Here is a 70,067-nt window from a genome sequence, read left to right on the forward strand (position 1 = left end):
GGAGTGAGGGAGGAAGGGGGAAGATGAACGGAGGGATGGAAAGATGGAGGGAGTGGCTGTGGCTGCCCCAGCCCCAGGTTAGATGGGGCTTGGAGCAGCCTGGGATAGTGGGAGGTGAGAGGATGTAACGAGATGATCTTTAGGGTCCCTTCTAACACAATCCAGTCTGGAACTGGAATTCTAGCAACAAACCACCCACCTTTTTTTTTTTTTTTTTTTTTTTTTTTTTGAGGACAACAGCTCTGAGGTCTGTTCACAGCACAGACATGTGGGTGCATGACAGCACAAAAAATGTGTTTCAGGATAACTGTCCTCACTCAGCAGCCCGGCCACAGCCCCCCCAGCCCGCTGGGCTCGTTTACTGGAAGGATTCAGCTCTGTGCAGACAAACAGCCCCTGCAGCAGCAGCAGCAGAGGGGCTGCAGCACTGGGAGCTGTGGGGGGATCCCCAGAGCTCTGCCTGCCTCACCCCTGCGCCTCCCAAGGCAAGCCTGAGCAGCTCCCAGGGCAGCAAATCCCCCACAACGGGGCAGGGGGAGGAAAGGGACTGCCTGCTTGGAAGGAGAGGTGCCAGGCTGTCCAGCAAAGCCTGGGATCCATCCAAGTTAGGGCTGCCTCTTCAGCCCCAGAAGTCACAGAATCCTGGAATATCCTGGGCTGGAAGGGACCCCCCAAGGATCATCCAGTCCAACCCCTGGCCGTGCCCAGACACCCCAAAATCCCACCCTGGGCATCCCTGGCAGTGCTGTCCAAACCCTCCTGGAGCTCTGGCAGCCTCGGGGCTGGGACCATTCCCAGGCAGCCTGGGCAGTGACCAAGCCTCCTCCCTGACTTCTCCTGAATTCCCCAGACCCAAGTTATACAGCAGAGTGTAATCAGACCAGGCTCCTCTTCCTGGAAAATGTCTCATTCAGCATCACCATCTCATTCTCTGGGTCAACACATCAAACCACCAGCAACGACAACAAACAAATCTTTTTTTTCAGTTTTATTTTTTTTCCCTGTGAAAATGCAGGTCAAAACCATTAACTTCAAGAAATCACAGTTTTATAAAGTGTCATTCATTCCATACAAGCTCCTCGTTCCAGCACCTTCCCCCACTGCCCAACGAGCTCCTCAGCTCCACCAGCAGGGATTTTTCCAGACTTCCGGAAGGAGCTGCACCACAAGAGCCATCTGTGTTTATCCCTCCTACTTGTCCTCCCCACCCTGAGCTGGGGTTCTGTCCTAAACACTCGTTATGAAACCTGACAGTTCCAGCCAAATTTGAACGAGGATAATGCAAATCTTCCCCGACTTTCTGCTGTCAGTGTTGCCTTCATCTGGAAGCCGGGTTGTTTGTGCCTGTCACAGCAAAGTGACAAGCCAAGGGAAGAGGAAAGTGTCCTGGCAGCAGGAGAGAGCCAGGGAGAGCTCAGGCTGGCTGGCAGCACAGCCTGGAGATCGTCCCAGAGGAGAACCCCAGCTCAGGGACTGGGAAGGCACCGTGGTTTGTGGGGCTGCTGAGGTGTCTGTCCCCAGACAGGGACTGTGACACCACAGCCCACCCTGAGAGCAGTGACACGGCCAAGCTGCCTGGGCTGGGAACCTGCAGCCTCACGTGGGCACTTGTGGTGGCAGCAAAACAGGACTGAAGGCTTTGGACAAAACAAAGAGGGTGAATCCTGGCTAATGCTGCTATGAGGGTACTGGGAACACAGACACCTCCATGGGCCTGGGAACACAGACACCTCCGTGGGCCAGGGAACACAGACACCTCCGTGGGCCTGGGAACACAGACACCTCCATGGGCCAGGGAACACAGATAGCTCATGGGCCCTGCAAGGACACCCCAGGCCCAGGAGGGTTCCCTGCCCCGGTGCAGGTGGCCTGAGTTCAGGTTAATGCTGCAGCTGCAGAGCCCAGGAGTGCTGCAGACAGTCCTGCTGCTCCCCCCCTGCTGCTCCAGGGCTCAATCCCAGTGCCTAGGCATGGAACTAGATACCAGCACATGGGAGCATCCCCCAGGTGACAGAGGCACAAGGTGCAGCCTTTGGGATGGAACCCACGATGCTTTGGGACTGACACATCATCACACACTCACAAAAACAACCAAGTTTTCCTCCTGTCCCCTTGAAGGAAGATCAGGAAAGGAGCCAGAGAAGCACTGAAGCTGTGCTTGGCAGCTCATGGGAGCCCTGGAAGAGGCACTTTGATCCCTCCTGCTCCAGAGCTTAAACTCTTAGTAGTTTATGGCATCTGAAAAAATAAATCGAGCCAAGCTCCCCCTTTCCCCACTCCCTCCTGGAAGACGTGCATAATGTGTTAATTATTTACTAAAAAGACTCTGAATGTGGCATAGTAGATATAATTAGGTGCCTATTTTGGACAATGTATTAAGTGCTTTAGAACAAAAAGTGCTATAAAAAATATACCCAAAGTGGTGACAGGTTTCATTTTTCTTCATGAGTTCACTTTCCTATTACATAATTCTTATTACAAACTTGAGTTTTCTCAAGATCAGGGATGTCACTGTCTGGTGGAGCAAAACCAGCCCATGTTCTGGGAGACTAAAGGGAAAGGGCATCCATTGTTTAAGGACTGCTGCTCCTCAAAAAGGGAGGCTCAGAGTTCAGCTTTTCCCAGCTATTTCCTAAGTGAACTTCCCTTGGGAAGACTGCCAGCACTGCTGCCCCATTGTGTCCCAGACCAGCACGGGGCTGGCAGAGCCCACCTTGGCTTTTGGGAGCCTGCTCTGCCCAGGCTGATGCAGAGCCCCTGCTCAGCTGCAGCCTCAGAGCTCTGGAGAGCCACAGCCAAGGGAGGGACTGTGACTGCCAGGTGTGGCAGGCCTGGAGCAGCCCTGAGCAGGCTGGGAGCTCACACCTCCCTCGGGATCTGCTCTGGGATGGAGAGGGGAGAACACACCTGCCCACCTGAACTTGACCTGTGAGGTTTCAGTATGTTCCAAACATTCACAAATCAGTAAAAAAAAAACCAACAGTTTAAAGCTTAAGGCATTCCAGGCCTAGCTGCTCATCCCACTCAGTGAACCCAGCCTGAAGTGAGGGGAGGAGTGGGAAGCCTTGTGAGGCCAGGCTGAGCTCACAGAACTGGGGCACTGGGTTGGACTGGGAGCTGGGAGATTTTTATAAACTCTGCAATTAAATTCAGCCCTGTCACAGCTGACACAGCTGATGTCCCTTATTCCTCCAAGGATGGGACAGCACACCTGAAGTTCCACATCAGAGGTGGGAACAGGATGGAGGATCAACCCTTCCACCCTCCCACCATGGAATTCTGTACCCTTCTCCTGCCCTGCCTGCCAGGGACACCAGACAGAGCACCAGCTCCTCTGGGACCTGCAGGTGGGAGCTGCAAGCAAAGCTCTTTCTGGGAACAAATTCTTTTCTCATTCAAGAATGAAGCAACTGTGGGGAAGGGTGGGAGGTGAAACCAAGAGCCAGCCAGTGACTGCTGTGGATTCTCCCCATGCAAAAGGCTTGAGGTGGAGATGATGCTCCCCAGAGCCTACAGAAATGTTTTTTCCTCCAGCTGGAAAGAAGTCAGCCAGCTCCTCTTGGCACAACCAACCCCAGCTACACTGAGGGCACCCAACCTCCTCCTCTGGGCAAGCCCAGCAACCACCGACCTCACCTTGGAGCAAGAGCAAGAGTTCTCACCCCATGGCCCTGCTCTCCTGAAAAGCACGACCTCCTTCCTCTGAAAAACGAGGAATTTCCACCTACCATTCTCAAGCTCTAACACACCCAAAACAAGCAGTTCCCACTGTCCTGGGGAATGTCTAAGCTCAGGACATGTCTTGGAAGTGGATCAGAGCAGCCGACAGAAGCGAGGCCCGAGGGCAGTGAGCTGTGATCCTGCTGCAGCACAAACCCCAGCCACTGCACTTGGTGCTCCACGGCAGGGGAGCTCAGAAGCTTTTGCAATTCCTCCTTTCACAAGGTGCAAACCTCCGAAGCAGGCAGGGCTCAGGGCCTGTTCTCCAGCTGGCCGTGCTTGACGCGCCAGGCCCAGCTGACGCTGCAGTCGGGGGCCAGGGTGCACTGCAGCTCGATGCCAGAGTCAGGCACCTCCATGTTGTAGTGCACAGGCTGCCCCTCCTTGGTCACCAGGCTGAAGGCAGGCACGGGGATCTGGGGGGCAGAACACACACAGAGCTCAGTGGCACTTCCAGAACATCACACCCGGCTTCCCAAGGCAAGAACAGCTCCCAGGAGGGGCTCGTGCTTGGCAGGAACATCCTGAACTCCTCTCATAAGGAAATGCCTCAGAACTGGGCTGGGCAGTGCCCACCCTGCTGCCAAAGTGCCTCCCGAGCTCTGGGCCATGGTTAGGGGGTCCTGAGCTGCCCATGTTTGGGCACCTGAGCTCCTCTCCAGGTATTTTGCTTTGTGATGGCCACAAGAACAGAGTCTGGAGAGAATCAGCACCACTGGAACATTTTTTGGACTGGTGCAACATCTTTTAGAGAGAATCCCATTTTACACTGAGATCTTTTAGATCCCGTTTTACACTGAGATGAGTCACAGTCCCACAGACACTGCAGAGTTTTTTTCAGGAACAGCCAAAGCAGCCTGCTGTGAGGTTCACAAGAGTGCTTCAACATCTCCAACAGAACAAGCTGAAAGCACCCCAGCCAAACACAGCTCCTTTCCCTGAGCTGATGCTACTCCTCATGATGATTCTTCAGAGAGAGGGAAAAGAGTTTATAATTGAGGAGAAGGATTTTTTTAAGCTGCAGCACAGAATATCTATATTCTATGATATAGATCCTTGTGCTCACTCTGAAAATTGGCACTGGATTACAATTCAGCTTTGGTACTAGGTTTAGGCTGGATATTAGGGAAAATTTCTTCACTGCAAGAATGGATAAGCATTGAAATAGGCTGCCCAGGGCAGTGGTGGAATCACCATCCCTGAAAAGGTTCAAAAATGAGTAGATGTGGCACTTGGAAATATGGTTTAGTGGGCCTGGTGGGATTTGGTCAAAGGTTGGACTTGAACGTCTTCTTCAACTTAAATTTTTCTGTGAATGATCCAGAAAACATCCTCTGGTACCACACTCACAACAGCAGCACTGAGGTTCTGCTTCTAAAGGTGTCCTAAGGATCCCTGAACCACTCCTGGGTCTCTCTGGCATTCAGGGATTATGAGGGTGCAGAAGGGAAGAAATCATTCCTCAAATGATGCACTGAACTCCAGTCTGTGTCTCACCTGGCTGCTTATCCCCGTGGCAATGTCTCCCACCTTTGTCCTGTGGAAATCCCTGATGTGCAAATTTTCTCCACTTAGCAACTGGATCTGGATTTTCACTCCTAGAATGCACAAGAGGTTCTTAAATTTCTGCTGAGCCACAAGGACCTCACAGCCCACAGCAAAACTGACTGACAAGGCACACACATGGGGAAAAGCTCATTTTTGTCATTAAGGATATAATTTATGTAGGTCTTTTGCTGAGCATGGAGCTTGCTGCAGACAGCAATGACTCACAGAGCAGAGCTGCATTTAGAAGAAAGCAGCTGAAGGGATGCATTAATTTGCACAATATGCCCTCAAAATTCTGGGTAGATGTTTGTGGTTATAAAACATTCCTTGCACATGGAAGCTGCATGAAGCAGGACACACAGGCTCTGTGTGTTCAGAACTTCCCTGGATTTTACTGTACAGACCCATCTGTGACTGGGGCAGACTGGGCCTCCTCATCACCCATCTTTAGGGGTGTCTGTGCTGGCACAGCAACTGAAGGACAAAAGGAGTTCAGAAACTCCACATCCAGCTTGTCTAGATGGTGAGGAAGTGACTGCTGGCCATTTCTGCCAGCTGGGGGGTGCAGACCCACCGTTGAAGCAGCTGGGGGTGTCCGTGGGCCGGCTGCGGCTCAGCAGGTTGTTCCAGCTGCAGCTCTGCCCCTCTGCCTGGCTGTTCCACGAATGGATCCCAGAGCTCATGGTGTCCCTCAAGCTGTGAGAAGCCTTCATGGAGTTCTGCAGGAATAAGCACAAGTTTGTCTAAGGTTCTGAAAGAAAATGAGCTGGCAGGAGACGAGCATTAAAATAAGGTCAGGAGGAAAAAGGTGGAAATCCACAGGGATTTAAGGCTGGGTGCTAGTAACATTTATGTGCCATCTGGGAAAGGGAATGGATAGCAGTGCAACAGTGTGCAGACATGATCAGATATCCTCAATAGTTAAATCAATAATGAGCTGAAAAGCTGGGTGAGAAAAGAGGGGTTGTACTGACTGGTAGGAGAATTAAGCATCAGTTCAAATATTTGTCACTTACTGACATTAGAAACACCCAGGAAAAGCAATTAACTGTACAAAACCAACCATAGACCCTATGCTGCTGCACTGTTGGAAGGGCCTGTATTGCCCCAGTCAATCTGACACCAGCAGATGTCTGAACCAGTCAAAACCAAGTTAAAGGTATGGCGTAGGTGTTAGTGGGAAAAACCAAGCAGAGTCAGATCCCACACTGCTCTGTGTGTGTCAACAGCTGAGCTGTGCAGAACTCCCTCAGTCCTCCTCAAAAAGCACTGGAAGACTCAGAAGAGAGACAGAAATAGGACACAAAGCTGCTCCCAATCAGAACTGACTCCTGCAGATGCCAGGATGCACAAATTGGGGACTCAGTGTCTTTGAAAACTGTGATTGAAGGGCTTTTGTCCTTCCCTGGTCCAACAAGGCTTATTCAGTGTTCCTCACTGGTATTCCCTACCTGAGGAACACCAGAGAGCAAAGCAATCTAACTGAAATTGGTAAATGACTAAGACTATGTATTCAGTACTGTCAATGGGTTAAAATAAGTTCATGGAGAATAGATCCATAGGCTGGGAATGAATATCCAAGATTTGGGTCTCTTTTCCTGTCCTATTCTCCTGGTCTTTCCCTAACCTCTCACTGGTGGCCATGGCCAGGAAGAAGACCCTGCACAGCTGCTTGGTACAGCTCCTACTTCCATCACTGCTTCCCCAGCTCCCTTCTCCTGCACAGACAGGCTTGAGGCTGCTGAGATTCTCTGTATCCACACACTTAAAGCTTCTGGTGAGGATGCAGCACAGGAGAGCCTCTGGAGGAAAGGATCCATGCTGGACAGGGAACCAAAGCAGAGCTACAACCCTCAACACCCCACTGGGGACGAGCAAAGCTTTCTTCCCAAGGTGCTCCCCAGCAAATTGGGTGTCAGAAAGAAGCAGCAAAGGTGAGAAATTCCAGATTTTTGTTGGTCACAGCTTCCAGTTTTCCCGAGGGGACCAGCCAGCCACCCCCATCCATCCCCACTCACCTTCTCACTGGCATCTGACACAAAGGGGCTGTCGATGCTGAGGCATGAAAGCATTTGCTCTTGCTCTTCCAGAGAGTAAGGCTGGGAAAGGCTGTTCAGAAACAGTTCTGCAGCAGAAGGAAGAGAAGGGAGACATTTCCAGTGTTTCCCTCCATGCCTCCCTGCTCAAATCACAGCTCTGCAATTAATACCCAAAGCTTCTTCAGCAATATTTAATGAACATTCATACTGGTGCCAGCAGAGCCTAACACAAACTTTGCCATGCAGAGGCCATAGGGCACTGTGACACAGGGAAACTGAGCCAAGAGGGGATGGATTGTGCAACAACATGCAAAATAGCACCCCAAATTTACCAGTTCTTGCCCATTATGTCACCTGTGAGATTCATCCACATTAGATTCCACTTTAGATTCATCCACATTATCAGGGAAAGGTCAAACTCATGTACTCAGCTCTCATAAGTATCTGGAGGTTTGTACTCCCTTATCTGGACACAAGTACTTACAAATACTGCAAATATTCCTGATAATATCCAGACATCCCATACATAACCAGCTCTTACAATGCTGCTGAGACCCAAAGCCATTAGAGAAAGAAGCTGCCCATCAGCAACCCCTAAAATTCCTCAGTTTTCTGACACAGTTACAATTCAAACCATTCTCTTCCTAATTTCTTTCAATTCAATCAAAAAGACTAGAAAATATGGGAGAAAAAAAAAGTGAAATGTGGAGTTATACTGGGGCAGTGGAACTGGACAAATCACTGATTTCCACACTGAATTTACTGCTGGCTTTCAAACTCTGAATTGCTGTTGCAACCAAATTCTTTGGCTGATGGCTGTAGGTCTTCCAATGCCCAGAACTAAACAGTTGCAGGCTGATTTTAACTGCACTGCTTTGCTTGACATCTGCCATTCCTTTATTTTTATCCTGGCTTACCTCAATTTAAAAAAAAAAATGTTTGAACCTAGAATTGCAGATGAAGTTGGAATTCTGACACTGTTTACACAGTGCAAACAAGCACTGCAAGAGGCTGCTTTCCAAGAGGTTCCTGCACCTCTCTCAGAAGGTTCCCCCCTGTTCAGGAGGAAGGAAATTCTGTTCATCCCTTTGTGGCACATTTAATTGGTTAAGAACTATTAGTTTTGGTAGTTTGAAGGAAGTTTGAGCAATTTGTGTAACGAGAAAGGAACTATGAGCAAAATGACATCCAAGCTGAAAACCCAAAAATGACTGTCAACAAGCCAAGAGAAAGCAGCTGTATTTTTGTCCTGCTCTCAAGCAAAAAGAGCTGAATTCCTCCCCAGCCCAGTGCTCACCAATTTCCAGCTGCTGAAGTTCTTGCTCTGAAATGGTTGTGGCTCTTTCCACGTGGCTGCAGCTCTTCAGGGGCAGAGGAGTTGAGGAGAGGGGTGGGGGATCACAGGTCTCAGGTAACTCCTTGCCCTCATTCCAGTGGGGTCCCTCAACCTCCTCTGTTTGCTCCAGAGATGGAGGTGGTAGGACTGGGCTGCCACAGGAAACTTTGACTGACAGTTTTGGGCCAGAACCAATCTCAGAAACTGGGCTCACTGTGGGGGACAGGGATGTCTGGGCACTGTTTTCTTTGTTCAAAGACAAATGTCTGGGCTCTCTGTATTCACCTTTCCAGGGGCTTCTCACACCTCCCACTACAAAAAAAAAAGGATACAAACATTATCAAATAAAGCAATAAAAGAGGTAAAAGTTTTCCTTTACTGTAAGAATTTTTGAAGCACATTTGCTGTAAATGTGCTTCAGTTTCTTCAAAAGATAAAACCAGATCACCTCCAGAAATTGTTGCTGTATTACAGAACCACTCAGCAGGATTAAGTTGAAATAAATTAGTGATGTGTCAGGGGCAAGACTGAACCACAAGTATGAGTTACAGCTAAGGATGCAACAAACCCCTGCTTGCAGTTGTGCTGCACACCAGGCTCTCCAGATGCAGCTGATGCTTCAGCTGACAGGAGCCCTGGCACATTTAATCCCTGGCACAGCACCTGAACAAACCCACAGAGAGCTCACCTCCTTCAGCAGAGAAGGAAGAAGAGCATGTGACATCACACAGGAAATTATCTTTTATTTGGGTGACAAACACTCGGCTGCAGGCAGAAGCCATCAACCCAAAATAGGCATCAATGCTGTGAAAATGATATACTGGACAATAAAACAGACTGGCCCTTCCAAAAGGAACAGCACCAGCAGCTCTGCCAGTGGGAATATGAAGGTTCAGCTGCATCAGTTATATCAGGACATTTCTACCTTCCTCGAGTGCCACGCTGGTCTTAGTTTTGAGCTCTGATGCAGATGCCCTCTGCAGAGGCTCCTTCTCCAGCCCCAGCTTAATAATCTCAGCAGTGAGAGGGTTGCAGGAAGGTGGAATTTCCCTCACAGGAGGCGGCTCTTTAGCGATCTGTGTAACAAACAGGAAGTGAAAGAGGTTAGATCAGAGAGGCTTAATTTGATTTCAGGAAGGTTCATCCCACCCCAACAGCGTTTCCAACTGAAATGAAAGCATTAAGTGAGACCTGAACAGTAATTTTATTACAGCTGAATAGCCCAAAAATCACACCCAAGTCATGAGCAGGGCATGGAAGAACAGCCCAAGCAGAGCAAGCCCAGGGAAGGCTCAGCTCCTGTCAGAGGCCCAGCTGGCTCCCAGCCACCCACCCCGAGGTGAGGGCTCCCTGGCCAGCAGTGACAAGCTCTGGCAGCTCAGCTGCAGAGAGGCTGGGTCACTCACCTTCAGGCACAGAGGGTGGTTGTAGTACTGGGTCCAGGGGTGGCAGCCATTGAGCATGTGCAGCATCATGCAGCAGCTGCTCCACACGTCCACCTTGGAGTCACAGCGCTTCCCCATCACCACCTCCGGGGCCATGTGGGTCTCTGTGCCAGGCACGTAGTTCCCTGAAACCATCCAGGAGAAAAGTCACTGCATGCAGGCAAGGGAACTGCTCCAGTGCCACTGCTAGGAGGCCCAAGGCAGAATCCCTCTCTTTTCAGCCAAATTGAGACATGTCAGCTTGGTAGGATGGAGTGGTTTGGGTGGGAAGGGACCTCAAAGTTCATTCAGTGCCACCTCTTGCCATGGGCAGGGACACCTCCCACTGTCCCAGGCTGCTCCCAGCCCCAATGTCCAGCCTGGCCTTGGGCACTGCCAGGGATCCAGGGGCAGCCACAGCTGCTCTGGGCACCCTGTGCCAGGGCCTGCCCACCCTCCCAGGGAAGAACTTCTTCCCAGTATCCCCATCTGACTCTGCCTTCTGGCAGTGGGAAGGCATTCCTCTTGCCCTGTCCTTCCAGGGCATTGTCCTAAGTCCCTCTCCAGCTCTCCTGGAACCCCTTTAGGCATTGGAAGGGGCTCTGAGGACTCCTCTGAGCCTTCTCTTCTCCAGGCTGAAGAATCTGAGCTCTCCCAGCTTTTCTCCATAGTGGAAGGGCTCCACCTTAACCCAAAAACAGTATTGTGTGCTCTCAGAAGCTGTTCCCTCTCAGTCCCATCCCCTATAAGGATAAAACTTCTCTTTCAAGCAAATCTGGGAGGCAAAACATGAGCTTGACTTTGGAAAACCTGCCCTTCTCTTTCCACATCTGCATGAAGAAGCATGGTTAAGTTTAATTGTCAAAAAAAAAAAGGAATTTTGCTTTAGTGGAAATCAGGACTCTTTCCTGCTATTTAGTGAAGTTACACAACAAGTCTGAGTAGGATTTTAAAGTTACAGTGTGGTTTCCTGCAGGGACAAAGCACTGAATGCAGCATGCTGACATAACTTTACAAAAACCCTTCTAGCCTGGGAGATCAGGACCATCACCTCCCAAATTTCAGGTCATTTTGGCTGTCAGTGGGATGCCTCACAGCAATACCAATAAATGAGACACCCCCAGCAGTTGCTTGCAAATCAGCCACATGTAAATGTTCATGGGAGAGAATGAGTCAGAAGGGCAATTCCTCAGAAGAGCAGCAGCAAAGCCTCACCTGTGACCAAGCACTTTCCCAGCCCATCTGGGTGCAGGTGAGCAGAGTGGCCAAAGTCACACAGGAGGGCCCTGCTCCCATCAGCCGACAGCAGCACGTTCTCAGCTGCCAACAAGAAGGGTTCATTAGTCTCCTCTGCATCAGGAGATGGGAAAAACACTCAAAAGCACCCACAGCTACAGTTGTCTAAGCCCAAAGGATTTATTTCTCCTGTCACTGGCTTAAGCAAGTACAGAGCTGTAATTATCTCTTATAAACTACCAATTACCTGCCCTGGAGATTCTTGTAGCCCAGTGGTGGGCCAGCCTGGGCAAGCAGCTTGGCAGACCCATGGGGTGACAAGAAGAGGTGACAAATATGATATTCCCAGCAGTCTAGAACCAAGGGAAACTCTAATTTCAAACATAGATCTGAAAATCTAGTAAGTAGATCCCATAACTTAAGTAATCCCATAATTTAATCTCCAAGCAGTTTGCCTCTTCTAAGAAAAGGGAAGAACAAGGTACTTCAAACACTTTCCTACCTTTGACATCTCCATGGAGAATGTTTTGAGCATGAAGATACTCCAGACCCTCTAACACCTGGCCCAGGTAGCTGAGGGCTCTGTCCTCTGGCAGGCAGCCACTCTGTTTAATGAGCTGCCCTAATGAGCCACCTAGAAGGAATCCAGGGAGTTCATGTTATCTTATCTCTAAATTTTCCCCAGCATCATTAGCATTCCTGGTTGTTTCCATTGAAAAAATGAGATTTTCCAGGTCTGACAGCACTTGTCTTCCACACATGGCTCTGTTCCTTTTGTTTATTGAGTTTTGCTGCCCACAAAAACAGGCCTTGTTCATATGGTTTTTTGCTTAGTGTCAGTTTGACAGTGCTGCTTTGGAGCAAAAGCAAGTGCTCTGTGATCAGAACAGGCAATTCTAGGTGTTACTGACCACCACTCATTCTTCACAGCCTGTTTTCCATGGTTCTGGCCAGAAAAAGAGGACCAGGCAATGGAATCATTGAGGTTTGCTTAGACAGCCAGGGCAGTGAGCCCCACCAGGAAGCACAAAGCAGCCCCAGCTGTGTTTTACTGTGAAAAAGACACACCTTGAACTGGAATAAGGCAGGGCTGGGAATCATTCCCCCCACAGCAAGGGATTACACACACCCACCCCAACCCACTCAGGAATTCACACCAGGAACATCCTGGATGCATTGAGGAACTAAAAGATTCTGGGGGAGGAGGAAAAGGAGGTCAATGTGCACTGGACAGTGCCAGTGGTGCTTCCCTGCTCACCCTCCATCAGCTTCATGAAGATGGTGACCCAGGGACCCTCCTTGACAGCACCATAGAGGGGCACCACGCTGGGGCTGGTCACGGCCGCGCACGTCGTCAGCTCCTCGGCACGGAAGTGTTCCAGCTGCACCTACGGGAACAGGGAGAGCTGAGCCACTGCTGGCAGGGATCCTCACACAACCCCCCTCCCTGGGGGCTGTGAGACAGCAGAGATGGGTTACTTGGGCTTGATGGTCTTGGAGGTCTCCTCCAAAGTTAATTCTGTGACCATCCCAAATAGAACTCGGGGGGTGCAGCCAGAAGGGGGAACGCTCGGGGTAACAAACCCTCACTATCTAAGGGAAGTGAAAATCCATCACAAGAGATGCCAGCTTGCAGTAACTCCAGATTACAGCTGAGGACAAGTACCCCTTAAGAGGAAGGTAATTTCTGTCTCAGTAAAAAGATAATTTTGACAACTGAACATACTGCTTTTACGAAAGAGGGGGGGGAAAAACCCTGGGGATGGTGCAAAACTTGGCAAAAGTTCAACTCCCCCAAAACAGGAGGGAGTACAAAATATGTCCACAAGCAGTGATCTGCATGATCACCTTGTTAGGTGGTGCTCATCCTGCAAATGGTTAAAGAAAAACTTTATTTGCTAAGTTCAGCCAAACTAAATAAAACAAGAATTTGCTGAAGTCCAGAAGGAAAACATGAGTCATGAAGATTCTGGTGGGAAAAGATGCATCATGTTTCTTCTCTGTCAGCAATCCAGCTATAGCTGGTTTTCTTTCATCTCAGGAATTTGGAGAGCAGGTGCTTCCAGCACCAAGTCTGGTGAGAGAAGGTGAGGTAGTGGCCTCCTGTCACAGGGAGGCAGCAGGAACTGGAGACAGCTACTCATGGAAAATTAAATAGAGCATAGAAAAGTGTCCAATCTGCATATTAGAACTCTCTGCTTTCAGAGTGTGATCTAAGAAGATGCATTCCTGATATAAAGAAGCATCATTTATCCTTCAGTAATTAGGGGGGGAAATGACATTTTGAAAGACTTCAGCTTCTCCTACTTTCATGTTTCCCTTTTCAGCACAACCATCTTCCTTCCTGAAAATACACCCCACAAGGAACAGCTATTTCTCCCAAAGCTGTGGATTTGTCAAATGGATAATAGATTTAAATAGCTACACAGTGACAGGAAACAAGCTGGTTGTGTCACCACAAGATTTCACATCTGAACTGAGAGGATGCAGAACAGGAATTAATTTTCTACATGCTTCAGAGATGCTTGTTTCTATAGCTGACAACTGAATGGTTCTGAAATGGTTAAATAAATACACACACTGGCTTGTCTTGACTCTTATATCTTTCCTCAGGGAGCACAGCAAGCTGGGCCCAGTGTGAATGGGGGGAAAATGAACATTTTAAACTGGAAAATGAAAGTTACAGTTCTTTTTGCACATAATATTTTTGTACTCAAGACAAACACTTCCCACACAAAGTTTTCTAGTGAAGCAATGTGAGAAACATCAGTTCACAGAGGTGATGAAAGTATTCAAGTGTAAGTTCAAATAAAATAGTTTACATTTTCCTCATCTCCTTGCATTATCCCTGTCTGCATCCCTAAGGCCCCCACAGCAGCCCACAAATCAATGCCCTGATCCAAGTTACATTCCACACACTTGCTACATCATGTGGCAATGGCATAGCCTGGAGTACAATAGATTATAGTGCCAGCTTCTGGAAAAACACATCCCTTGCTGCATCTGGAACAGCATCACCTCAGAACAATGTGCCAGCATTGCAGCTGACACTGAGGAGATGAAAGCTCTGTTTTCAGATCCTACTGACTGCCTTGGGTTTTTCCTACTTTATTCCTTTTTCAACAAGGAAATAAATACCTGCCATGTAACCACTTAGAGCAGACATGGTTTCAGATAAGAACAGTCAGATAAGAGACAACCCACGCAGCTGTTGCTGCCCTGCAGTCACTCACAATCATTCAGAGAGCTCTACTCTTGCCTCAGCACCCAGGATCCCTTTCAGCACACTTTAAAGCCAAATGAGCTTTCTTCTGGCTGCTGAAGCTTGGTCCCTGTGCACATACAGCTCCTCCAGCTGCTTCTCTGTCTGCCACCCCCGAGTTTTTCTTCGGACACAACAGCAGCAATTCACTGTCACTGCACAAGGTCCTAAAGAGGGAAGACATTTCTCTCCATGTGCTGTCTTGTGTCCTTCTCTCACACAGAATTACCTTCTTGGCAGCACACTGAAATCCTGTCTGCTTGTCCTCTATTTTGTACACCTCCCCAAAAGAGCCAATGCCCAAGGAACCATGGCACTTGGTCCAGTGAACCTCTTCTCGGTACTCGTAATCCACCGCCTTCAGCTTCTGCAAGTCCAAGCAGAAAACAAAATGAAGCAAGGAAAGAGACACTTAAATGTTGAGCTGCACAGACAGAGATCAACACTCTCAGAAGCAGCACGAGGACAGATACACAGCACCTCCCCAGAAATCTCAGTACAAGATTTCTTCTGTCACAGGCTTGGGGTGAAACCATATAGGATCAACCTACTTGATTTCTGTGGGCTCTGTTGGATATAATTGAGTGCATCCCACTGCTGAAAAGACAGAAAGGCCACCAGGATTTGCATGGCTTTGGAGCCCTGTGTTCCTCCCTTCTCATGCAGGACATAACTACAAAGCTGAATCCTACAACTAACCCAGATTCCTGTGACTAAATGCAGACACTGTGTGAAAGCTTTTCTGCAGTCAGTAGATGGAGACTGCCTCAGGTGTCAGTGTGAACACATTCAGGCAGGTAAGGGACACCTTGAACTCCACAGACCATACTGACAGGGTCACACTGACCCCAGGGAAGTCCTCCAGGAGGACTTTAAGGTGCTGAGAGAGAACTGAATTCAGAAGAAGTGAATCATGTCCCTAGGATTCAAATGCATTTCTGTGCCCAGGCCCTGTGGGATGCTGCAGGAGCTGCTGGTCCCAGCAGAGGCACAGACTGGCCTCCTGCACCTCCCCTTCTGCCCAGCCCTGGTTTCTGTCACACTCCAGAGCCAATAAATATTGCAGCCTGGCTGAACAGATTAGGCTCTTCCCCAGCAAGCAAAGGACATGGTTGAAGACTGACTAAGCACAGAACCACTGCTCAGAGACAGGCCTGCATGTCTGGTGACTGAGCATAGCATGGAGCCAGCAGTCTGAGACAGGCAGGGCTTTAATTCCTGCAGAAAACAACTCTGCATCGTTATCTGGCAGCTTAAACCAGATCCAGAACCATTCAGAAATTACACTTTTAGAAGCAAGCACATGGATGCAGATTATCCCTCTCCCAAAGCCCAGGAGAAACTCTGCCTCCCACACTCCAGAGTGGCTCAGATCACCTCATTCAGCAGCACGCCTTCATTTTCACTTGCTTCATGGAATTGTTCCTTCAGCTCCAGCCCACCTCCTCTCCATGTCTTGGCCAGGCTGGCTAAATTCTGTGGTTCACCAAAACTCACGCTCCCCTTCAAGGCATCTACCAAATATTCTTCCACAGAAAGCTTGTCTGAACTGGTTTGCACGGACTGGTTGATGCATTTGGTGAAATTATATTCTAAGTTTAGGCCAGATAAGTGACTGTCTTGATAGTTGAGGTCACCATGGAAGTATGTGTCCAGAGCATTCTGCTTCATGGCATGGAGAGGAGTGTCCTCACGTGGGAAATGGGGGGGAAGGATGTTGTAGGGAAAAGGATGGAGAGTCTCAGGCTGGGGAACAGTGTCCCTCTGTTTCCAAACATGATTAAGGCACTGAATAGGACTGATCAGCTTGTGCAGTTCAGTTTTGTACTGGCTCCTTGGGGAATGGAGTTTGCCCATGGACAAAGGGGCATGAGCAGGCTTCTCAAAAGACAGTGGATCATAGCCCAAGTCCTTGCTAAATTCAGGAACCCAAAAACTGTTTCTGTAAAGATTACTTTGGTGGGATTCATCCTCCTAGAAAACAAAACCAAACAGCTGAGCAGGAACCTCAGTACAGATGCCAAAATTCACCCAAGAGCAGTTAGGAGTTTGCAGGGACAGTACAAAAGGAAGGTTGAAGATTCTCACCTGGACAGGAATTGGGGTGCAGCTCTCCTGTTCTGGAGTTCTTGGACTTCTCCTGCCAGCAGCCACAGGCTGTCCTTTCAGCTTGGATCTTTTCTTGTGCCGTTTCTTCCTGGCCCTGCCCCGGTGCCTCCCTCTCCAGGTGGGTGCCATCCTTCAAACAGCTGAGCAGGAACCTCAGTACAAACACAAAATTCACCCAAGAGCTGTTAGGAGTTTTCAGGGACAGTACAAAAGGAAGATTCTCACCTGGACAGGAATTGGGGTGCAGCTCTCCTGTTCTGGAGTTCTTGGACTTCTCCTGCCAGCAGCCACAGGCTGTCCTTTCAGCTTGGATCTTTTCTTGTGCCGTTTCTTCCTGGCCCTGCCCCGGTGCCTCCCTCTCCAGGTGGGTGCCATCCTGCCCTCCGTGGCATGGGCCACATTGTTGGGGATGTGATCGAGGCTGTCCGAGCGGCTGCTGGGAGGCAGAACAAGCAGGGCTCTCAGATGGGGCAGTGCAGGCACAGCTCACATGGCACCTCCAGCCCTCAGAAGGAAAATTAGCAACTGTGCTAACTCAACAGAGAACTAAAGCACAACTTCTTGCCTTCCAACGGGGGTAAGTTCAAGGTCCAGGCCCAGCAGCACCTCTGGCATTGTATAAAAGAAATGTCAGGGTGTGGGGGAAGCAAAACATTGAAGTGTCCCAGGATTTACAAATTCTGGAAGAACAAGACTGGAATGGAGAGTCACAGAATGGTTTGGGTTGGAAAGGAGTTTTAAGCCCACCCAGTGCCACCCCTGCCATGGCAGGGACACCTCCCACTGCCCCAGGCTGCTCCAGCCCCAGTGTCCAGCCTGGCCTTGGGCACTGCCAGGGATCCAGGGGCAGCCCCAGCTGCTCTGGGCACCCTGTGCCAGGGCCTGCCCACCCTCACAGGGAACAATTCCTAATTCCCAGTATCCCACCTAACCCTGTTCTCTGGCAGGGGAAGCCATTCCTCTTGTCCTGTCCCTTTGTCCAAGTCCCTCTCCAGCTTTCTTTTATGTCTCTCTTTTGAACATAGCAAAGTAGAGGGGAAAGCACTGCATGTCTCTAGGCTGCTCTGAGACAGTTTGTGGTTGACTTCTAGTGAACACAGAGACGATGGATAAATGCAGTCTATTTTAAAAAATATTCAAATTAATAAATGTTTTCATAATATCAATGCCTGCTCTAATTTGAAGGAAAAGAGCTTTGCACAGAGAAGAGGGATGACTAAGAGCACTCAAATAAAACAGCTTCAAAAAGCCAAAATGTGCTGGCTTGTAAAGCCCAATACTACAACATGATTTCTAAGAATGAATACAGACATACACAATACTCCAGCTAGGACAGAGAGATGAGCTCTCAGGAGGGATATGTGCCTGCAGTTACTCAGGCTCAGAAAGAAATAGTCCCTAAGACTCTTTTCAACTCAAACCATTCTGTGAGTCTATGATTCAATACCAATCATAGGAGTTAGATTTTTTAAAAATTAAGCTCCAAGAGAAAACAATTTGATCTTCAAATGAAGCAACTGTTCCACTGACTTGGAACTGTTCTGATACATTTCTCTGCCTTTCCTGATCAGCGATGCAGGGCACATCCACTCTCTCCATCTTTTCCTGATGTCTTAGTGCTAAAAGATGCCATAAGTAGAGTTCTTGCTGATGACATCAGCACAGTGCCTTGAGTCTGAACACACAGCTGGTGTGCATCCCAGAAAACCCCAGATCCCACATAAAATCCCTCAGAAATGGGTCACTTTGCACTTCTTCAGATGGTTCATGGAATCACATCATAAAGCCACTGGGCAGTGTCAAACCACACACCCCACAAGGGGTCTGAAGCCACCAGAAAACAGGCAGCACTGAATTCTGTACCCAGTCACCCATTTCAGGGTGCTGGGGCTGCCTGACAGGGCTCCAGTGCATAAGAAAGCTCCAGGATGAGCCCCAACAGAAGATATTCTTCATGAAGAACAACCAGCTCATTCCCAGCTGACTCCAGAAAAGCAATTCCCAGGCCTCCACTTGTCCACTACAAGTGTCACTGTCCCTTTTACCATTTCCAGCTTCTCTGTGTTCACAATTTCTGTTGTTGATGCTGTCATTAAGCAAAGATTCTCTCATCCCCTTTTATCCTTCCAAGAAATTAAGCTGTTCCCTTTTCTGAGGACTCCTTCTAGCAGCAGCCCAGGTTTCACACAGCTTTTCAGCAGATGGTGTAACAGTTCCAAAAGCATCAACACAGTTCAGTTAAAAAAGATAGAAAATTTCTCCTTGGATCCTTCTACGTCAAGCCTATGAACCTTAAAAAAACCCCAGTCATTTCAAAACAAATTTGACCATCCAGAAACAGCCAGAAGGCTACAAGGGCAGTAAATCTGCAGGCATTGCCAATAAGACACAGCAAGGTGCTTCAAGTGCTTTGTGCCTAAACTTGTATTTTTTCCTGATAGGAAGATGTTTTGGGAAAGACACATTCTTACCAGGCCTCAGACTGAAGAGCTAATTCCAACAGGAGTGCTATTGGAAAAATATTTTAAGTGCAGAGAGCCAGGGTGATTTTGAACAAGGACCAGTCAGAAAACAGCAGTGAAGAGGGGTGTTTGCATTAAGAGGTCTCTCACCTGTAACGTTTACTGTGGGCAATGAAGGATCTCTCTGACAAAGTGGGGCTGAACTCCTGACTGTTTTCACCTGTGGGAAAAAAACCCCAGGATCATCACTTGTCTTAAACCAGGCAAAGTCTCTCCTGGTAACAACTGGACTCCAACAGCTCTACCACTGTGCTAAATGAGTGATCCAGACAATCACTGCACAGTCATGTCACACCACCCACACTGCATTCTTCCTCCCCCACAATTAGGAGGCTTCCCAGCTATCTCCTGATCCCCCAGCTCTTTCCCAGATGACAGCTTTACTTTGGTTTCCTCCTCTTTATCCCCTCTTTTAAACCCCTTTCAGAAGACAGCTAAGAACAGGTGGCCCACAGGACACAGATCTGGTTGGAGGTGCACAGGCCTCATGCTGGTCTGTTATTTATGCTTTATTCAGTGGATCCTGCCACATTATTAGGAGATTTCATGAGCTTCCTAAATAGAGTCTGGGATGTGTCATCAGCTCCACCCCACAGGGGATTACAAATAGATGTGGCCTCAGCTCTCCAGGAGCGCCGAGGGAGTGAAATCTCATCCCTCTGTACACATTCCTTTTTCTCAATGAAGCGCAGCCCGCCCTGCTACTCACATTCTGCTTGGGCAATAATAGAAATTGATGCACAGCCTCCTTCTGTTTCTTCTTTTGCTGTTCCTCTGGTGATTACATCATTCAGGATTTTCCACTGACTGTGAAAGATGACCTTCTTTGAATCTTCTACTTTGCAAACACTGCTCTGCTTTTCACTCACTGTCTCCTTCAGCCCCTCAGCAGCCGTGAGCTCCTTTTTGTGCTTGATGGCTGGATCAGGAGCTCCTTGGCATGCAATTCCCATCACGGCCATTTCCCAGCTTCAGGGAGACACTGAGCAAGACAGGAAAACAAAATACTTGTCAAAATCCTTCACAGACAGAAGCAGCTTCAAGTTCATGAGAAACAGGAGGCTCCTGAAGGCATCATAATTAAGAAATAATTCAAATCAAGGTCCTGCCCATGTTCTGAGCTGGATAAGAACCCTGGAGTTCCAGTCTTCTATTTCTGACTTGGACCACTGAAGATGTGAATATTCAACATTGTCATGACTGAAAGTATGCAACCACACAGGTTGCAGAGAAATTTAATTCTTGGTATATTCCCTTAAATATAAACAGTGAAACAAAGGAGAAGAAGGAACTCCCATATCACTAAATAGGAAGAATATTCATCTCCAGAAAAAGGGAAGACATGAAAGTTCTCCTAGAGTGCACCTGGGGGGAATGACACTGTGCTCTCACACCACATGAATGGCCATAAACCCAGCTAATTCCTTTTTACCCTGTGCTCAGTCATCCTCAAAGCCATTCCTCACCCTCCCTCAATGAAGCCAGGCTTGACTTCAGGCAGCCAACCTGCCCACCCAGAGACCCTCCCTCACTCCCCTCCTTCCTCTACATCACCAACAACTTCTGCAATCCTTGCTCAAGCCCGTCAGAAGAGGAGCTCTTGCAGAGTCAGGATCCATGGAAGTTGGTGTGGGATAGAGCACAGTGATGGTGCTGGACAGACCCCTCTGCCTGAGAGCTGGGGAGGGGATCAGCACAAACCAGGAACACAAATGGAGCTCCAAACAAGTCCCAGCACAGGCCAAACCTTGGCCAATTGGCAGCACAGGGGGAGGTGGAAGAGAGCTGGGGATGGAAAGGGAAAGGCATAAAGCAGCATGGAAGCAAAGCACCGAGGGGCAGGATGGGGATACTCAGGGGTGAAAATCAGCAATGTGGAGAGTGAGGAGTTCCCCACAGCACGAGCCCCTGGGGAGTACAGCCTTGGTGTAGCCCCTCACCTTGGATTCTGGAGAAGTTAAACCAGTTGTTTGCTTACAAACCACAATGTGCTCTGTTGCCCCTTAGGTGCAGAAACCCCTTCCTTGTGCCAGTGTAAAACCTTGAAATGAACATTTCCACCCTTCAACAACCCATGGAAGTTCAGAAACCTTGGGCAATGTACATGGGAGTTAAGCACCACAAACCCAGGATAGGACAAGGAGGGACATTTTAACAGAGGCCAGGAAAACAGATATCAGCAGCACTACAGGAGCACACCTTGGGGCTCATCAGCTTCAATCTGCACAAATATTTCTTCTTTTTTTTTTTTTCCCTTTCCCTTTCCTTTTCGCTTTCCTTTTCCCCCCACCTTGAGCAGCTGCCTGGGGCAACAGGACATTTACTCCAACAGGCTCCTGGCAACAGAGATGAATCAGGAAAATGACAAAACGAGTGGGTGCTCCATGCCTGAAGGACCACCAAGGAAAAGGGGAGGCATTTGGGAGCCAAGTGCATGAACCTTGGTGCTGTGAGTCACCTAACAACCTGGCAGGTATACAAGGAAAGTCAACAATGACCACATTCAGCGGCCAAACAGAGAACAGCTGCTGTGCAAAAGAAGTGCTGATGACAGTATCCCACTCATTAGGGCCGCCCCGCTCCCTCTCCTCTACAGAAATTATGTCAATTCTCAGTGCTGTAAAATAATCCCTTGGAGCAGCAGGAGCAGAGCCTGCCAGATGACTAACCCAGCCACCAGTGACCAAACTGACAAGTTCAGGGTTATTTTTATCCTCACTCTCTCCTGACTTGCATTAACTCTGTCTCTCCTTGCCCTCCCCTCACCTTCAAGGTCCTTCAGGGCAAACCAAATAATACATAATTCTACAAGTCCCTCCTTGGCTGAGTCAAAGGAGAACAGAGACAGGGGAGAAACAAAACTGCAAGTCCTTGTTGCCCTCTAAAATGGCAAAGAATAACAAGGAAACATAACTGAGATTAAAGTCAACAAAGCTCTGCCTCACTTGCAGACTCAAAGAGACCGAGGCAGCAATCGTGAGCAACGGCCTCGACCCGGGCACAGCTCAGGCAGTTTAATGTGTGACTCAGGTCTGTGGGGCTCTGCAGGACCAGAACCTGCATGCCCAGCCTGGTTTAACTGTTGCTGCACAATTTTCAGTCCTTGGAAAAGTCAAATGCCAACTATTTTTATGGTGTGTACAGCAAAGCATGGTGGGCAGAAGCTGTGATTAAAAATAAGCAATCAGAACTTTTAAATAGTTTTTGAAGTGTAGCTTCTGCCTGGAGAAAAGGCTCAGGGGAGACTTTTATGGCCTTCTACAGCTCCCTGACATAAGGCTGAAGCCAACTGAAGGTTGGGCTCTGCTCCCAGAAAACAAGAGACAGGACATGAGGAAATGGCCTCAAGCTGTGTCAGGGGAGGTTCAAGTTGGATATTGGGAATATTTCCTCACTAAAAGGCTGGTCAGGTACTGGAAGGGGCTGCCAAGGCATTGGTGGAGTCCTCATCCCTGGAGGTGTTAAAAAAAACAAGCAGACATGGCACTTCATGACATGGCTTAGTGGGCACGGTGGGATTTGGTTGAAGGCTGGACTGAATGACCTTGGAGGTCTTTTCCAAGCTCAGTGATTCTGTGACTCAGAACTGAACAGGCCTGACTCATCTCTGTGCATGTGGAAGGGGGCTAAGAGAGGTGCAAAGAGCTCCTGAGTCCCATGAATTCAGACGCAGGCACTCGGTCTCTGCCCAGACCCACCCCACAGCCCTTCTCCAGATAAAAGGGAGCCTGGGCAGCAGCAAGTGGGTACCACAGGATCCACAGGAAGCCCACTAAGAGCAGGATTTACCCACGTGAGACACTCTGGAGCTGTGGTTCCCCTGCCTGTTTAGAGCTCCAGGATGAGCACAGCTTCCTGTACAGAGCCAGGGACAGACAAACAGCATGAGGAGCTCCATGGTCCTGAGCTGGGGGGTGCCTGGGTCCCACCCAGAACTGCTCCTCCTCTCCCTCAGCCAGCTCGCTTAGATACAGCTGTAACTCTTGATTTCCATATCCTGGACTTTCTTCCTTCTGTGGACATGTGATGGGCTCGTTATTTTCAAGGCAGAAAGGGGAAGTCAGGTAATGATGCAGGAGATAAGAGTGGATACTGCACTCCTAACCCACAATGGGCTTTTGATACCAGCTTGAAGCCTGTTTGCTCCTTATCTTCACTAAGGGTTTACTCACCTTGGGTTAGCTAATGTTAGTTCCCACTGCTGTAAAACAGAAAGTGTGTTTTTACAGAATGAAAGCCAAACAGTCTCAGTTGTGCTGTGAAGGCACCGCTCTGTGGCAGCTCCTCCCTCAGCTAAGTGTGGGAGAAACTAAAATACCGGATAAGGTCACCTGAGACTTGAAGGGAGTCAGAACTAATGAGATCCTAAACATTATTAATGTAAGAGACAACCACGTGCCTTCTGCTCCTTTAAAACCTCCTCCTTCCTTCTCTAAACAAGTCCCTCTTCAGCTCTTCCATCTCAGCTGGAAGATGTTTGGAGCAGGGACTTTAAAAAAGCATTTCTGTGTGTCATGAAGTCATTGTGAGACAAACTCGGAGCTGGACAGGAGCTGTGCAAACACCTTTCCAGCACTGCACCACAGCACACCACAACATGGGATCCTGCTTGGTGTGCCTGGCTCCACTCCCCATGGACAAGGGCTTTTGGGAGAACTTCACTTAATGCTTTGTGGATCAGCCCATACATTTGGTCAAGAAAGACTTGGGAAAGAACTTTAAAACACATGTAAGATTTCCTAAGTCAGCTTCACAGAATGGAGATTTCTTCTCATCTGAGTGTACTCATTCAGCAGCAGTTTCACACTGACATTCAGTTTGAAGGCAAAGAAGAAGATTAAAAATCATGTTGTCTCAGTGAGGTTTCCCACTTCCTTATGGAGAGGAGTTCTGTGCACAGAGCACTAACTCAGGTTGCCCTTGCAGCTGCTGCTGGTTTGATCAAACACAAGGAGCATTTTTAGCCATGTTGCTTTGCTGACCACCACAACAAAGCAACAGCTGGGAAGAGCCAGGAATTTCTGCATCATTAGAGCAGGGAATGTCAACTGAGAAGAACACCACACACCTTTTGGGGACCTTCCAGTCTTAACAGCTGTCAGTGAGCATGGCAGAAAGTGCCAAGTCTGGAGCCAAAAGAACCTACACAGGGTATTAGGTGCAAAATCCTTGTGCAAAGCCACCAAACCTTGTCAAGGAGGAGGCTCTTCCAAAGGAAAAAAAATAGATTATACTTGTTATACTTGTTACATGGATGGATCACATGAAAAATTTGGTTTGGGGCCAAAGGCATGTATGTATACATATATACTTTATATATATACTTTAGATAGATATATAGATGGAAGGATTCAAGGCCAGGTTGGACAGGGCTTGGAGCAACCTGAGGCAGTGGAATGTGTCCCTGTCCATGGCAGGGGGTGAAACTGGATGAACTCTCAGGTCCCTTCCAACCCAAACGATTCCATAATTATTTGTACAAGCCCTTCAGACCCTGGGCACCACTGCCCTCCATCCCTGCCTCAAGGATGCCCCCATGGGCTCCCTGCCTGCACACGTTTCAGATGGAACTGAAATTCAGACAGTTCCGGTTTTGGCCCAGGCCGTTTAAGGCCTGTTACTGTAGCCCAGGCCTGGGTGGAGATTTAAACTGCTCTGAGCTGTCAGCAGGACAAGTTTCAGTTTGTGTCAGAAGGGACTTAAAAAAATCAGTTGTAGCACTCAACAGCCCCCCGACCTCAAAACACACTTAATGCTGCTTTAAGTGCATGTCTAAGGGGGATAAAAAAATATACTTCCCTTGTGTATCTAAGAGCTCCAAAGTGAAAATAAATAGAATGCCTGACTGATTAAAATCCTGGTGAGTCAGAGCAGCAGTTGCTATTCCAGGGAGCTCTCAGCCTTCACCCCCCTGCGATAAGCACTGTGACCCATCCAGCCATCCCAGGGGCTCCTGCACAATCCCCTCTGGTCCCTCTCTGGGCACCCACAGATCCACCTGAGCAGCACCAGGGAAAGCTGAGAACCTTCTCCCCACAGCAGCACGAGCTCCCTGTTTGAAGCACTGCACTATCAGCCCTGTGTAGGAGCACGTCACATCACAAACGATAGGCAGTGTGTAAACATGTTCTTTAAAGTGGTTTGATAGTAAATAGTCCCAAATCCTCTTTCAGCCACTGGTGTTGCTTACTGTAAACACCACGATAATGAGCCTCAGTTGGTTTTTTTTTAGTTGCCAGACACTAAGATATTGCAATAGTTTGGTTACCAAATCTGCAGGGAAATATTTGACTGGGTTTAATCATCAGCAGATTTCTAAAAGCACCCAAACACACCTTTATCCTCATTTCCTCGAGGACAGCCCCAGCACAGCTCACCCCTGAACAATTCTTTTCATGTTGCTGAACACAGATATGAGCACCACCACTTGCCCAGAGTTTTCAAACACTGCCACAAGCCCATTCACTCAGAGAATGGCTACTTTTTCTCAACCCCTTTGTAAACAAGGAGAACAGAAATAATCAGAACAAACTTCAGCCTGATAAGGGTTTGCTTCCCAGCTGCTCTCACAGAGCTCTCAGGCCACTTAACAACACCATGCCTTTGACAACCCACTCATGAAGTTATTTCCTAAACTACAACAAAATTATACAATAAAGCACCAAAGGGACAACTTTTGACACACCTGAGAATCAATTCTGCCCAAGCAGGTGGAGCCAGGCTGTCACCAGTTGTTACTTTACACTGCTTTGCAGCTTTACATTTCAATCACATTTATAAAATCCATGTAAATCCATGGGGAAGCAGTAAGGCTGGGATGCCTTACTGGCAAAACCAACCCAAAAGTTTAGTTAAATGTAGTATGGATAGAAGCAGTTCTACATTATCTTTATTTATGATTGGTCCTGCCAATTCAGTTGTGACTATAAAATCAAAATATGAACTGATTGGGATGATTTCTAACTGTCCAGCCTGAGCAGACTCTCATGAGACAAACTCCCACACAAACTGTGGAACAGAACTGCCTTTAGGCAAGACAAGATCCATTTTCTTCAGGGCCCTGATGCCACTAAACCCTGATCAGCAGAGCCCACTCTCCTGCAGATGCAATTCCCACATAATGGGAATTGTCTGTCCCTCCATGCATGCTCATCTCCCTCCCCCAGCATCTCCAGGCCCCTTCCTGGCTCAGGGCTCTTTTACTCCAGCCAGCTACTCATCTCAGAACCTGGAAATCTTTCTGTCCTCCTGGCTTCGATCCCTCTGTCTCCACCAACACATCTGACACTTGCCAGCAAAGTTCAAAAGTCACAGAAGGAAAGCTGATTCATGGTCACTTTGCCTCCATCCTCTTGGCAATTATAACAATAATTCAGCACCTCATCACTGCTACAACAGCTCTGCTTTACCCTTTCCCATTTAACACGGAAAGAAGACTCAGGACAGACTCATTAACTTCAAGTTCATTAACTCTAGTGGTGTTGGATCAGAGCCCACAAACCCTTTAGGTTTTCAGTTATGTTTGTTTGTTATGCTCCTTCACAGCTCTCTACAAGATTCAGCCTCTTAATACAGTTAAAATTTAATAGTTAATAGCAAATGACTCATTCCCAAGGAATCCGGTGGCCATGCCAACAGATTTCAACTGAGGTAAAATGCAATAAAGCAGCTCACTACAGACACACTCAATTCAACTATTCTTATCACTAATGTCACAGCACAGAAGCGCGAATTATTACTCATAAAAGCCTTTAGAAAGCCAGTTGAAAAAGAAATTCAGACTTTGTTTATAGGCGCTGGTTTCAGACTGCTGTGTCCTACATGTGCGGAGCACTCAACACATGTTTCTAATGTAACCAGTTAAAGCTGACAGGAAGCATCTGAGATCAACCACAGCAGCAACTTATTAATCAGCAAAGAAACATATTAACCTTTTGCCAGAAAAAAAAAAAAAGAAAAGAAAAAAAAAGGGAAAAAAAAAAAGAGTTGGGCATTTAGCTGTGTCAAAGAGACGCTGGGAGTGAAAAGCACCGGCTGGGTCAGGTGAATTAAGGTCCGGCTCGGTTGTGTTGTGATGAGCCCTGCTCATCCTGCCTCCTTCTCCCCTCTCCAGGGCCAGGGATCAGCCAAGTCCCTGCACCGGGAACGCGGGGAACCGGGAGCTCAGGGGCCTGAGGGGCACCGGCAGCTCAGAGAGCCGGCCTGCCCGGGGCACGGAGAGCTCAGAGAGCCGGCCTGCCCGGGGCAGCGGGAGCCGCAGGCTCGGGAAGGTGCCGGGCAGCAGTGACATCCACGCTGCGAACACCCACACACAGCGCTGCCAAGGGAGCGGCTGCGGCGGGGCCCGCAGAGCCCATCTCCCGCCCGGAGCCGCCGCCCGGGCCGGGGCTCCTCACACGCTGCTCCCGCCGGCAGCCGCGGAAGCTCCGCCAGGCCCCAGCGGGCAGATGCACCCCGCGGCTCCCAGACCGAAGGCCGCACCCCGGACCCGCATCCCGTCTCCGCGGCGGGGGCCGGGCCCGCACCTACCGCTCCGGCTCGGCTCGGCTCGGCCCGCACAGCCCGGCGCGATCCTGCCCCGCCCGCCCGGCACAGCCCGGCGCGGCCCCTCAGGCCTCTTCGGCAGCTCCCGCTCACTGACAGGCGGCACCCAGCCGCGGCCCCGCCCCTGTCTCCGCACAGCCAATCACCGCCCCGTCTCGCCGCACGACCCCACCCCTTCTCCCACCACGCCCAATCACCGCGCGGTCCTTGCCCCGGCTCCGCCCCCCCCGGCGCGGTCCCGGCCGGCTGGGTTTCCCAGAAGTGGGCGGGGCTTTCTGCCAAGCAGGCCCCGCCCCGCGGTCCTCGGGGCGCCGTCGCGCTGCGCATGCGCGTTCCGCCGAGGGGGCGGGGCCGGGAGCGGCCGCCGGTCCCCTCACGGTGCTCCGCCATGTTGGCCGTGCCTCCCGCCGGTGCCGGGCCCCGCCGTGCCCCTCGGTTCCTTCGGGCGGAGGGTGACAGGCGTGCTGAGGCCACCTCGGAGCTCCCTCGGAGGTACCTCGGTGCCGCAGTAGCGCGTTTTGCCTGTCAGCAGCCGCTCCAGAGAGTGGCCCATTACGTTGCTCTTGCCTCCGGAAGCTGAGACATTCTACTGATTTTTTTCCCTTGTCTAAGGCTCCGTCGCCCTTTCCTGGTGAAGTGACAAGGGCAGGGCCGCAGGAGTGTGTCCCCCCGGCCGTGGGCAGTGGGAGGTGGCAGCCCTGCTGTGGGGAGATTTTCCAGTGCTAGAAGTTTATGATAACTTAACTCTGATCTCCCCAGTTAACGACACTTTATTATTGGCTTCTACTTTGCCCAAGTACGGTTGTGTTTTGCTTTGACACTAAAGGAAGGGGTGGGCGTGGGTGACTTGGTCCTTGACTCAGTGAGGTGGGCCATGGGAAATAGAGCATTGCAGAGGTAGTTTCAGAGCTTTCAAGAAAGGATTCTGATGAACTTAGAGAGCCGTAGAAACGTGGATTGGATTTGATTGGAAGGGACCCTAAAGCTGTCATGGGCAGGGACACCTCCCACTGTCCCAGGCTGCTCCAAGCCTCATCCAACCTGGCCTTGGGCACTGCCAGGGATCCAGGGGCAGCCCCAGCTGCTCTGGGCACCCTGTGCCAGGGCCTCACCCCCCACACAGGCAGGAATTGAATCCAGTGCTTATTCCTTCTGGATTTGGACTCCTCGTGTGACAGGAGCAGGGAATGATTCACGGCTCTGGCAGAGTCTGTGTGTGAGAGCCACAGGGATGCTGCTTGGAGCAGCCTTGGCATGGGCAGGAGCAAGATCCCACATCCCTCACCTTCAGCAAACACTGGCTCTGCACAGGGGCTTATTGCTCAAACTCCTTGCACAGTTTGGATAGAAATTGTAACTTCCAACAGCTCTTTCATAGGAGGATTCTGCTGTGTCAGTTGGTGATTGAGCTGTTGCACTCAGCGATCTTAGAGGTTGTTTCCCACCTGAATGATTGTATGTTCTGTGCTGCAGAACAGTCCCCTGTTGCCCATTTAACTCAGGGTATGAGCCCTGAATTAAACGAACACGTTGCAGTAGGTCACTGTCACATTTCATGTGTTGTAGTTGACAGGATTTTCTGCAGGTTACGCCAGAACCTGTGGAATTGGTTAAAGTGTGCATGGAAAATACGGGGAGTGGGGTTGCTCTCAGCAGTTCAGCCCTCCAAGGAGAGAGCTGGTAGATGAAGGTGGTTTTCAGTCCTCCCTGGAGCAGCTCTGGGTTGGGGGTATGGAGAGAACTGAGCTTTGGTGTTTGGGCAGAATGGATTAGAGTCACAGAGCCTGGATCCACAGAACCTCCAACACCCCGAGTAAAGAATCATCCTTACAGAGTCACAGGCTGGTTTGGGTATGAGAGGACCTGAAAGTTCTTCTGCCATGCACAGGCACCCCTTCCACTGTCCCAGGTGGCTGCAAGCCTTGTCCAACCTGGCCTTGGACACTGCCAGGGATCCAGGGGCAGCCACAGCTGCTCTGGGCACCCTGTGCCAGGCCTCACCTCCCTCCAAGGGGAGCATTTCTTCCTAATTCAAGCTGAAAGAAACCTTGAAGTGAGGCAGGAATTGTGATAATAGCTGGTCACAGCATTTGACATAATTTGCTTTTAAAAGTCTGAAGTTATTTTTACCAGAGTAGTTGAGGTGATTGTGGTGTTGCATTTAGGGGTATTTATGACCTTGATTTTTTTATCATGATGGAAAGAAGAGCAAACAAAGCTTTTGACAAAATATAAAAGACCTTAATACCCATGTTGTGGGTTTGAACAAGCCACACTTTCCATTGGAATCATGTTCTGTAGTTGTTGGGGATGAGGGAGGAAAGGAGGGGGACAGGACTGAGAAAAGCACATGTGGAGTTTGTCACAAGCACAGGTTCAACAGTGAAATCCAGAACACTGCTTTTCTCTCGTGGTTAAATTGTGCGAAATGAATCAGTGGTGTCGGTGTTACCGGCAGAGAGGTTTGTCACTCTTGGAGCTGTAAAGGATGTCTGGAAGGCACGAATGAAGTTTGATTGCTGTGGCAGTGACGCTGCAGTCAGCGAGCCACGGTCGCGGCACAGGTACAGCTCAGAGATGGGGAGAGCCCTTCAGGAGCACGTCCTGATCACCCCGAGCTCCCCACAGCCCTGCAGCCCCGGCAGTGCTCGGAGCAGGGCGAGAGCACCGCCCGGCCCACGCACCGGAGCTGGAGCGGCGCTGGGCCGGCCCTGCTCTGCCCTCCCGGCTCTGCTCTGCCCCTCCGGGCTCTGCCCTGCCGGCTCTGCTCTGCCCTGCCGGCTCTGCTCTGCCCTCCGGGCCCTGCTCTGCCCTCCCGGCTCTGCTCTGCCCTGCCGGCTCTGCTCTGCCCTCCCGGCTCTGCTCTGCCCTCCCGGCTCTGCCCTCCGGGCTCTGCTCTGCCCCCCCGGCTCTGCTCTGCCCTCCCGGCTCTGCCCTCCGGGCTCTGCTCTGCCCTCCCGGCTCTGCTCTGCCCCTCCTGGCCCTGCTCTGCCCTCCCGGCTCTGCTCTGCCCTCCGGGCTCTGCTCTGCCCTCCCGGCTCTGCTCTGCCCTCCCGGCTCTGCTCTGCCCTCCCGGCTCTGCCCTGCCCCTCCGTCCTGGTTCAGGGGCTCCTATGGCCGGCTCGGGTTGCTGTTGCGGCAATCAAACCCACAAGTAGTTCTGAGCACCAGCACACAGGGAGAGAATGCAAATACAGCTGTGCTCCTGTTTATGGAAATAGCACAGGGCGTATCTGTACTTGGTTTGAAGAGTTAGCACAAATAGCTGCATTAATAATTGCTGCAAAATATGCAGTGTCCTCCTTTCGGGTGCCCCAGTAGTGTCAAGACCTACTTCTGTGATTACAGTTACAGTTCAGAGAGCACCCATGGCCTCACAGAAACCTTTTGTTCCTGCCTGGATTGGTTATGGTGATCCACTTTGGGACCACTGGTCGGGAAGAGCTCTTAGCTGGGAGCTGCTGGTCTGTTACTCCACGTTTGGTGCTCACTATGTGTGTGAGCCAAGAGCAGCAAGTTACAATACAAGGACTCGAGCTAGGCAGGGCTTTGGCAGCTTCAGTCTGGATCCAGACATGGAGACAGCTCATTCCACCTTGGCTCATCTCCAGCATCATCCCACCAATCCCAGTGACATGTCACCGTTTTAACAAAGGACAATTCTGATCACTTTGCCCCGCTGCCACTGCAGCCCATGTTGTCTTGTCCCAGTCCCTGTCCTGGAAGCTGAGGTCCAGCCCTCACGGGTGCTGTTGAGCTGGGGGCACAGGAGGGGCGGGGGCCACCGTGCTTTACGTGCTGGCATTCCTAGAGTCTGTTCTTGGGTCGAGGCCTCCCCTCCTTTGGGTTGTGTTGGAGTTTGGTGTCTGGCCATGGCAGCTACACTGGAGAACCTGTGTGGAGGGTGACCCTCCCAGGGGACATTGGGCACCTTATCCATGAGAAGAGCTCCTCCAGCAGGTACCACGGGGATGATGGCAGAGCAGTGCTCTGTCCTCCACTGGGGACGTGGGCTTGATGTGCCAGCTGCACAAACCCCCCCGTGAGTGAGCACTGGAGCTCTCAGAGCCGAGGTGCTCCCGCTCAGACCCCGCTGCTCTCACTGTGATTTTTGGAGCCACCTTGAGCCAGAGTGACAAATGGGCTCTCTCATTTCTGTTCTGTTCTTCAGAAATTCTTCCTGAAGCAACTGCTTGAAAACTTCACCATTCAAAAGTTTCACTTCCCAAATAGTGCTGTGCTATAAATACCCTGTGCAGTGGGATATGACATTTACTCCCACACAAGACACAGCAGGCTTTGTAACTTGCAAACTCCTTAACCCTTGAGTGAACACAAGGTAAGGAGCTTGTGGGACAGACTCGTGTTGCAGCCTGTGAGCTGCTGTGGGCTGCTGGAAAGGAAACAGGAGGGGAATTGCACACAGAGTTACTGCAGTTAGACTGGAAAAACTCACTTCTCCCAGCTGTTTGAGCACCACAGAGTGAAGATGTTGCTTTAGAAATATTAGTGCTTTATTCCACTCTTATCAACTGATCTCGGAGCACTTTCCTGTCCAAACCAAAGAAGTACTTAAGTTAGTTTGCTTTAATTTCCGATTCTGCAATTGATTTATGATCCTTGACAAATTTCTTAGTTCCTTGGATTCATTTCCGTATAAAACAAATGGTAACTGCTTTTCTTTTGTTATTTACGGGCTGTGTATATATATCACAGAGTCATGGAATGGTCTGGGATGGAAACCCAAAATGAGATGGAAAGCCCATCCAGTGCCACCCCCTGCCTTGAGCAGTGACAACTTCCACTGTCCCAGGGTGCTCCAGGTCCTGTCCAGCCAGGGATCCAGGGGCAGCCACAGCTGCTCTGGGCACCCTGTGCCAGGGCCTGCCCACAGGGAACAATTTCTTCCCTGTCATAGAATCAGAGAATGGTTTGGCTTCGGAGGGACCTTAAAGGTCATATATATATGAGATCATGGATAGATAGATAGATAGATAGATAGATAGATAGATAGATAGAATGCTAGAAATTCAGCCATTAGGCTCTGTATCTGTTGGGTGCACTGACTGAAGTGCTGGGGTGCTGATGTTTCATAAATATGCTATAGAAATATATAAATATCTTCTCTCTGTATATATGTGTCTCAATGGGCGTAGGTTTGTAATATTTGTATCTTTCCTATTGAGAAAGAGCTGAAGTCACCTAGATGGGTAGATTTAAAAATGAGTGGGTCATCTTATCTCATCCCCTTGCATAACCTCACCTCAAGCAAGGTGTGTGTCAGGGCACGTCAAGAGCACGATTGTCAGAGCAGCCCAGTGCTGCTGCTGCTCCTCTGTGGGTGATACAGCCCAGGGTTTTAAAAATGTGTGATGTTGGCATGTAAGTGTTTTTCTGCTGCTTAAAAGACTTTGCAGAGGGGGTTAATGAAGCTGTGTCCAGGAGGTTTAGCTTGCAGATCAGGAGAAACCTCTTCCCCCCAGAGGGTGCTGGCACTGCCCAGGCTCCCCAGGGAATGGTCCCAGCCCCGAGGCTGCCAGAGCTCCAGGAGTGTTTGGACAGCACTCTCGGGGATGCACAGGGTGGAATTGCTGGAGTGTCTGTGCAGGGCCAGGAGCTGGACTGGATGATCCTTGGGAGTCCCTTCCAGCTTGGGATATTCCATGATTCTGCGAGAGAATGTCTTGGGATATTCATGGCTCTATAAGAGAAACAAATCCTAGCATTGGAAATGGGCTGGTTTCATCTCCCTGGGGTGGGGCATATGAAAACAAACAAAATCAGGCCTTTGTAGAAGGGCTTTGATTCCGATTCTAATCTCAGTTCCATGACATAGATGTGATCCCTCCCAAGTGCGTGTGCCAGTGAAAATGCCTCAATGGCTTCCCAAAGTTTTTCATCAGCTCTTCTGAATGCCAAGCAGCTCCAATTAATCAGAGACTGGCCCTGCAGGGAATACGCTGCTGCACAGCTTCCTCTTGGCTTTGCCAAACCACGATGCAGCCGCTCGTGTTCCCGAGCAAGGTCTGCTTTGGGCCCTGGCTCGGGGCTATCGCCGGGACACACGCGGCAGGCAGGGCTCTCCTGTGGGGAGCAGCAGCGAGCACGGGCAGCGGGGCCGCAGCTCCTCGGGGCTGCTCTTTTATGGGCACGACGATCAAGTAAACATCGATTTTCCCTCTGCTGCGAGCTCAGCTGGGGATTTCAGTGCTCCTCTGACCGACTTACGTAGAGCTGAGTGTTGATCAGATTCTGCTGCAGAGGCAGTGGCACTACCTTATCAAAGAGAAAATGAGCACTGGGAAGACAAAACTGAGATTATTAAAAGTAGCCTCTGATCTTGGGTCATGGGTGCTCCGTTTAAGAAAATTTGAGCGTTCTTTTTCTTGTAGATGACAGGATTTCTCTGGCTATGATGATTCCTTAACAGCTTTCCAAACTCAGCTCCCTAAAAATCACTTTTCTGGAAGCCACAGGTTCACCAGAAACAGACGTCACTCACCTCAGATACTTAGGAGTGTATTAGAGAATAAGCCCCAAATCTTTGTCAGAATATTACAATAGGCATGTGGCGGTTTTCTTTTTAAGCTCTAGTTCTGATAATTAAGCAGTAAACGAAAACTTCTAATGCTGCTTTTTGAAAAGGAATTGTTATTATAGTTTGTAGAGATTAGGCTCATGAATTGTGAGAAGTTGAGAAGTTGGTATTTCTATTTGATTGAATACTCTTTTTTTAAACTGATGACTCTTAATCCAAAATGAGCAATACTTTCCTCCCAGGGAGCTGGTTCTAATTCAACGCTTTGTACCCCTTTGTCAAAAAAATGTCCCAAGTACAACTTTACTCATTAGCACTTTGACCTATATATCTGTCCTTTTGGGAGGGAAAAGTGTGCTGGATTCTGTGATCAGCATCTCAAGGGACTTCGTCTTTGCTGAAGTGTAGAAGTGAAAGATGGGAAGTCGATGGAGATGCCTGTGCACAGTATGTATGGAGTTTTCATCCTCCATGGAGTATTTCAGCAGCAGGAGGTGCCAGTGCTGACATTCCCTGCATGTTTTGCTCTGTGCACAAAGAGGACTTTGTCCCTAGATAGCTGCTCTGGTCACATCCCACTGTGGTTTCACTATGAGTAGATAAAAAGTTTGCTGTTAATGCCACACGCAGCTGAGCTCAGGAGTGTCAGGCAGGGTCCAAAAGCCACCCTGGCTTGTTGGGACTCCAAGCTGAGGTGTGCAGGTCATTCCAAAACAACCCACAGCTTGTTGCAAGACACCTGGAAAAAGGAATTTGGCTTTATGTTTCAGCTGAGCAAACTGGTGGCTGAACTTCCACTGCAGGGTTATGGCAGCACTTCACAAAATCACAGAAAAGACCTTTAGGATCATCAAGTCCAACCATCAAGCCCACACCACTACTGTGGCCACCACTAAAACATGGCATGAAGTGCCACAGCCACACACTTTTCAAGCACTCCAGGAATGGTGGCTCCACCACTGTCCTGGGCAGGCTGTGCCAAGGCCAGACAACCCTTTGGGATCAGCTTTTCCCTAATATCCAACCTAAACCTCCCTGGCACAACCTGAGCCATTCTTCCTGTCCCATCCCTCGTTAGCTGGGAGAAGAGGCTGATCCTTACCTGGCTGCAGCCTCCCAGCTTTGCAGGGCTCTGGTGTTGGGCACCACTGGGGCCATTCCCTACATCTGGTTTGTTCCTCCCACAGCAGAGCACAGCACTCACTGGGCAGGCTGGCTACAGGCAGCTTTGATTGCAAGAATTAATCCAGTTAGCAATTTTTAAAGGCCACAGGATGAGGACACAAACTGAGTGGCTTACTTGGGTTTCAATGTCTCCTCTTCCCCAAATTGCAGTAGTCTGTAAATCATAGAACCATGGAATGGTTTGTGTTGGAAGGGACCTTAAAAACCATCTCATTCCACCCCTCTGCCATGGGCAGAGACACCTCCCACTATCCCAGGTTGCTCCAAGCCCTATCCAACCTTCCAGACAACTATAATATATGAATAAATGGTCATTTATATGAATAATATGACCATATATGTGTCCAAATATGACCATTTATATAAATACATATGACCAATAATGACACAATATATTAATAAATGACCATTTTCATGTCACTTTCTCTCTTTCCTCAGTCCAGAGGGAGAGCAGGAAAGTGAACAACATCACATCTGGGCTCCTGCATCTTAGACAAGACTTTATCATGATACTGGGACTGATTATTGCTGGACAATGAAGCCCAGGGCTGGAACACCTCTCCTGTGAGGACAGGCTGAGAGAGCTGTGGTTCAGCGTGAAGAGGAGAAGGCTCAGAAGAGACCTCAGAGCCCCTTCCAGTGCCTAAAGGGGCTCCAGGAGAGCTGGAGAGGGACTGGGGACAAGGATGGAGGGACAGGACACAGGAAATGGCTCCCACTGCCAGAGGGCAGGGATGGATGGGAGATTGGGAATGAGGAATTGTTCCCTGGCAGGGTGGGCAGGCCCTGGCACAGGGTGCCCAGAGCAGCTGGGGCTGCCCCTGGATCCCTGGCAGTGCCCAAGGCCAGGCTGGACACTGGGGCTGGAGCAGCCTGGGACAGTGGGAGGTGTCCCTGCCATGGCAGGGTGGCACTGGGTGGTGTTTTAGGTCCCTTCCCACCCAAACCATTGTGGGATTCTGTGGCTTACAGGATCACAGGGATAGGTGTGCAGGGCTGGTGTTACCTGGAGCAAAGCCCCAGCACAGGGGCCGAGGGAGGCAGCTTTGGGGTGAGCTGGGTGTCAGACCCAGCTGTGTCTGCAGGGGCTGCCCTGGGCTGGGGCTTCAGGCACCGTGACCAGAGCCCACCGCCCCTCTCAGTGCTGGTCCCTCCTGCTCGGGCTGAGCCCAGCCTCATCCCCTGCTCGCACTGTGCTGAAGCAGCAGGGCTGGCTCCAGGACAAGGCGCTGGGAACCCCTCTGCTCCCAGCACTGCAGATGTGGGCTTTGGAACAAATCTCAGACGGACAAACAGCGTGGGACGGAGCCCACACAGCTCCAGGCATTTCAGCTCTGCGGTGGCTGTGGAGTGCCAGAATGTGGGGTCTTGTTGCGAAACATCCCGAGTTCCGTGTCTGCCAGGTGTGCGGGATCCCCTGCCTGTGCACACCCTCTCACCGTGTCGGGAATACCTGTCCGGGTTCCTGGAATCCCTGCTCAGCCTCCTGCGAGGCTGGGATGCTCCGGGCGCTCCCCCAGGGCGGGCGGCAGGACCCAGCCGGGCACGGACCCAGCAGAGTGCGAGAAGAGCAGAGGAAATCCCTGCGGGCTCAGCTGTCGGCGGCTCTTGTGCAGTTTTCCCTTCTGGAATGTCTCCTTTCATCCCAGCCTCTGGCCTCCACCTGAGCCGTCCGAAACCCCGAGCAGCTCTTTGCTCTTACAGGCATTGAGGTGGTCTCACCTGGAGCCCAGCAGCTGCTGCCCGTGCGAGGCGCTTCCCCGCCGGTTCTGCCCGGTGCTCACCCCCTGCCTTGCCCGGAGGTGAGCACAGCTCCAGGTCCCCGTGTCCCCACCTCCTCCTCCCGCTCCCGGAGCTGCAGAAGGGACGTGGAACTGCCGTGCTCGTGTCCTCCGAGCAGATTTCTTTACCTGGCTCCCAGGTTCCTGCCCCACTCCAGGCTGTCACCCTGCCTCAACACCTCTGCCACCACCTGGGACCTCACTAGCACTGTTTACAGTGCTAATGCCAGTCGCTAATTTTCTCTGATTGGAAATATGGGATAGTGTTGGAAATACTCAGAAATTTTCTCCTGTTTCTCATCTGTGGTGGGAAGGGCTAATGAGAAACAGAAAAACAGAAAAGCAAAGGCTTTTCCTCCCAACTACAGTCCTGCTGGAGACAGTCCAGCTCCAGAGATTTACTGTGTTGACTCTGGATATCCCATCCCTCTCCTGATGTCCCCAGCCATCCACACAGCTCCTTAGTCCAGTGACACCTCCCTTGGTGCTCTCTCCCATAACTCTGTTGATCTCCTGCTGTTAAAGTTGTATGTCCATCCATCCATCCATCCATCCATCCATCCATCCATCTATCCATCCATCCATCCACCTGTCCCTCCCTCCCTTTATTTCCCAGTGACCCCCTTACCCATAGACAGAAATTGCTCACAAACCTCAGAGCTTTAATTCCCTCCTTGTGATTCATTTTTAACTTCCCAGGAGAAGGATGATCTTGGTGGAGGAGCCCAGCTTGGTGTGGTTCTCATTCCTGCTGTCGTGTGAAGCAAGATGGAGAGAATTACATCCAGAGGCCCAGAGCTGGGCATGGAACATGGGCAGCATGTCCAAGGTAATCCCCTCTGCAGGAGCTTCCAAGAAGCCATTCCTTCTCCTGGAGCCTAAAAAGAACTATTTCCTTCACCAGGTTTGACAGCAAGATGTGGGGTCACTGGGGAGATATCAACAGACAGAGCCATCAGGGCTGATGGCAGGAGAACTACCATTAATATTAGGTTGCAAAACACAGCACCTGGAATATCTTTGCTTTCTAACACCAAAAATGTCCCTTTACTGAACAGCCTGGGAGCTCACAGGCAGTGTTATCTGAGTGAGAAATGCAGGGCCTGTGAGGCACCTTCAGCTGCTGTGACAGTAAATCCTGGTAAGAACAATTCAGTAGAAGCCTGGTCAGCCAGAGCCCAGGATGGAGCAGGGGCATGGCACAAAGTCAGTTTTACACAGACCCCTAAACAGCAGTTCTCCAGCAATAGCAGCTGGCTCAGCCTTGGCTTTGGAAGTTTATTAAGATAAATCAGAGACTGGAATTTTTAATGAAATTAAACTAGACTGTAAAACATGTGTAAAAATGGAAATGGGCTAAAAATTCTATCAGACATTTGGTATTAATCCAACAAAAGATGTGTGTGATGCTTTAAAGGGAATTATGTAATAATCAGGTCAAAATAACAAAGCCTTTAAAGCATCCTGTGGGATGGGGATTCCACCTGGAGGTGGGATCCATAGGGAGATAAAGAGGAAATTCAGCTAAATGGCAAAGACAACATGGAACCACCTCCCTGTGATTGCTTCTTTGGGACTGGCTGCCTACACTGGGCCCCCACAGCTCCAATGCTGGCCTCCTGCAGCACTGGCACAGGTTGCCCAGGGAAGCTGTGTCTTGATTTGAAAAGCCAGGTGTCTGCTAAGGAAGGCAGGAGCCTCCCTTGAAATGGAAAATATAAACCCCTTCCTTCTGAACTATTATAATTTTGAAATTAAGGGGCTCTCAGGCAAAGCATTCCAGCCCACAGTTCCAGTCCAGCGCAGCTGAGCTTTACCCAGAGTACAGTTGTTTTCCCTCAGCACACTCAGGTGAATTTGTACCTTTCCCTCCGTTCCCAGCTTCGCAAGCTGAGGTGTTTGTGCTCACAGGCTGTGCTGCTCACCCGAGGAACCCAGTAGCAAGAGCAACAAGACAGTAATGGGCTGGAAAAACACAGCAAGGACCCCCGTGGTAAATCTGCTGGGTCTCCAGACAAGCAAATTCACACTCTGCAGAGGACACAGCATTGGCTCCAGGGCTAAACCAGCCCATTCCCACAGGGCTTGTGCTGTCCTAGAGCCATGTCCTTCTGGTTAGACACTCCTCCCTTCCCTGGGAGCTCTGGGTCAGAAAACTATTTCCATCTGTCATTGGGAGATTGCCTGAATTGTTGGTAACTTAATAAATGCAGGAAAGAGTCAGCTCAGACTGTTACAAATCTGAAGTCTTCAGGTGTGGAGCCAGGCTGGCAGAGCTGGGGGTGTTCAGCCTGGAGATGAGGAGGCTCCAGGGAGATCTTAGAGCCCTTTCCAGTGCTTGAAGACCCTCCAGGAGGGCTGGAGAGGGACTTTGGACAAGGGTCTGGATTGACAGGACCAGGGAGAATGGCTTCCCACTGCCAGGGTTGTTGGGATATTGGGATGAAATGAGGAGGCCCTGGCACAGGGTGCCCAGAGCAGCTGTGGCTGCCCCAGGATCCCTGGCAGTGCCCAAGGCAGGAGTGGAAGCTGTCACTGCCCATGGTGGGGAGTGGGAACAAGGTGATCTTTAAGGTCCCTTCCAGCCAAACCATCCTATGGTTCTAGACTGAGCATAACTAAGAAAATGTTAAGCAGTGACTCGATCATGTTCTCCAGTGGAGATTCTGATGTTAGAGGACATTTATTTTAACAACAGAAACACCAGTGCCAACAGCCAGGAGGGAGAAGGAGGCAAATCCAGGCTGGCACAAAAGCAGGAGAGGCTCATTGAATCCACTTTAACTCCATCAGTGAACCAAAATTAAGTGTCTCAGCTTGACCATCTTCCACAGTAATTTCTGCATTAAAATAAATGGCCCCTGCCACAACAGGGAATTGCAGCACAGGATAAGCTCAGGGCTGTGTCCCCTCCCTGCCCGTGTCGTGTTACACTGTCACTGGCTTGACTGAGAGACGAACTCTCCGCTTTGGCTCATGTAACACCAGACACAAAATAGCTCATTCATCAACAGGATCCCAAGATGCTCTTGCAACATCACGGGGAAAAGCTGCTGCTTTGTCAAGTTTAGACGGGGACCTGATTCTCTTCTCTGTGCACCAGGCTCAGACATGTCTTAGCAGATCAAAGGATTGTCACAGATAGGAGCAGACACTCTCGTACTAGATAGAAGCAGCTCCTACCCCGGTGAGGTTAAGGAAAAGTTCTTCTTTTTTAATGTAAATGCACACTTTAAAAAAATCACTTCTAAAAAAAAGAAATTAATGTCTTTCTTAAGAAAAACAGGTCTGAGGAGAATCTTGCATCCCCTTCTGCTCACAGGACACCCATTCTCCCCTCCCTTTCCAAGACATTCAAAGACAGCTGGGTAAGGAGCCTGGATAGGGCTGTGTCACCTGGAGCCACATGCATTGTCCCATGTTCCTTCAGCAGAATGCAGAATTTCACTGCCTGTCTCACCAAAGCTGCACAGGGGATTTTCAAGAATTCAAAGATCACTTTTGCTAGTGATACCATTTTAGGACTATGCCCTCAGCTCCTGGGCACTGGGACAGCACCTCTGTTACCAGCTCTGTATTTGTCCAGATATGAGTGAAGGGTCCAGCAAACAGCTGCAAACAGCTGCAGCCATTGGGATGGATCCCCTTGCCACCCTCCTGCAGCATCACCCACCGGGAGGTGTTTGATTCATGAGCTGCTCTGGGAGCCCAGCCCTCGAACCACCTGTGCTGTGACCTTTCCAACCTGCACATGGCACAAGGGATACCTGGAGCTTTCCTCAAAGACTGTAGAGGGTTCACCTTCCACAGAAAGCATTCCAGAGAAAGGAATGGAGCAGGGAAGGGGCTGGAGCACCAGGAGCCGCTGAAGGAGCAGAGGGGGCTCAGCCTGGAGAAAAGGAGGCTCAGGGGGGCCCTTCTGGCTCTGCACAGCTCCTGACAGCAGGGGCAGCCAGGAGGGTGTCGGGCTCTGCTCCAGGGAAAAAGGGACAGGACAAAAGGAAACAGCCTCTAGTTGTGCCAGGGGAGAGTTAGGTTGGATGTTGGGGAAAATTTAATAATGGAAAAGGTGTCCAGCCCTGGGACAGCCTGCCCAGGGCAGGGGCAGGGTCACCATGCCTGGAGTGACTTAAAAGGTGTGTGAATGTGGCATATGGGGGCATGGGTTGGTGGTGGGCTTGGCAGTACTGGGGGAACAGTTGGACTCAATCTTGGAGAGCTTTTCCAACTGAAATGTTTCTATGATTCTGTGATGTTTAAGGAAGATTTGGGCAGGATGGTGCTGGAAAATCTGCCGAGCTTCTGAGATTGTGTCCACCCCAGCTCTCAACCCCAGGTCAGCTGGAGCTGGCAGGGCTAATTCAGCTACTGCAGGTTCATTTGCTGGCTGGATATTGAATTTCTGGACACTGCAATGGCTCTGGCTCTGAGCCAGAGAGAGCTGAAGGATGGCAGGGGCTGTCCTGGACATGCTTCCCTGTGTCACATCTCAAGCAGGTGAGGACAAATCCATCCAATTCCCTGGGAGATGTGGGCAGAGATGGATGGGGGCTGTGCCCCAGTTCATGTTCTTTGACACTGAAATGCTCATTAATGAGACAGCTTTAATCAGACCCATTAATGGGGTAGATCAAAGATCATCTGGCAAAGCACCTTGGCAGCAGCTGGCATCAGAGCAAGGACTCCCCAGCAGAAGCTTCTGGAGCTGAAGCCACTCCCTGTGGCTGCTGCCCCTGGACTGCCCCTGCCCCCATGGTAGCTCCTGGTTTGGGGATGATTGCACTGGGGGACTCAAAGGTCCCTCTGACCCCCATGGGGGATCCCCCAGTGGTACTGCACCCACCAGCCCCTCTCAGCCATTTCTGCAGGAATTATTGATGCTGCAAATGAGAATTGGGATATTTGCACCACCAGTGCCTGGGGGAGGCTGGGCTGCTCCTGGTCACTCGTGCCCCTGGCCCACATCCGTGTGTGCCTGACAAACCAGCAAACCCAAGCAGCGCCCAGGTCTCTTCCAAAAACAATTACCTCATGTTGAAGCCATGGAGCATGTGATTTCCCAGCCCGACACTGAGAGCCTCCCTCCTCCAGAGGGAGAGGAGCTGTGCAGGAGCCAGCTGGGATTCAGCAGGAAAGGCTTTATCCTCTCTCCAAGGACAGGGGGTCCAAGCAGGACTCTGCCCAGGAGATGGGACTGCCAAGGCACCATGCAGGAGGCAGACTGCACCCTTCAGAGAGGAAAAGCCCTTAAAGCTTTGAATCTGTCTGAATTTTGAGCACCTTAAAACTTCAGATCTGCATGGATTTTGAGCTCATTTCCTGGCAAATTGGCTTATTTCTCTCAGAGTTGTAAAAATATGGATGGATGTTTCCAAAGAGGGAGTTTGAATTGGGGCAGAGGGGCTGCACCTGCCTGGTTTGGCACATTGAGGTGAGGGAATGTGAGGAAATCTCCCCTTGCTGAGCCCCAAACTCTGTACAGCACCTGGCACCTGGCTCTGATGGGGACAGACAGTGTGGCTGAGCTCCATGGCAGCAGGTCAGGCTTTGTTCTGCTGCCAGGTTCTTGCCAGCACCTCGTTCCTTGTCCCACTTTCCCTCAGCCTCGTGATTTGAGGAGGGAAGGGGGGAGCCGCTCGGTCATTGAGCTCCTGGCCCGGCTCAGGTCCCACGTGGATGTCTCACAAGGATCCCCTTTGATCCCAGCACAGCCAGGAGGCTCCAGGAACCAGGACAGAGGCCACGAGCGCTGCAGAATAATTAATCCAAGAGAGGGAACCTACTGGGAACTGCTGTCTGAGACAAATCCCAGTCTCGGGAGACTCAGGTGTGCTTCTCCAGCCGGGACAGACAAGTTTGTGACTCGCAGAGCCTGGCTGGGAGCAGAGTTTCCCTGAAACGCTCAAGCTTCTCTTTCCTGAAAGTTCCTCTCTGCAGATTAGCAGATGTCTTTGTTGGAGCCCTGGGTCCCTGCCAAGGATTACTGTAAACACTTGGCGAGGTGCAGCCTCTTGGCACCCGCTCCGTGGGGGGAGCGCAGGTCACCTCGAGTGCCACTCGGCTGTTCACACTCACACAGGAGCTGTTAACTGCAAACAGCCCGGGCAGGCCAACACAGCTTCAACTTGCAGCCCCGAAACAACACCAATATTTTGGTTTTGCCACCTTTCTTACCAAGGAGGAGTGAAGGGGTTAACTGGGAGATGCTGTTCCCATACCTGTGAGTGGCCAGTGGTGTAAAGCCAGAGCCTGCTGGTGCCAGGTGTAAGAAATGTGAACGACCACAACAGAAACTGATGTATGATCAAGGGTCAATCCAGGCCTGAGTGGCCAAGAGCTCCTGCTGTGGCACTGGGAACTGCTCACTCTGTGTGGGATCAGCAGAGTGAGGTGAGAGAAAACCTAACCTGTCATGGGATCCCAGAGGAGTCTGGGTGGGAAGGGGCCTTAAGGCACACCCAGTGCCACTCCTGCCATGGGCAGGGACACCTTCCACTGTCCCAGGCGGCTCCAAGCCCCAGTGTCCAGCCTGGCCTTGGGCACTGCCAGGGATCCAGGGGCAGCCCCAGCTGCTCTGGGCACCCTGTGCCAGGGCCTGCCCACCCTCACAGGGAACAATTCCTTCCCTATATCCCACCTCACCTGCCCTCTGGCACAGGTCCCTGTGTCCTGTTCCTCCATCCCTTGTCCAAAGTCTCTCTCCAGCTCTCCAGAAGCCCCTTTAGGCAGTGGAAGGAATGCTAAATACTTCCTGGATGCTTCTCTTCTCCAGGCTGGACACCCCCAGCTCTCCCAGCCTGTTACGGGGTGAGGATTTGGTTCCAACCACACAGGGACTAGGTGAGAGCTCCAGAGGATTCCCTCACTTAGAGATGGAGTAAAGACCTGTGTGACCTGTTTGCCCAGAAGCCATCCCTGGAGGACTGTGCCCTCCCAGGTGTGACACCTGCATGGTCAGCTCCAGCTGCCCACTTCCTAAGGGCACACTTCAACCCAGTGCTCCAATGCAGGTCTGACTGTGAAGAAAACATTGGGTGATGCAGGACAGCACTGAAATGACTCAGATTTGAAGAAAAACCTCTTACAACAAAGGCCTGGAGCCCCATTTGTGACTGTCAGTACCGAGCCTGCCAATGCCTTAATGAGCAGCTCCAACAATTAATTACCTCCGCTGTAAAGAATGTGCCGTTTCCCAGTTCCACACGTCTCTGTTGGCCAACAGCTTTGGCATGTGTTCTTCCTCTTCCCTGCCAGATGGAAGAACCCTCCCGTGTCAAACTTCTGCTCCCCCATGGGAGCTGCCAGCGTTCCAGTCTTTCCTGAGCTGTGGGTGGCACCACAGGTGCGGGATTCCCGTTTTGTTCCAGGTTCCCTCCAGGTTTCCCAAGCTGCTGATGTGAGCTCCCAGGCTGGCTGTGGTCCCCCATCCCATTTCTAGATCCTGCTTTTCCCATCCCAAGTCAAACTTATGCAGTCTCTGATCCCATACATAGGAACTGTGTGCAGTTCTGCACCCCAACATTTGAGAAGGACGGGAAAACCCTGGAATGTGTCCAGAGGAGGAGAACCAAGGGGCAATGGGCTGGAAGACATGGAGAGGGGGGCTGAGGGGTGATCTCATGGCTCTGTGCAGCTTCCTCAGGAGAGGATGTGGAGATAGAGGTGCTGAGCTCTTCTCCTTGGGATCCAGGCACTGGAAGCTGCTCATGGAGAGGGTTAGACTGGACATTGGGAACCATCTTTACCAAGAGGGTGGTCAGGCACTGGGATGGGCTTCCTGGAGTGGTGGTCAATGCCCCAAACCTGTCAGTGTTGAAGAGGTGTTTGGACAGTGCCCTTAACAATATACTGTAACTTCTGGTCATCCCTGAAGTGGTCAGGCAGTTGCAGTAAATGGTCACTGTAGGTCCCTTCAAACTCTCCTCTCCTTTCCCTCTCCTCACATTTGTGTGACCCTCTCTAACACTTTCTCTTCATTCTCATCCAGCTCCCAAAGTGACAGTGGTGGCACTGGTCTCATGCACAGCCTCTGGCTGCCTCCTTGCATGGATCCAAACACAGCCCCAGGCATCCCCACTGCCCCATCCTGCCGTGGGCTGCAGCCCCTTTCACTGGGGAGATGCCAGGGCAGGACCCCAGCCCCATTCCCTGATGGAGCAGCTCCATCTTGTGCCATCCTTAGCCAGGTGGCACAGCAAGAACCCAGCCCTGTCCCGGTGCAGGGTGGGGTGGCCAAGCCCAGGGCCCGGGTCAGCCCAGGACACATCCAGCAGCTCACCCCTCAGAAGGCCCCACTAGCCATGATTTCTGTCCCTGCAGCAGCAGGGGTGTCACAGCGAGCTGGTGCCAAGGAAGAGGCTGCACAAGCCTCTCCTGACTCTTTTAGTGAGGATGAAGGCCACCAGCCATGCAGGATGCTCTCCAGGCCTCCCTGAGCATGGAAGAATGTAGGGAGGGGAGCACTGTGGAGTAGTGGAGGGGTCTGAGCCTTTTCTGCCTGGTGACACTAGGAGAAAGAGGACAGGAGGAGGAAATAACCTGAGGAGAAACTTCCTTTTGGGAAGTTTGTATTGGGAGCTAATGACTTCCTGAGCTGTTTGGGTAGCCTTGAGCTGATCAGAGCGAGCCTGTAGGACAAGGGCAGTGAGCAGGGATGGGGACACCAGGAAGAAGTCACTGGTGGTAGGACACTGCAGTGTCAGCTGCCCATCCTGTCAGTCCTGCCATCACAGCTCAGCAGATCCCAACCCTGTAACCCCAAACACCCCTGGGAGTCGCAGGGAGGCTGCAGGGGCTGCTGGCTGAGCCATGGTAGGAGCCACCCACCAAAAACCCTGAATGGGTCTGGCTTTGTCTGGGGCCCAGCAAGTCAGTACCTGCTTCTTGACTCCTTCCACCTTAAACATTTACCTGCTGCTCTTCCCCCTGTGCTTCCTGCTGGGAATATCTTCATTAATGATCTGGAGGTGGGACACAGCCCTTGCCACTGACAGGAACCGGGGTGAGCCCGATGGAGCAGAGGGTTGTGCTGCCATCCAGAGGGGCCCGAGGAAATGAGCTGGCAGGAGCTTCGTGCACTTCGTCTCTTCTTTTCCTCTGGCCCCTGGGTTCTTCTAGCTCAGACTCCCTGCCCTCGTGTCTTTTCTGTGCCACACTGTCCTTGCTTTACCTTATTTCAGCCAGCTCTGGCTGTCTCATGCACACAGAGACCTGGGGAGGCTGAGCCCAGCTGCCTCTCAAACAACTGCCCTCAATCACTTCACCTTCAATCCACACAACTCTTCTCTGCCTGGGCCCATCAAATATTTGCTGTTCATGAATTCTGCTAGCCAGAAGTAAAGTCAGACAAGTCCTAGACTCCAGGGTCCAGGACAAAACTCTTTCCTGCCAAGCTGGTTGGAAACCACTCAAGTGGACATCCAGGTCCTCTCCTTGGCTGCTCTGTTTCTTTAGAATCCCTGCTGAGCTATGCCCACAGAATCCCAACATGGTCTGAGCTGGAAGAGACCTCAAGGATCACCAGTTCCACCCCTGCCATGGGCAGGGACACCTTCCACTAGACCAGATCAGTCAAAGACCTGTCCAACCTGGCCTTGGACACTTCAAGGGATTCTAGGGCAGCCACAGCTCTCTGGGCACCCTGTGCCAGGGTCTCACCACCTTGATTTTGGGGTTTTTTTGTCTCTTTTGCACAGCCATTGACAGTTTTCCCAGGAACTGGAGCACAAAGGAGCTGAAGGTTTTTGCTCACAGTCTCTGATGCACTTGGCCATGTTCAGCTCCTGTCTGGGACTGTTCTCACACAGCCAGGAGAGCTTCAGGCTCTGGCTGCTGCACTGAGGTGGTTGGGAAGAAGCTTTTTAACATTTGCAACACAATTTTTTAATGACTGATCGGGAAAGTTCAGGCCCTCAGGAGTCCTTTTTCTTGAATAACACAGTGCTGGATGATGAATGGATGGGTGTCACACTGAGTTCTGTGACACACCACAGCTGAGCTCAGGGTGCCAGTTTGTGTTAGATCCAGGGATTTTTAAGATTTTGAGATAAAGAAAATGCCTATGTAGATTTTAGACATTCTTTTGGCATTGGGAGCCCAGGTGTCTGTGAGGATCTTCCAAGCATTGCACGGCATCTTAGATAGCTGGAAACCTGCCCCTTAAATTAGCATTCGATCTTCCAAACATTTCACTGCATCTTAGATAGCTGGAAACCTGCCCCTTAAATTAGCATTCCCATTTGGAATTCCCATCTTTGCAGCTGGCCTAACCTGGGATGGGAGAGCGCAGAATAAAATAGAAAAAATAGAAGAGAACTAGAGAAGAGTAAAATTGGAATGGAATGGAATAACTTCTAGTGGGCACATCTTTGCAGCTGGCCTAACCTGGGAGGGGAGAGCGCAGAATAAAATAGAAAAAATAGAAGAGAACTAGAGAAGAGTAAAATTGGAATGGAATGGAATAACTTCTAGTGAGGGGGAAAGCAATACAAGGAGACTGTAATTATTCTTCAAAGACCCCTTTCTGATAGGTAAATTAGGAACTTTTTTTTATGGTCAGGATAAGTAGCATCATGTCCAGGGGCCATGGGGTGGTCTGGCATCTCCTCCCTTGGCCCAGGGGAGGGCAGAAAATGGGGGGTGCAGGTGAAGGTGCTCTGTGTTATTGCTTGAGGCATCTGCAGAAGCAAGAGAGCTGATTGACAAGGAAGACCCAAGAAATCACCTTTTTCATGAAAACCTCCAAGTTCAGGATCATTTAGGTCACATTGGTAGGGATGAGGAATTCTGATGGAGCTGGATATTTATATGATGCAATACTCTTGGTTTCTGAAGCTTGGACAAAGTCCTTCCAGAACTGCTTTGCTGCCTTTTCTTCCCATCCTGTGCGTTTGCAACCCTCACACAATGCCAGGTGAGTTTGGAATTCCTCAGTAGATCCCACAGCAGATCCCACCTCCAAGGACTGGGATGGGAACTTGCTCCTTCTTTCTTACAACGCATCCTGAAAAACCTCCCTTGTTTTTCTAGCAATGAGGACTAAAGGAAATCTAGAAAATGTGATCTCTGAGGGAAGAGTGAAAGAATTGGGCTGTTTGTAGCAGACGAGCAGAGCAGGGACAGCTGGGGATGAGCTGACCTCCAGCCTCCCCTTTGCAGCTGCACTTCCTGCCCTGCTGGGATAACCCTCCTCCAATAAATAAAAGGCTGCCATGGAAAAGAAGGGAATAAACTGCTCTGTGTCTGCCTGGAGAGGATGAGGAATCACAGAGTGAGGCTGCAGTGAGAGCTTTAATCAGACTTTGGGGACTGGCTGAGTGTAAACACAGCCCTGGGCCAGGACAGAGCCTGTGCCGGGTTCCGTCAGCGGCAGTTTTAGGAGGGAAGAGCACAAATTAAACAAACATCCATCATGGGGGGTTTCAGCTGCACTCACCCTGCACTGGATCAGGGTGAGCAGCAATTGCTCCAGGCACCCCTCCAGCTCTGCTTGCTCAGCTTCTCTGCTGCTATTCCCAACAATCTCGTGGCTCCAGGCAGGTGAAAACTGCCCTCGGCCTGGAACCATCTCCTCCTCTCTCAGTGGATGTTTGGAGAAGGGGTTTGCTCCCATCCCTGTGACTTTCCAGCAGCCTGGATGCAGGAGCAGCCCTGCTGGGCTGCCTCAGGCCCACAGCAGGTGGGGAAGGATGAAGAACCATGCTGAGGACAGTGAGGAGGGACCATGGAGCTGGGTGAGTGTTGCTGAAGATCTTCACACTATAAAAACTTCCTTTTTGTTTCTTTAAGGAATTTTAATGGATGTTATGCACTGGGGTAACAGGGTAACAACTCCTCAACACTCTGCTGTGAAGCCAGAGTACAGGAGCCTGAGATTCCAGCCTGGGCTTCCATCCCTTGTCATAAAATCCCAGAATGGTGTGGGTTGGAAGGGACCTGAAAGATGATCCAGTGCCACCCCTGCTATGGCAGGGACACCTTCCACTATCCCAGGTTGCTTGAAGCCCATCCAGCCTGGCTTTGGGCACTGCCAGGGATCCAGGGGCAGCCACAGCTGCTCTGGGCACCCTGTGCCAGGGCCTGCCCACCCTCACAGGGAACAATTCCTTCCCTGTATCCCACCTGACCCTGCCCTCTGGCAGTGGAAAGCCCTAGTCCTGTTCCTCCATCCCTTGTCCAAAGTTCCTCTCCAGTTTTCTTGGAGCCCCCTTTGGCACTGGAAGGAGTTTCTAAGGTCTGCCTGGAGCCCTTTTCTCCTGAGCAGCCTGTTTTGTGCTGGTTTGGGCTGGCCAGGGCTCAGCACCACATCTCCAGGAGAGCAGGGATGGGTTTTTATCCAGGAAGCTGCAGAATCAGCTGCAGTCAGACTGGTCAGCATCTCAAGATGTTTCCCTTCTGTTCAACTGAGTCTGGTGGTTTTGGCTGGATTCCCAGCCCTCTTCAGCCTGGGGAATCACAGACAGGGATGCAAATAGAAGCAGCTCATAGTGGAGCTTTGCCATGGGGCAATTCCTTCCCGGAGAGGAAACGAAGCTGTTGGATGCTGCTGAGGGACAGGGCAGCCCCACAACCCCTCAAGCTGCCCCAGACTCCTCCACCCTCCTCTCCCAGGAAGCAAACATCCTCAAGAGGATTCTCAGGAACAGCTTTGGGAAAGATTTCCCCTTATGAGAAGCAAAGCCTTGAGGACTCTGCTTCATCTGGGTTCTTTCACAGGGTGGCTGGCTCTGCACACACTGACCTTAGAGGGGATGTTAATGTTTTCCCACTGTAAATGTTCATGTTTTTGTGCAACAGTCACATTGCAGTCTTGGAAGTCTCATTTTGGTTTTCATAAAACTTCCTGGAAAACTCAATAAAAGAAAACACCATATCTACTTAATTACTAAAAGCCTGGGAAGTGAATATTTAGTTTGTTTACCATTTGACATCCTCCTCCTTGGCTCAAGACCATAACAGCAATGTGTGTGTGTTGGGCTGGAAATTTTGATGTGTTGTCTAATTTTCTTTATTACTTCCCTTTTTGAAAAAATGGAGAAGAGGGAAGGGCACAGTTACCCCCTCACAAACGGTTACTGCTGGGGCAGCCCACGGAGCCATTTACCAGCAGGGGAATTGTGGAAGGAGGAAGAGGCCCTGCCTCATGAGATAGAAAAAATACCAGAGGAAGCTGAGTAAGAAGAAATGAAGAATCAATATAAATTACAAAAGCAAAATTCATGTTTTTAAAGAGAGACCTGGCAGATGAGCAGTTAGAGCACCAGAGAACAACCTGATAAAATCCCGACATGGTTTGGGCTGGAAGGAATTTAAAGCCCATCCGGGGGGCTTCCTCACCTTCCACTGTCCCAGCCCTGTTCTGCCTGGCCTTGGACACTGCCAGGGCTGGGGCAGCCACAGCTGCTCTGGGCAGGCTCAACACCCTCACCTCCCCCAGGCTGTCCCCAGAGCAGAGGAGCTCCAGCCTCAGGGCATTTTTCAGAGAAATCTCTGTGTTTATCTGTTTTGTCCTCATTTCCATCCTTCTGTCCCAGGCAGAAGCTACACCCCAGAGATGTCTGTGCAAGCCTCGGGTGTGATCCAGAGTTGTGATTTGAGGTGCCAGACCCAGCAGGGTGGCCCTGGTGGCTGATGTCCTGCCTGCACTCAGCACACCCAGGCACAGAGCTGCCATCGTGTGCCCAGCCCTGTGCTGGGCAGAGCTGCAGGGCCACACTCACCCCACTGGCACCTGAACCAGGTCTGGGGGGTTTCAGCCATCAGAGGTGGAGGGGATGCTGGAGCCCCCAGGGCCCCTCCTCTGGGCACCACAGCAATGGGGATGGGGTGCCCTGGCTGAGGCAGGCTCAGATTTCTTTTGCCTGGATATCAGCCATGTCCCTTTTGCTGTCCTCAGCGGCCTTTAGGCCACGCCATGGCTCTGTGCCACACCTGGAGCTGGCACATGGGCAGCACACACCTCCCACCCTGACCTCTCGGGGTCCCAGAGCCAGCCCAGCCCCAACCCTGCCCCCCTGGTTTTGGGGTCAGGTAGAACTCAGTCCAGTACCTACCACAAATCCTCTGAGGATTTGGGCAGCTGGCTGGTGTCCTGCCCTGGCACAGGGACGTTCTCCACAGCCCATTTTCAGTTCATCACTGGCAGCACCCCAGAGAGAGGAGAGCTGCTCATCCCTCCTCACCCTTGGGACAGGAAGCAGCAGCTTTTACTGGGCTTTTCCTCCATTTTGCACAGAGCAGCTCCACTCCTTGTTTTCCAAAAGCTTTTAGGATCATGTACTACAAAGCCTCCAGCCAGAGCTGTAAATCCCACAGCCATGTCCTGCAGATGAAGGCTTGGTTTGGGTTCAGTCTGAATTTTGGAAAGGCCAACACCATGCTGAGCACAGGCAACAGGAATGGCACAAGTCCACCTTTGAGGACAGCAAACTGTGAGAGCCCTGGTCCTCCTGCAGGGTTCCCAAAGAACAGAGGTCTTTGTTGGTTAATTCTGGATCCACAGGCTGATAAAAGCTCCATGTTTGTGTTTAACCCTTCTACTTCCTCAGCCTGTCTGGGCTTCTGTCTTCTACTAACAACAGAGCTAAAAAAGATAATAGAAGCAATTAACAACAACAAAAAAACCCCATCCTTTCAGGCCCAGCTTCTTGTGGGTTCATCCTCCTGCTTCTGCCAAAGCTGCCTTTTGGGGTGACAGATGAAAGCAGTTTTTTGAAGGGTATCCACATGGTGTGTGCAGCCTCAACAGGCATTTCCCCTCTGGGAATAAATCATCACTTTCAGTTTTTTAACCGAGGATTTGCATCCAGGTGTTTCCCATAGGTTGGGGGAGGAAGTTGAAATTGTGAACAGAAAGTGCAAGTGCTGAAGAAACAATAAATACAGGCTTTTGTGGGGGCTGGCACAGGGGCCCCTGCCTGTCCCTGGGTGTGCCAGGGGCTGCCCACTCATGAGGAATTTGTGCATCACCGACCCTGTGGCAGCAGATTTCCCTCTTCCCCCAAAAGGGACTCTAGAAAATCTTTTGAGAGGTCACTTGATTCATCTTGTGCTTCAGATCCCTATTTAGTAACACTGAGGTTGCAAAAGCCTTCTTGACATCATCAGAACCAACCCTTCTACGTGGCACTGCCAAGGCCACCCATGTCCCCAAGTGCCACATCCACTGGGCTTTCTAATCCTCCCAAGGATGGGGACACCCCACTGGCCTGGGAACAGGATGTTTCTTACACAAGAACTCTCAATTCCAAAATCAGTAGGACTATCAGGACAAAATAAAAGGGAGAGACAGAGGTTGTGTGGGGAAGGAAAGACAGGATAAACAGGAAAAAAAAAAAACAGATGAAGATCCTGAAGAATAAATTCCAGAGAGCTGAGGGTCTCCTGGAGGTTGTGTGGGGAAGGAAAGACAGAATAAACAGGAAAATAAAGACCAGATAAAGATCCTGAAGAATAAATTCCAGAGAGCTGAGGGTCTCCTGAGTGAGTGGTGAGGATCAAACAGAGATGCACCTGAGACACCACAGAACCTCAGCAAGGTTTGGGTTGGAAGGGCCTTTAAAGCCCACCCAGTCCCACCCCTACCATGGGCAGGGACATTTCCACTGTCCCAGGGTGCTCCAAGCCCTGTCCAACCTGGCCTTGGGCACTGCCAGTGATGGGACAGCCCCAGCTGCTCTGGGCACCCTGTGCCAGCCAATATCCTGCCTCTCCAGAGCCCAGTTGAGCTACAAGTTTTCAGGTAGGAAAAGGTCCATTGATAACCCCAGATCTCCTGCCCTGGGCAGGAATCTCCCCTGGTGATCTCTCCCAGCATCTCCTCTGCTCCAGCTGCTTGCCCCGGGAGCTGGTGATGGCTCCAGGCTCAGGTTCCCTTCCAGGCAGTGATCCCACACACAGTTGCTGCAGGGTTAAGAAGCCAGGCAGCCACACTGCACCAGGGCAGCTCTACATTCACCCTCCCAGCAGCAGCTGAGGCTCCAAATACAGAAATAAAGAGGGAAGGAAGGGGGCAACAGCTCCAGGCTGTCTGCAGGGACAGGAAGCAATGAATGAATGGTCTTCTTGGTTTTTCCTTGCTGTAGCACAAGAGAAAACAGCAACAGGATGATGAAGCTCCCAACCAGATGTATCAGAGGGTGTGGAACCCCCCTTTCCCTCCCTGAGCTTTTGGGGCAGGTCAAGCAGACCCCAGCCAGGAAGGCTGGAAGTAAAAACAGCCTTACAGGAGCCTGGCTGTGTCCTCAGGTTCAGCTGCAGCTCGTATTTCTACCAAGGCTTGGACTTTCCTATAGGATTTGGCCCCAGATCCATAGATTTGAATCAACCCTAATCAACCTAAAGAGTCAGGGCTGCCAGAACAGGGACTGAGCTGAAGCTCCTCAGGAGGGGGGGTGACAATGGGGCAGTGCAGGCAGCAGGGACATCAAAACTCAACCCTCAGTCCTTGGGCAGGACTTGCTCCTTGAGGGCAGCTGTTCTCTTGCTACTGACAAGGAAACAGCCCAAGGGCTCTGGTAAGAGACAGCCCAAGCACTGCACAGGTCCTGGCTGCACCCAGGAGAGTGGAGAGAGCAAACAGCAGCAGTGGGGACACAGCCAGAGCCACCAACAGCTGCTTCCCACCAGTGACAGCCAGTAGCTGTGTGGGTGGCCCTGGAGTGCCTCTGTGCCACCACACAGCCCAGCAAGTCCCCCCAGGGCCAGTGGTGCCCACCAAGGGCAGCAGCCTGCAGGGGGGGCAGAGCTGTCACCACCTCCCTCTGAAGGAGCCTTCAGCTCCTTTTGGATTACAAGGCTCAATCCCTGTGGAAGGATCATCCCTTCCTCAGCCTCCTGCCCCTGGGAGGGAATGCTCAGCAGCTGGAAAGGCTGCCCCAGGGGAGGGTGGCCCAGTGCTGCCAGGAGCTGCTGGCACTTCACTGGGACTGAGAACCCTCTCTGGGAAGGCAGGTGGCTGGGCACTGCCACATACCCTGCCCCTGGCAGGATTCCCAGCTGAAGGCAGGAAGCTGGAGACCCCAGAGACATCCCTAGGACTGGTGTGTGAGGGGCTCCATGGAGAGCCTAGAAACAAAACAGTCATTCAGTGCCAGGTGCTGGCACAGCATCACCAGGAATGCTGCTGCCTCCAAGACTGGCATTCCCCCAGGGCTTGGAATAACACCCACCTCTCCTCCTCCTGCTTTTCTTGGCCAAATAGGGGGTAAAGATGCACCCAGCTGCCCAACAGCCCCCCCGGGGCAGCCTGGGCTGACAGAGCCAACAGCCTGCCCTGGGAGTGTTCCTTGAGGCAGGTGTGTGACCACCCTGTCCTGCAGCCCCTCCTGGGGCACACGGGTGCCACCCCAACACCTGCTGCTCTCGGTGCTGGCAGTGCCAGCCCAGGGAGGAGACTGCATTAAACAATGCCAAAAAACACTTTATTTAACAAAAACACATTAAAATCCTACAAAGACTGTCCCATCCTGCCTCAGCTCACGGCTCAGGATCCTGGGGGAGGCTTGTAGAGCTCACGCAGCAGCACCAGCTTGGTGGCCAGCAGGACCTCACGGTGGCCCAGGTGGCTCCTCCTGCCACAGCGGGACAGCCGGGACGCCTCCAGCGCCACCTCCCCGAGCAGCTGGGGACTGCCCAGCCAGGCCAGCAGGGAAGCCACCAGGGAAGAGTCCCCCGTGGAACACGTCTGTGGGGAGAGCAACCAACAGCATCAGCACAGCAGGCACAGCCCAGCCCCAGTTTGGGATTATGGGATCATTCAGGCTAGAAAAACCCATGAAAACCAAATCCAAATATTCCCCCAGCACTACCAAGGCCACCATTACCCCACCTCACCCACACATCTTTTAAACCCCTCCAGGGATGTGACACCATCCCCGAGCCCTGCTCAGCCACCACCCAGGTAAGCAGGCGGAACTCGGGGAGCAGGAGCCTGCAGCCCAGCCCGGGGGGACTCACCCGGTTTAGGAGCCTGCAGATGTGCGCTGAATAAGCCACTTTCTTCTTCTGCCTGTGGAGGCGCAGGCAGCGGAGGCTCTGCCAGGCACATCCCTCTGCTGCCTGCGGGGGCTCGGGGAGGGCAGAAGGCCCCACGGGGCTGTGGGGGGCAGGGGGTGCTGGCTCCATGGCTGCTGGGGTCCCACGCTCACTTCTGGGCTCACACACGCTTCCCGTGGCTGCAAAACCTCTGCTGAGAGAGCCAAGCAGGGGCTGAACACACTGCTGCCCCGACCCTGTCCTCGCCAGGGCACTAATTAGCACCAGGCAAATTAGGCACATAACACCAAAGGCGTTCAGCATGCATTAAAAAAGTACAATACATAAATAAAGTCAGAAGCCACCCGCTCTGTAAAGCTAAACACACCAGAAGAGCAAAGCACAAATAAGGCATTTCAGGAGATTTTTCTCCCCAGCTCACCTCTGAGAGCCCCTCCAGTGTCGGCCTCCCCCGGGAGCAGGGAGGGAGCTGCGATCTGCTGCCTTTAACCAGGGGGGATCATTGCCTGCAGCTGGAGGGGAGGGGTGGAGATGGACACACGGACGGAGGCAAGGACAGGGTGCCCTCACACCTGCACCCTGTCTCCTGCACTCAGACCAGCCATTCGTGCCCAAAATTCTTTTAGATGAGCCTGGTTTTGCTCCCAGATCCCCTCTCCCCGAGCTCCACTGCCCTAATTAGTAACATTAATGTAATTAACCCTCGGTGCTGGATCTGAGGAGACTTTTTGTCGTTTATTTTGTATTAATTTGAGGAGGTTCCAGGGTTTCACTAAGCACCAGAGTGAGCAGGGTCTGAGGGTGCTGGGGCAGGACCTGACCCTGACCCTGCTGGGTGGGGTTCCCTGGGTGCAGGATCTGCCTTCTCCCCCCTGGTCTCAGAACCCTGTTCTGTGCTGTTTGTGGCTCTGGGGTACAGCAAAAGGGGGTCAATGTGCCCTGGATGTGGCCCCATCCCCACAGGGAGGAGTTTTTGAGGGGGGGTCCCTCGGGTGCAGCCCCCTCACCCCACAGGGTGTTTGGGAGGGTCCCTGGGTGCAGCATCTTCTCCTGCAGGACATGGGGTGGGGCTGGGTGTCCCTGCAGGACACTGTGGAGAGGGGTGGGGGGTCCTGGGGTGCAGGATCTGTCCTGGAGGGAGGGGAAGGAAAAGGTCCCCTGAGTGCAAGATCCAGCCCTGCTGTGGGATGGAGATTCCACAGGGTGCAGGATGTGGCCCTGTGGCCCATCCCAGTGCAGGGCCTGCCCTTGAGGAGGGGGAGTCTCTCCAGATGAAGAACGTGACCCCTCAGCAGCCTGTGCAGGGGGTGTGGGGGGCTCCCCTGCATGCAGGACACACCCCAGGAAGGAGATTCCTCTGGGGGGGACAGCGCCTGCAGCCCCTCGTCCTGGGGGTCTGTTCGGGTGCAGAGTGCAGCCCCTCAGCCCCCTGTGCTGAGGTGAGGGGTCTCTCCTCAGGTGCAGGATGTGATGTGACCTTTTCTCACCCTGTGTTGGAGAAGGGACTCTCCTGGCTCCAGGATAGACTCCGGACAGGAACTGTTCTCCTCTCAATCCCATCCTCCCTTCCCTGGAGCACCCTGCAGCCCCCCACCCTGGGGGTCTCCCGTGTGTGGAGCAATGGAAGCAGCCCAAGGCTGGTTCTGGGGTTGCAGAGGGACTTGTTGTGTGGTTTATTCTGCATTAATTTGGGACGGTTCTGGGGTTTCAGTAAACACTGGCACGAACAGTCCTGGGGGTCTGTTCAGGTGCAGAATGCAGCCCCTCAGCCCCCTGTGCTGAGGTGAGGGGTCTCTCCTCAGGTGCAGGATGTGATGTGACCTTTTCTCACCCTGTGTTGGAGAAGGGACTCTCCTGGCTCCAGGATAGACTCCGGACAGGAACTGTTCTCCTCTCAATCCCATCCTCCCTTCCCTGGAGCACCCTGCAGCCCCCCACCCTGGGGGTCTCCCGTGTGTGGAGCAATGGAAGCAGCCCAAGGCTGGTTCTGGGGTTGCAGAGGGACTTGTTGTGTGGTTTATTCTGCATTAATTTGGGACGGTTCTGGGGTTTCAGTAAACACTGGCACGAACAGGTTCTGGGGTGCACCCAGGGGGGCGGGATCTGCTGTCCTGGCAGGGGGCAGAAAGCACCCAGGGGTGTGCTTGGGGTGTGAGGGGGGCTCCCATGGGCGCAGGACACCCCAGGCAGCACAGCCCCTGCTGCAGGGCACACGTGGAGCTCCCGGTGCCCGTTCCCGGGATCCCTGTTCCAGGGCACACATGGCCCCTTCCCGGTGGTCCCGGTGCCCGTTCCCAGGGTGCCCGTTCTCGGGGCTCCCGGTGCCCGTTCCCGGTGGTCCCGGTGCCCGTCCCCGGTGGTCCCGGTGCCCGTTCCAGGGCACACATGGCTCGTCCCGGGGCTCCCGGTGCCCGTTCCCGAGGATCCCTGCTGCAGGGCACACATGGCCCGTCCCCGGTGGTCCCGGTGCCCGTTGCCGGGGCTCCCGGTGCCCGTTGCCGGGGCTCCCGGTGCCCGTTCCCGGTGGTCCCGGTGCCCGTCCCCGGTGGTCCCGGTGCCTGTTGCCGGGGCTCCCGGTGCCCGTCCCGGTGCTCCCGGTGCCCGTCCCCGGGGCTCCCGGTGCCCGTCCCCGGTGGTCCCGGTGCCTGTTGCCGGGGCTCCCGGTGCCCGTCCCGGTGGTCCCGGTACCCGTCCCCGGTGGTCCCGGTGCCCGTCCCCGGGATCCCTGCTCCAGGGCACACATGGCCCGTCTCGGGGCTCCCGGTGCCCGTTCCCGGGGCTCCCGGTGCCCGTTCTAGGGCACACATGGCCCGTTCTCGGGGCTCCCGGTGCCCGTTCTAGGGCACACATGGCCCGTCTCGGGGCTCCCGGGGGCCGTTCCCGGGGCTCCCGGTGCCCGTCCCGGTGGTCCCGGTACCCGTCCCCGGTGGTCCCGGTACCCGTCCCCGGTGGTCCCGGTACCCGTCCCCGGTGGTCCCGGTACCCGTCCCCGGTGGTCCCGGTACCCGTCCCCGGTGGTCCCGGTACCCGTCCCCGGTGGTCCCGGTACCCGTCCCCGGTGGTCCCGGTGCCCGCCTGCAGCGCGCGGCTCGCGCCGCCAGGGGGCGCGCGCGGAGGCGCCTCACGGGCGGCCCCGCCCGCCGCAGGTGACACCCCCACAGCCCCACAGCCCGGGCGGGCAGCGGCGGCAGCCAGCCCCAGCCCGAGCCCGTCCCGTCCCGTCCCGCTCCTGTCCCCGTCCCGCTCCTAGCTCGGCCCCCATCCCGGTCCCCGCCGTGCCAGTGGCCGCCATGGCAGAGCAGGAGAGTTTGGAGTTCGGCAAAGCCGACTTCGTGCTGATGGACGCCGTCACCATGCCCGAGTTCATGGCGAACCTCCGGCTGCGGTGAGTGAGGGGCGGGCGGCGCGGCCCCGCCGCCCCGGGGCTCCGCGGGTCTTCCCCTCACACACGGCCCGCTTGGGATGGAGTGTGAGGGGGTGAGCGAACCGAAACCCTCCCTGAGCCTCCTCCGCCTGCTGCCCCTCCCTGACTGAGCAAAGCCGTACAAAAGTGTGGGTTTTCCTATGAAATGGAAGAGCCGAGTAAAGATGAGGGTGCTCAGGGTGCACCGAGCCCTGGGGGCTGCGGGGGCTCTCAGTTTCCCCCTCTGGAGAATCTCCCTCCGGAGTCACCTGCCTCAGTGCCCACCTCCCTCATGGGACCACGGAATGCTTTAGGAGCGAAGGGACCTTAAGGACTTTACTTTTAAACAGTATCTTGTTGATCTTGCCCTATATCACAGAAACACAGGGTGGGTTGGGTTGAGAAGGGACCTTAAAGCCCACCCAGTGGCAGGGACACCTCCCACTGTCTCAGGTGGCTCCAAGCCCTGTCCAGCCTGGCCTCGGGCACTGCCAGGGATGCAGGGGCAGCCCAGGGTGCTCTGGGTTCCCTGTCCCACTCCCCTCTGTCGGGTTTCTCGCCTATGCTGACATTCTGCAAAGTTGCTTTGGAGAGAAAGAAAAAGAGCAATAAAAGTCACCAAGTCCAAGGTTGCTCCATCCCCAGGGGCATTGCAGCCGCTCGCTGGTGTAGATTTGCTGTGCTAACATTTCGTGATCTTTATGGTTTTATTTCCCTTGTAGACGTGGTGGGTGCTGGGAGGATTCAAGTTTTCCTGCCTGTTCCCTCTCAAGCACAAGTAAATCCTGGGCAGCACTGATAGAGGACAGCCAGGGACCCTAAGTCTGCGGCTGCTTTTCACTTTCCGTTATAAAACATTCATGGGAGCTCCTCCTGATAAACTCTTATGCCCCTGCTTGTGCAAGGATTTGATAATTGCCAAAGAGAAGCCTTTGGGATAAAGAGGTGACTTGCTGGCTTGTGTCCCTCCCCTGTTCTGCTCAGGTTTTCCTGCCTGCTCCTGTCCCGCCACTTGTGTTCTGATGGGTGTTGGAATCAGTCACTTGTCACGCCCCTGGTGTTGTTGGAAGCACCTGAGAGTGGCAATAGATGGGCTAAGCTCCCTCAGCAGGCTTCACACTATTGAGGAAGGAGAATATTAAGCTTTTTCACACAATTGCGTTGCCTCCTCTGGATGAAGTCTGTAGATTTTGAGATCTGGCTGCTTCAGCCACTGAGTGCTTGGGGATTTCTGTGCTGCACAGCTATCCCTGTGCCTGAGAGGCTGCAGGGTGAGGGCTCAGGTCCTGTGCAGTGTAATAACAACCAGCAAACTTTATGCTTCTTCCCTTTTATATTTTGTTTTTCTGTTTGAGCGGAGAGGGCGTTTGTGTTTGAATATAAGAAAATCATATTGAGAATGGTTGAGCTTTGAACATGATTTCAGATTTAAATTAATTTTGCAGTGTGTCTAAAAGTTTAAATTTGTTTCTCATTTGTACACTCCATGACATTTGTAATTGTATTAGAAAGGGCTTGCATGCAGTATCTTTGTAATTAGCAGGAAACTTGTGTGTCATGGTTTGTTCTTGGGATTTTATTCTTTGGTTAATGTGTACTAGAAATCTAAATGAAGTATTGGAAATGGATTTATAAGTTAAAAATCAACATGGCATGTTGGTTGCCTTTAGGAATCCATTGAGAGGTGCCTTGCAGGGACAGACTTTGCTAATTTTGTATGAAGGGATGAGAAGAACAAGCCAGCAGTCCTGGATCCTTACAGTAAATGTGCAACTTTGTTTATTTTTTTCTCTGAGCTGTTGCTGATGGAGCCTGAGGGTGTTTCCAGGACATCCCTGCTGTGTCTGAAATACCTTGGAGGCCCTGTTTAACTGCAGTGCCTTGGTCACTGGCACTCAAACCTGCCCCCAGCCAGGCTTGTCCTCTGACAGCAGTTCAGACTTGAGTTCTTCTCACCTGGCTGTGAGTTCTGCCTGAGCTTCAGGGTCACCTGGTGTCTGAGCTGTGAGCAGAACAAGCTTTTGTCAAAAGCTGATTGATACTGTTAGTTTTTCTAGCCTTGGTGCTGTCACCCCTGCCTCCAGGCCTGTCTGCACTGGACGTTTGGGAAAGCTGATGTGAATTCCCAGAGTGTGCCCTTCCAGGGCGGCTGCCGCGCTCTGCGGGCGTTGGGCGCTGTGCCGGTGGCCCCGAGCTGCCCCCCAGCCCCGCTGCCAGTGCTTTACAGCGCCCAGGCAACACCTGCTGCTCACCTTTCCTGCTCTGGGGAGGGCACTGACTCCCGGTGCTGACATAGGAAGCTGTGTGAGGCCCAGCTCAGGCCCTGCTCCAGGGCTGGTTGTGTCATGTGGCGATGGCAGCGTCCCCTCTGTGCTGACAGAGGGAAGGAGTTGCTGCTCCTCCGTCACCGAGTGCCCGTGGCGGGTTTGTTCACTTTACACTTGGAAGGCTCCACCCCAGTCCATCAATCCAGCTTTTGCCAGAGCTATTTTTGTTGGGGGTCACTGGCTGACCCAAGACGGGCTGTGCTGGATTTAGTTCCCAAGTGAGCCCAGATGTGGGTGGAATTGAAATCATACCAGTTTCGGTGCATGCAAGGATATTTCCCCAAGGATGTCTCTAGTGGGAAAAAAAGGAATGATGAAGATGCACTTTTCATTAGTGTAGTATCTGAATTCAGTGCTGTTGACATGGGCTGGATGAGTGAGTGAGCCTGGGTAGGTGGGTGGATGCAGTGTGGATTTACTACCTCATTTCCCAGCCCCAGTGCTCATGCCCAGTTATTTGTAGGTTTGAGTGGTGATTCAGCAGGGATATCACTGTGTCAGTACCTTTCTGTGGTTGTGTCTTACAGCTACTTAGTGAATGTTTCTTTGGACGCTCAGCAGTCACTGCGTGTTACACTTTATTGTAAATAAAAGTCATTCTGTCTTTGAATTCCTTAGTCCTGAGTGTGCTTCATCCCAGTGTCTGGTCGTGATTCTTAGTCATCAGAATAATTTTTTTAAAAGAAAAGCAGGACTATGGGAATGGTCTATGTGAACTCAGTAGCTTTGTTTCTTTATAGTAACCTCCAGAACTGTAACAGACAATTATTTCTGGAACTCTCATAAATCGGAATTATTAACACAGCTGTATTTGAGTGGTTTGTGTGTCAGCAATTGCCCATCATCCCTTCAGTGAGTGCCTGCTTATCTCTGCACTGCTGCAGCAATGATTGGCGATTCCAATCCCAGGACATCAGATTAATTGAAGCACTCCTTAAAATAGGGAATCTTTTTGTGTCTACCAACATTCAGGTCCTGCACTGGCAGGCAGGTATTTATCTGTAGTCAAGTGTTACCTGTGAGTGGTGGGAGAATGCTCTGGACTTGGTAAAACTCTCTATTTCACTGCTTTTGACTTAACATGACCATGGCTATTCCATGGCAGGTGGACTGAGATGTTGCTTGTGGAAAGGGAGTGTTGGTCTGGCCAGAGCTGCTCAGCTTTTGCAGAAATTGTGGTGTAGATGAAACTATTGAGTAAGACAAGCAAGAAACTGCACCACCTCATTTTCTTCATGCCATAGTGAAAATTTCAAGTAGTAAAAGTTACCATTTTTAATTTACTTCCTTGTAAGGAAGCTTATTTTTCAGAATTATGAAATATTCTGGTTTATCAGGTGATTTCTTGTATTGCACTGCAAAGACAGCTCACTGTTCTGTCCAGCTTGCATTTGCCTTGACAAACAGATCAAACCTCAGAGCACTAAAAATGGGATCTGTGGAATGCCAAGAGGGAGTTCTTGAATTATCTGTTGTGCAGCCTTGGTGATGCCTTTGGCAGTCACTGCAGAGCAATTCCTCCTCCCAGGGTCTCAGGTGTGTGCCAGGACAGTCAGATGTGACCCAGCCACTCTGTGCCAGGCAATAGGATCCTGTGGGAGCCCAGCTGGGGCACACCCAGCACCCCTGAACCACTGGGAGTGAGAAACACATGGAAACACAGGGAAAAGCAAACAGGTACACAGGGCAGAGTTTGGGGTGGTTTGGTGTGAGCTGTGTGCTCGTGGTGTTTGTGTCCCCACATCTGCATTGTGAGCAGCTGCTACCTGACTCATCCTCTACTGATTTCTAGTGAGTTGCTCATTTTTCATAAGCATTGTGCAAATCCCCCCAGGAACACAATAGATGTTTGTTATTAAAGAATTCAAGGATGTGTGAAAGGAAGACAGTGAGAGCACCTGGTGATGTGTAATGATTGTAAAATGAATTTGGGGTTGTTTTCCTCTTCTTTTAAGTATTCCAGCTCCCCAGGAACACAATAGATGTTTGTCACTGTTATTAAAGAATTCAAGGATGTGTGAAAGGAAGACAGTGAGAGCACCTGGTGATGTGTAATGATTGTAAAATGAATTTGGGGTTGTTTTCCTCTTCTTTTAAGTATTCCAGCATGAAACCAGCTGTGGAAGGCTGTACTTGCTGCTCAGTTCCTGGTCATCGCAGCCCACCTGAGCCTGGGGTGGTACACAGATCTAGGGGTTAATAGTCCTTGCAGTTGTCTCCCTGTTGATGTGTTGACTTCTGGCCTCTTAAAGCAGCGTTTCCTAAAAACACAGCTCTGTGCTCACTTAAAAACACACAAAAGTGGTTTTTGAATGTTTCTCAAGTATCTGACAAACCCCAGCATTTTCAGATTAAGACAACAGGTCTAGGTCTGTATTTACTGCAGCACCATTTGAAACACAGATAGTATTTGCTATGATTGTTAATAGTTTTGGCATCAAGAATCTATACTGAAAATCTGGTTCTCCTGAGAATGTGCTGAAAGTATTTGGTGCTGAGGGAAGTGTTTGCTTTACAGGCAGGGCTGAAATGTGGGCTGGAGTCCTAGAAAAAAGTTGGAGCAAACTGAATGGGGAATTGGGCTTTAAGTGCTGCAGAGGGATATCTCAGAGGGCTTTTCCTGAGATTGTTGTGTGGAGGTTGTACCTTTTGGGCCTCTGTCAAAAAATCCCCGTTGTTTTTCTGGATGATGTGGTCAGTTGAGGTCATTCTTTGGGATCCTAAAATCACAGAATAGTTGGGGTTGGAAGGGACTCTGAAGTTCATCCAGTTCCACCTCCATGTCCCTTCCACTGGAGCAGGTTCTTCAAGTCCCTGGCCTAGGACACTTCCAGGGAGGTATTTTATGTTCTGAAAGGCCAAACTCCTGTTCTGCCATTCAGTGTCCCCTAGACCTGCAGGTTGGGTTGTTTTTCTTTCTTTTTGCAGGTCTGGAAGAGGAAGCACAAGATGTGGGGTTGAACAAATGCTTTAATTTGTCCCCATCTTCAGGAAATGGGTGTCCCTGTGACCCATGAGGAGCAATTCCTAGCCCAGCTGTGGGTCCCATTTGTTCCTGCTCGGTACCACGCCCTTTCTGCTCTTCCCTTGATGAACCTCGGTTGCAGTTTTGGAGTGAAGGGTGCTGTCTGTATTACACTGATATTTTTACACTGACTTCCTTATCTTTTGAGCACCATCTTAAACATTCGTATTTGGGGTTGAAGTTGTGGTGGGAGAGGTTTGGTTTCCCATGAGGTAATAAACTATATTTAATCTCAGCAGAGGAAATATTATGTGAGTGCTTGGTTTCATTTGTGTTTTTGCTAATGAAATATTCATGCTTCATAAGCAAGCTTTTCATGCCTTTAAGCCATTTTAATTTCCTCATTCTAAATAGTTATGAATATTTGAATTGTTCATGTGGTGTTGGATTAAAGAGCTGCTGGGAAGAGGCTGCTTTCTCCCTGGAGAGGGACACCTTCCTCCAGGTGCTGCAGGACACTCCTTCCTCTGCTCAGGCCAGCAGCAGTTGGGTCTCATCAGTCCTTCTTGGCTTCCTCAGAGTTGCTCAACCTGCAGAAGCCGTCTCGTGTCACAGTTTGGAATGAATGGAATGAAAATTTCCCTTAGTCCATCAAAATTTGACTCAGGAGCTTGGCCGGGGGCCAGGCTGATCCTCAGAGATGGAAGAGGCCATCGATCTCACTTAAAAAGCAAATCCCAACCAGACGAGCAGCAAGGGGAGAATCCAGGCCAGCTTCTGACCCCACAAGGACCCTCAGCCCATGGACACCTGGAGCTGCTGCAGGTGTGCTCTGGGATTCCTGGCTGGAATTCCCATGAGGCAGGCTTTGACTGAGGTGGTGTCCAGCCTGGGTTTGTTTTGCCTCCATATGTGCTGAGTTTATCTGGTTTCACTGGGCCCTCCTAGCACATCTGCCCTCCCTGCCTGATGAAAGCCTCCTTAGATGGAAGTTTTACAGGAGTCTTTTTATAGCAGCTGGGTGGGGGAGTGTTTAATAATTTTAGCACGTGGGTGTTGAATAATATACGTGGTCAGATTTATGAATGAGATCAGTCTTTCAGGGTGCCTTGTAGTTCTAAACTCTGAGGCTGCTGATGCTGTGCCCCAGAGCTGCTGGTCCTGCCTCCAGCTGCCTCTGGTCCTTGCCAGAGCAGAGGTAACAACATTTAGTTGTGGGCAGGAAGCAGCAGCTTGGAGAGGGACATCCATGGCACATGGCATCAGGTGTGAAACAAAAACCTGGCAGAGTCAGAGAAGTAACCAGAACTGTGGGGAATTAGCTCAGTAGAAAATGCTCCTTCTTGCATTTTTTAGTCTTTTTTTTCCCTGCTGTTTACACAAAGTATATCTACAGAAATCAGCTGGTAATTTAGGAACTCCTCAGCAGCCTTTTGACTTTCATCCTTACTCTGCAGTAGTTTTGTAGATTTTGATGAAGTGCTGTGCATCCTGAAGCTCCTCAGTGTCGTAGTGCATCTGTCAGGTAGAATCCTGTTCTGGTTTTTGGCTACCCCATGTTCGAGATGGCTTGTGTAACCTGCATCATCTTAACTGAAGTGATTTGTCATCACCTGCTATTTTGTAGTGCATCTGTTTGGGATGCTGTCAGGTGGAATCCTGTTCTGGTTTTTGGCTACCCCATGTTCGAGATGGCTTGTGTAACCTGCATCATCTTAACTGAAGTGATTTGTCATCACCTGCTATTTCACCAGCTGAAGGTTGACTCCAAGATCTGCTAAACTCCTACAGTAAATATTTGCTAATACTTCTAACAAGTCTCATGGACTCCTTTAGTCAAGAGTCCTTTGCATTGACTTCTGTTCAAAAATCTGCCTCTCCAGGTGCTTTACTGATCCAACACTCACTGAGCTCTTGCATTTCTTTGACTCTTTGCATTTCTTCTGGCTGAGCAGGCTAAGTTCACCACCTGAACTTAGTGATATTTACTTGAATTCCTTTAAAGATACAGACCTCACGAGGTATTTGGAGTTACATCATCTCTCTCTACATCCCTGGGTCATGATTGCATCTTTTTATGGAATTAAGGAATTCTGAGAAGGGGAGGAGAAAACAGATGTCTGCACATAGTTTTGCCTGTAAGTGTGAAATAGGGGAGCTGTGTGTCCGCTGGTGGCAAGTGCTCATTTCCAGCTCTCTGAAACAAAAATACAATTTGTAAAGAAGATTTGTTTCTTTAAGGGCTTTTTTGGTGAGATGTGATGAGATCTCAGCTCCCAATGCTGCTGTCACATGCTGATGTTCCTGTATTAGACCAGGTGTAAAAGTGTTCAGTTGTGATGTTTTCAAGTTCTGAAAGCACAGCCTGGCTGTGAGGCTGTTCTGTCTTTGGGAGTGAAAAAGAGGCATTAGACAGACTTAATGTTTTAGAAAAGACTTCATTTTTCTTCAAATCTAAGCCATTAAACTGTTCCTGAGATAACTTCTGTCTTTGGCTAGGAATGAGGTTTTTCTGGTCTCCGAGTTGTGTGTGGCAGCAACAGCCAGAGCAGTTCCTTTGGGTGGTGGTTTAGATGGACAGCAGATAGTCTCTGTCAGGGCCCAGCTGAGGCAGGAGCAGGGGGGTATCTGGTAAGTAAAATACTTGTTACTGATAAGCCAGACACTCAACCCTATCATCACTGATGGTCTTGCAGGGCTCAACTTCTCAGGCTCAGCAGCAGAACTGACTGGGGCATAACAAGCCTGCTCTTGCTCTAATTCTTGGTGGTGGTGGGATTTTCCATTCTGCCCCCAGTAGTTTCTGAGCATTTTTCTGTCCACACTTCAAAATTTCTCCTTGAGCAGTGCTGGAATATTTGTTCATCAGTTCTGTCCTGTTCTGCTGAAGCATTTTGCAGCCCATGTCTCCTGGGCTGCTGCTGACCTTCCCTTCTGGGTGTCAGAGTTGGCAGTGACCTGCCCTATGGCTGCCACTTGCCCAGCAGCACTTCAGAGAGCAGTTTCTGTGTGACTGTTGGGCTGGTCTGATCCACAGCTTTATTTCCAGAGAAATGTACCATTGGGTGAACATGGGCACTGAAGCAGTTCCATGTCTCTGGGCAGCCACTTACTGCCACGGTGTCATTTCTCAACCTCGGATGTTTTTTGCTTTACTCTGGCATGTAGGCATTGACTCCCACTGTCCCTCCAAGGAGTGTTACCACACCTGACCTTCCTTTCTCCTGCTGACTTCCCATATTTCTGTAAGTGCAGTACCCTCCTGGTCACCATGGGTGACTGCTCTCTCCTCCTTCAGTACCTTCTGTGTGCAGCTGAGCACCTCTGCCCAGCTTTCCCCCTTGCTGTTGATGTCCCTTCGGCTCCCCAGTGTCACCTCTGATCTTGGGCTGATATTCCCAGATTTACCTGACTGTCAGCTGGAATTCCTGGGGCTGGGGGGAGTGAGCTCCCCTGGGGAGCAGCTCCCTTGTTGCACCTGCACTGTTGGGCTCGGCCCTTTCTAGGCCTTTGCATCCCAAGTCAGGTGTTGTATTCCCCTGTGGTGTGTCAGACCCAAGCCTGAGCCATACACAGAGCCCAGTCTTGCCCAGAGTCACCTCACAGATTTTTGTGCTCATTCTTCTCCTGTGCCTTGACAAACCCCCTTTCCCACAGAGCTTGTTCAGAGTTATCTACAAAGATTGCTTTTGCTCTCAGTTCTATCTCCTTCACCCATCTCCTTGCCTCCCTCCTGTTCCATCTCAGAACACAGCTTATCTCCTCCCTGTGTTTATCAGTTTCCCAGCAGGACTGATCTGTGCCATGTCTGTCTGAGAACTTTCTGACCAGCGTTCCTGTGCTTTTCCTGCAGTTGCTCCTTTTGGCATGCAAGAAACACCAAATAACTTCCACCAAAGACACTGCCTCCCTCCTCCTTCCACGTGTAATTTATGGAACCCACACAAAGTGTGCCATGGCAGGAGGTTGGGAGTGCTGCAATCACTGATTATTGTGTTCATCTGCTCAAGCTGTTTCCTGGCTGCATGCTGGATCCCAGCCTGTTGGAATTCTTTTTCTCTTGGGTCTGGACAGAGCCTGCCCCGATGTTATCCTGCTTGAGGTTGTTCAGGTAGAAAATTATCTGATCAGAGTATCTTGATATGTTCCTGTTTAAGGTTGGTGTAACTTAACTTGGGAAGCCTGAAGGTTCATTACATCTTCCTGGGAAATGGAAATGAGATTTGTGGCAGGACTCTGCAGTGTATGTGATGTGCTGCTGGGGCTGGAAGTGCTGTTAGGGGTGGTGGGCTTAACTCCATCTCCAGACACAAAGGATTTTTGTCCTTGCCCCTGCATCTTTATTCACATCAAGCCAACTCAAGCTGTGTTTCACTGGAAGTTCTGACAGCCTTGGAATAAATCCCTTTATTCTGGGGCCCCTAACAAGAAGGTTTTCTGTCCCATTCTGATGGAGAGCAGGTGTGCATGGCTACTCCTTAAATGAATTATTATTTGAGGCACCAGCTGAAACTTTCAGAAAAGGTTCCCTTTCAGTATCAGTCTCCCATTACAGCATCAGTGCCTTCTTCATTGCCCTGGGGTTTGTTTATGGTGCCCAGGACAAACTCGCAGCAGGGATGCTGAAGGGAACTGCAGCACTTCCCTGCAGCATCCTGCCCAGGGAGCTCAGCAGCCGGGCATGAATGAGAACCCATCCTTTAACAGCTACTGGATGGCAGCAAAGGCTGTCTCACCATGGATAGCAAAGAAAAACAAACTGAAACAAAAAATCCCCTTTCCCACAGTAGGAACAGCACGGCTTTCTCTGGGGAGAGCTCCTCCATAGCATTTGGAGGGGTAAAAACCACAGTGCTATGAAAGCCTTCACACCATGGCCATCAAGTGCACAAGTGAAGCTTTCATTCTCCACATCACATCTCTGAGATGTTTACACTAAAACTTTTGCTGTTATTCAGATTGCTACACTGCAGCTAAATAGATTATTTTACAAGAATGAATGATAAAGTAAACTTCACCTTCAAAAGAAAACTCCAGCTATGGTTCCTTGAAGGCCTCCCCTCCCCTGCAGTGTTTATAAAGGAACTGGATATGGAATTTATAAACTCCCGAGGCGGGAAATGGTGTCTTCAACTGCTCCTTAATACCAGCTTCTTTGTGTGCTGTTGGTTCTTGATCCCGGGTGTAAAAACCAGGGGAGCGAATGAAAGCAGGCTCAAAGAGCTGTAAATACATTTTAGACTTACAGAAAGAATCCCAAAACAGCAGAGCTGGAGCACTGCAGTCTTCAAGTGAACTTGCTTAGAAAAATTGTTGCCCCTGCACCCTGCAGAGAATGTCCTCCCTTGTTTGCTTCTCAGACTGTCAGAAGGACACTGTGATGCTTTTCCTTGTGCTTCCACAAGAACCCCCAGATTCTTTTAAAGCTGGATGTAAACACCTCCTTGGAACAGTAGCTGTTAAACTTTGTTGAAAAGTGCTTAGCAATGACAAAAAAATGTTATTTCCGAAAGGATCTCTGTAGCACTGAGGGTTTTTTTTGCAAATGAAAGTCCAAATTTACCGCAAAAATGTCCCTGTAACCTCTTATAATTCAAAACATATTCCTTGCTTTTCAAAAGCACAGGCAAATTACCAGGGAGCCTTTCTAAAATAAGCCTGAGGTTGGATGTTTGACTTTGTGGACAGTGCTGCTCGATAATCAGCATTTCCTTTTTTGAGTTTGCCTGTGTCGCAGTCAGAAAGGAGCTTTGGTTTGGGTGGTTTCTGACCTGTTCCAGGTGAGGAGAACACGAGCAACGCCTGTGCTGCAATACTGGGATAGAAACAGGAGCATCCCTTTCCCTTATGTTCCTGATAAATGTAGCATTTGTGTCTCCAGCAAAACAAACAATGGAAATCTTGTCTTTGTTCTTGTTTTTTGGGCCATGCTGCATCCTGGCTTTCAAGGATGCAGACATTCCTGAGCTAGACCTCTCCAGTGTCTGCAGCTGGTTCTCTGAATCCGGGTTGGTTACAGAACTTAAACCCCTCTGAGGAAACGCCAGAGAAAAGCAGATCCCTGTGAAGTGCAAAGCTTCTGAACCTGGTCTGAAACCCTGAGAGCTGGGCTTGGAGGGAACTGAAGGAAACCT

The 70,067-nt window shown here is 51.0% G+C and overlaps 2 protein-coding genes across 4 annotated transcripts in view; one reads left to right on the forward strand and one right to left on the reverse strand.

Annotated features, from left to right (window-relative positions):
• Positions 1-973: 973 nt before the first annotated feature.
• Positions 974-27,858, reverse strand: MAP3K14 (mitogen-activated protein kinase kinase kinase 14). 3 transcript variants are annotated; one of them, XM_039700867.1, is made up of 16 exons: positions 27,726-27,858; positions 19,906-20,178; positions 19,287-19,356; positions 16,900-17,107; positions 15,943-16,539; positions 14,795-14,932; positions 12,562-12,691; positions 11,806-11,937; positions 11,283-11,387; positions 10,050-10,213; positions 9,569-9,719; positions 8,605-8,955; positions 7,287-7,393; positions 5,843-5,987; positions 5,218-5,318; positions 974-4,136 (listed from the first exon to the last, which is right to left on the reverse strand). In XM_039700867.1, exons 2-16 carry the CDS (start codon positions 20,156-20,158, stop codon positions 3,972-3,974), a joined length of 2,817 nt encoding a protein of 938 aa, XP_039556801.1. In that variant the 5' UTR covers positions 20,159-20,178; positions 27,726-27,858; the 3' UTR covers positions 974-3,971. The 3 variants fall into 3 exon arrangements, with proteins under 3 accessions (XP_039556801.1, XP_039556799.1, XP_039556800.1); XM_039700865.1 differs by having other exon boundaries at positions 16,900-17,110; XM_039700866.1 differs by having other exon boundaries at positions 16,900-17,110; positions 27,722-27,833.
• Positions 27,859-58,426: 30,568 nt separating this feature from the next.
• MYO1D (myosin ID) overlaps positions 58,427-70,067 on the forward strand; it is a 154,113-nt gene continuing 142,472 nt past the window's right edge. Inside the window, exon 1 of the mRNA XM_039700853.1 lies at positions 58,427-58,623. Within this exon, the coding sequence (XP_039556787.1) occupies positions 58,529-58,623 (95 nt within the window). The 5' untranslated portion in view covers positions 58,427-58,528. The remainder of the gene's footprint in view (positions 58,624-70,067) is intronic.

The sequence above is a fragment of the Passer montanus genome, unplaced genomic scaffold (genome assembly GCF_014805655.1).
Source record: "Passer montanus isolate IOZ18808 unplaced genomic scaffold, ASM1480565v1 scaffold145, whole genome shotgun sequence".
Taxonomy (NCBI): Eukaryota; Metazoa; Chordata; class Aves; order Passeriformes; family Passeridae; genus Passer; species Passer montanus.

Coding starts and splice junctions, on each gene's coding strand:
- MAP3K14 (XM_039700865.1), bottom strand. CDS start 20,158: ATGGCCGTGATGGGAATTGCATGCCAAGGAGCTCCTGATCCAGCCATC. Junction 17,111..19,286: donor GCCCACAGTAAACGTTACAG/GTGAGAGACCTC, acceptor TCTGCCTCCCAG/CAGCCGCTCGGACAGCCTCG. Junction 7,394..8,604: donor ACTTCAGCAGCTGGAAATTG/GTGAGCACTGGG, acceptor CTTCTGCTGCAG/AACTGTTTCTGAACAGCCTT.